The following is a 72,089-nucleotide window of genomic DNA, read 5'->3' on the forward strand; positions in this document are numbered from 1 at the left end:
TTGCCCTTACAGTACAAACCATCATTGATGAGTCGATACCTTGTGGCCTTCCGCGTCAGCCATTGCTTCTGTCCCTTTGTTAAATCTGATGGGCATTCCCCTGTTTCCAAAAAATGCATGATGTCAGGTAAGGCATCACTGCCTTGAAATAGAGGGAGCTTTAGTTTTATTGCTCCAACCACCACTTCCTGTAGTCTTTCACTTGCTAGGGCATCTGCTTCTTGGTTTTGAGCCCTTGGGATATGGTGTATTTGAACTTCTTCAAACTTACCCAACAAGGTTTTTACACCACTTAAGTGAGTCCTTAAACTAGGATTCTTGCATGTCCATGCTCCATTTACTTGCCTTACCAGAAGTAGAGCATCCCCAAATACATTAAGGCGTTGTACAAAGACCATTATGCCTGCAGCTGCTTTGTCGGACGCTCGCTTGTAGGCTCCATCAAAGTAGAGAGAGTATGCTCCTTCTACCATCGGTGGTACTGGAGGTAATCGGAGTTCTGCTTCCTTAGATTGCTTCTCCTTCCCTTCAAAGACTTGGTAGGTCATGAGTCCCCCCAAACTTGCCCTTGTCGTGCTTTCTACCTATACCGTGTAGTCAAACTCTTGCAGACGAACTAGCCATTTAGTAATTCTAGCAGACACATCCATGTGTTGTACAACATAGGGAAATATTTCATCCGTGGTTAGAATCACAAATTGCTTAGGCAGCAAATATGACCTAAACTTTGTAGTTGCAAATCTAAGAGCTAGGACTAAGTGTTCCACATGGGTGAAACCTTTCTCTCCTGTTGTCATCATTCGACTAGAGAAGTAGATTGGCCTCATGAAAGATGTCGCCGTATCCTTTTGGAGTAGCACAGCCCCCAATGAGTCATCACCAACACTTGAGGTGACATATAATTTTTCATCCCACTTAGGTGGTGAGATAGTTGGCAGAGTGGATAAGACCTCCTTTACCTTGTTGTAGTGATGTTCGCTTTCCTCGTCCCAAGTGAAAGTTGATCTTTGATTGAGTTGTTGCAGTGGTAGAACAAGTTGTGATAGTAGATGTATGAATCTACTTAAGTACCTCACCTTCTGTAGAAAAGAGACCAGTTGACGTGCGGTTGTTGGTGAAGGTAGGGCTATGAGTGCGGACACCTTACTTGGGTCGGCGTTGATACCTTTTGCTGAAATTTCATGGCCTAGTAGAATGACTTTACTCTCCCCAATGTGGCATTTATCCACATTTAATTGCCCACCTAGGCTCTGCAACCTAGCCAAACCTTCAGTTACCTTTTCTAAATGTGAAATACGGGAGCTATATATACAAAAATCATCAATGAACACTCTTATGGATGTTCCAAAGAATGGTTGAAAAACATATGTGACATATCTTTGGAATGTGGCAGGTGCATTTGTGGGACCAAATGGCATAACCCTGTATGCAAAACAACCCCATGGCGTGATAAAAGTGATTTTTAGCTGATCTTCCAAGGCTATGCGTATTTGAAAGTATCCAAAATAACCATCACAGACGGTACAGCATTCAAAACCCGCTACTTCATTCAGAATTTCATCCAAGAAAGGGAGAGGAAAGTGGTCTCTCTTTGTAGCTGCATTTAGTGGTTTGTAGTTAACACAGACCCTCCACTTACCATTCTTTTTAGGCGTCACCACTACGGGTGACACCCATTCTGAGTTTTCTACAGGATAGATGAATCCCGCCTCCAGCAGTTTCCTTACCTCGGCCAAGAGTGCCTTTTCTTGTATGACCCCCAGTCGTCATAGCTTTTGCACAACTGGTTTTACCCCTTCCTTCAGCTTAATATGATGTTCCACCACTGTAATGCCTGTGATTCTTTCATAGTTGTCAATGAACAAGTTAGGAAATCCCATCAACATTTGCAAAAAACTATCTTTCTCCTCAAGTGTTAATTCCGTAGACAACATACCCTTCAACCTAATTCCTCCTAGGCCAGGTGATTTGCTCTCCTCTTCATTGGGTTGCCCTTTTGGTGATGGATCACCAATTGTGCTTACCCTTTGTGGATCCTTCATAATGATACCCATCACATCAATGGAACTGTCACTTTCGTCGGTGGATGTGGTCTCCTCCTCAAAACTGGAAGATTCGCTAGTGGTTTCATCTGCCGATGTTTCCAGATTCATTTGCTTCTGCTTGCCAATCCTCATGTCGTAGTAGATTGTCTCCCCTTTCTTATCGGTCATGCGTAGAAGGCCAGTACCCCAGTCCTGTTTTGCATTCATGGCCATCAACCATGGCCTTCCCAAAATTAGTGGATAGCCCTCCTCCTTAGTAGGCATTACAAAAACATCTACCTCTACCTCAGTGTTGAAAGATTTTATTTTCACGGAACTTACCACACCCACACACTTTACTTTTGCGTTGTTTGCCATCTTTGCCTTGCATGGAGAAGGCCTGTCAACCTCGAGCCCTAATCGAAGCATCATAGCTTTGCTCATTACACAGATTTGTGCACCTCCATCAATGTAGGTGTTTCCAACCCTCTTTTCTTTTATGTTTACGTTGACAATTGGAAGGATTTCATCCATGTTAAATCCCGAAATTGCTCCGGCTACCTTTGTTTTGGAGCGTCTTGTACTTACCATTTTAGACCATTGTCACCTTACTTTAGGTACAAGATGTAGTAGATGTGGCCATGTAATCTTCGGTCCTTTCTCTGCCACATTCAATGTTAGATCATAGGGCTTAGAACTTTCCCCTAGTTGGAAGTCGGTGATGCCCAATTTCCGTCGTGGCCTGAATGGCCTCTTGCTAGTTTCTCCTCTCATGCTTCTCTCATCATCTGATTGTGTAGATTTCTCCCTCCTAGCTCTTTTCACAGTCATGGCTTCAAGTGTTTCTAAAAAGGTTACCTTCTCCTTACCCTTGTCCCTCTCCTTTGCTCTGGGTGGATCCACTACTACGGCTTTTCCTTTCTCTTCTAGCATTATGATGTTTACAGAGCGATCAGGTGGTGGGGCTCGTGGAAGAGGTGGGATGGATGCTTGTAGTGGTGTCTAGGGTGGACGTAGAATTTGTGTTGGTGGGGCTGGTGCTCGGGGTGGGGGTGGGGGTGTTCTTTCTCTAGGGGGTGACAATTGGTTCCTCCTACCTCCTCTATTATAGTTTTGTTGTGGTTTGGGACAGTAGTACATACCGTGACCGTCTTCTCCGCAGTTGTAGCAATGATACTCCCTGTTTAGTCGTCGTGCTCTTCCAGGGTCTTGATCTCTTTCTTGACTCCTCCCTTGCTGTATTAAGTGGACAGACAAATTCTGCAGTTGGTCAGTAATATGGGCCAACATATCTTGTTGGTCATCTCTTACCCCAAGAGCCGGTGGTGGTGGTGGAATGGTGGTTGTCGTAGTTGCTGGTCGACGTGATGTTGATGTTTCTGTTGACTCGGTTTCTTTGGCTTTCATTCGCAGCTTCTTGTCCTTAAGGTGAGCAATCTCAACGGCTAACTCATACGTAGCCGGGAATCTACCTTTCACCTTCTCCTTGAGAAGCGGCCATAAGACATGCGTGAACTGATTTTTTTTTAGGAAATCGGGTGCAGCTTCCCTCCTTGCCAGTGACTCAAACCACCGTTCCCACAAATCCACAAATTTGGACTCATAGGTGGCATATTCTAAAAGACCCTCCTGCTTCAAGTCTCTCAACTTGTCCCACAACTTTTCTGAAGTAGTACCTCCCCCAAAGCGCCTCTTAAAAGCGGTTTTTAAGGGTTCCCAATCATCCTTGGTTGCTTGTGGAAGTGCATTGTACCATGATCTAGCTTCTATATTCATGAGATGCTTAAAGATTCTAACCCGGGATTCATCCGTATCTTTGTTGCTCACTACACATGCTACTTCAAAGTCATCTAGGAAGTCTGTTACCAAATCCTCCCCCTTCTTTCCTTTAAATGTTGGAAATGCTACACTTGCCATGATTACTGAGAGAGAGCTAGAAAGAAACACTGCTTAAATTGCAAACGTTTTTTCTTCTTTACAAGGAGGCGTGTATACCCTCTTATACTAGGACATAGATTAAAACTTCAAACGGTACATTGCCTTGTACCAAAGGTAAGACAAATGGTTGATCTGATGCCAGAACCTCAAAAAATCGCTCCCCACCCAGCATGGTGTCAATGAAGTGCTGGTAGTGAGCCTTCAAATCCAGTATTACCTTGATTGAGCGTACATGTGTTGGTATGTGTGATCTGTCTTGAGGTAGGTTGTACTGATTCATGTGAATCTTAGAGGTGCTTAGTCACTGCCCAAGCTTGTGGGAGAGGGTGGTGTTCTTTCCTGAAACAAACTCAGTAGATCCCTAGTTTTTCTAGTGAGAGTGTGAGCCAATGATTCCGTTATCTGTGCTGCAGCATCAGGTGCGACTTGAAAACTGACTGTGATAATTACCTCGGTGACTTGAGTTACCCGATTCTCAAAGTAGAATAGTGTTGATTCTCTATTGTGCAGAGCTCCTTCCATTTTGTTGTTGTGGGTTGGTTGTAGGTTTCGACCTTCTCCTTCTTCTTCTTGGCACTTGGCCTATGTATATCCACTGGGTTTGGTGTGTTGGTTGACTCTCCCACTACAAATCGATTACAGTTATGCCTGGCACTCGAGCTTCGATGGAGATGCGGAGTTCGTCTAGTTGTGCTTGGAGCTCTTCTTCTTCTGTCGTCCAATTAGCAAATCCTGCTAGCCATTCATCCATTCACAATAGTTTAGGGGTTTCAGTCTTGTAAATTGAAGGGTTTCATGAAAAGATCCTCAGTGGGGGCACCAAATGACGGGAGCAAAGCGAGCCCCGAACCCCGATGGCCTCTAAAACACCGGGGACCGAATGGCGCGCCTCAAGCCTATCATAGTAAAGCAAACAAGGGCACCACCTAGCTTCAGCGGCTAGGACGCAAACAACACACCACCATAACAAAGTTTTCATCCAAAAGAGATGGATGCTTGGGAGTAATGATGAAGAGGGAAAGGGAATGAGATCAAGTGAGTGAGTGAGAGAGAGAGAGAGAGAGAGAGACAGAGAGAGAGAGAGTGAGGGAGGGGGTATAGCAGCTTAGTACTTAGGCACCACAAAAGGATGGCGAATCCGCACACCCTTCACACATACACAAGCTCACTCCAAACACAAGATTAGGTGGCGATTCCTCACACCTCACATGGGCAAAATATTGCAAGAAAACATACTCACAAAACCTCAAGCTTTATTTAGAGAATAAGGCGATGAAATGGGGAGCATAGGGTAGGGGAATGAGAAGGGAGAGAGTGGTAGAGCACATGGCGGATAGGTGGGAGTTGATGGCGAAGACTCGCACGAGGGTTATGGCCATCATCCTTCATTTAGTTGCCCTCCATCTTCCATAGCCAAGGGTGTAGAGGTCATGCTCAAGACAAGCATGGTGATTGCGGTGATGGTGATGGTGTGGGTGTGTGTGTGTGCACTAGGCACACACAGTGCATAGTGTGTTCTTTGGTGATGTTGTGTGTGTGTCTTCAGTGTGATGGTGACCCCTCTTTATATAGGGGATGAGGGGGGAGGAATTCTAGAATTTAGAAATGAAGAAATCATTATCTACATAGGCCATGTGATTGTGGACCCCACTTGTCTGGCTGTGTGTATATGTGCAAGAACAGCAGTCTCATGAGAGAGAGACTAAGAGAGAGAGATGGGTTGATGAAAAAAAAGTGAGAGCTGACATGGAGAATAAAGTAATTACAAGAGGGGAGAGAGGGGAGTGTGTTCAGAGGTGAATCTGTGTGCAGATGTGTGTGAACACTAGAAAAATCAGGTAACCACCGGGTGGGGATGGGTCTGTGGGCACCTTTTTCAGTGAAACTGAGTGTGTGTGAGTGTGGGGGAGGTTTTTTAGCTACAATACAAGAGACATGGCGCCCTTTAGAGAGAGAGGGAGGTATTTGGGTCATGGGATATGATAGGAGAGAGAAAGAGGGGGTGGGGTATACTATTTTAAAAGATAGGGTAAGTTGCATGTGAGTTAGGGTGCATTATTGGTGAGTTATAATGCATTATTGGTGAGAGGTGGGGTAGCTTGAGGGGAGAGAGAAAGGAGAAAGGACAAGGGGAAGAGAGAGGGGGTTGACCTTTTGAGTGGAGGAGAGAAAAAGGGACACACGGTGGGGCAACAGTGAAGAAAAAAGAAGGCAAGGTGGGGATGGGCTACCCCGCAGGCATGAGGTGGCCTATTTTACCTTTCTTATATATTTACATAATCATACTTTATTTTTTTTCTTACTTTTTCCAATGCCTTTTATCACTCCCTCCCTAAGAGGGGGTCTTCATGGGGTGGGGACGAGAGAAGAGGGGTATGGGAGCTTGGCTTGTGAAAAGCCCCCATCACTAATCTAGAACTAATATTTTCTAGCCTATTCGCGTCGTGTGACCCAATCGGTTTTGTTGAACTAAATTATATAATGATTAAACTAAGAAGGAAAAAAAACAAAACAAAAAATATGACCAACATTGTCACCATTAATAAAATTACAAAAATAAATATGCTTAGCTCTGGGTATGATTGCCATCATTGATTCTCTTTTTTGGTGTGATATCCATATTACCAAGAGCGTTTTGCTAGCTCTGATACCAGTGCTACAAACGGCAAACATAATGGCCCTACAAAATACCAAAAGGAACGTGTTCCAAACCATACCTTCCAAATCCTGTTACCAAGAGCGTGTTGCTAGCTCTAATACCACTGCTACAAAAGGTGAACGCGGTGGCCCTACAGAATACCGAAAGGAACATGTTCCAAACCATAAAACCGATAGAATTTCATACCTCTCAAATCTTGTAGCACATAATCGACGATGTACGCAAACAGAGAGAGAAAGAGAGCGAGAGAGAGCACGTGAAAGCGCACCTCCTAGACTAGAGTGCTACACTAGCACGTCGAGAGAGAAGAGAAAAGAGAAGAGAAGAGGAAAATAACACAAGCACTGGGTGCAATCTCCCTCCATGCAAGAGTGAGCATTTTTCTCTTGCACGTATTTACTTTATAGATTTTTGAATGCTCAAAATGAATACACACTATTTGGCCGGACATTAATTGTCCATATCTCATACAGAGCACTTTAATAATAAAATGATAATAATCTTGTATCCTTTTGCCTCTTGTTAGCTGCAATAAATAATAAATACAATAATCACTTCCAATACAAACTGGGCAAGCTCACATTTATCTATCGGATCTACTAGTGGCATTTGCTTCTTTATAAATGGTTGTCTTGTTTCTTGGACCAACAAGAAACAACATTGTGTTGTAGTTTCTGAGTCTCAGTATGTTGCAACATCACTTGCAGCTTGTGAGTTGATCTGGCTTCAACAAATTCTGGTTGATATTGGTCATTATTCTTTTTCTATCACACCCTTGCGGTGTGACAACTAGAGTGCTATTAGTCTCGCAAAAGACTATGCTCAACATAATAAGTCAAACTACCATGAGAGAGTTTATGTGAAGGATTGGGGGGACTGGCCTCTACAACACCTCAAACCAAAAAAAAAAAAGATGATGAAGAGAATAACTCTCTCAAGGTAATATGGGCTGATCCTCACTCACAAATTTCAATAGCCTCGCTCACACTCAAGCTCGCCTAGCCTCGACTAGCTTCCATCTACACCGCTACAACCCCCACTACACTTGGATGCACTAAAGGAAGCAAAAGGATCAAGAAACCAAAGAAAAAAAAGGAAATATATGCACTTTTTCTCATAATAATTAGGGTTCACTTATTTTCAAACGCCCTTCCATGTCCTAGTAGAAACTCCATAGGTGCTCCCATATATACACGTAGTTTGACCAAAACCCATTTAAATCAATTCCAATTTGAAAAACTACAAAGTTCAGCAAAAAAACTTAGAGAAAGTGATGGAAAAATTGGGGGAAACCTTTCCCTTTTTCACATGTACAAGCAAAGAATTGCAGCGGATAGTCAACCTTCAATTAGCTACACCACAAGGAACTGTACACAACATAGCTGACATACCTCAAACAAAGATGAAGAGAGGTCAATATGAAAATCTCAGCCCATTGAGGAGAGACACACTCCCAAATCACCACACTAGGATCTCACAAGACAATAAGGGCACCCCTACATCAAAACCCCCCCTTTAATGCATGCTGCATCAACACAAGGTTTTCTCTTGACAGATTCCCCTCTTCAGTCACGACCCCAAGATGATAAAAAATCTTTTTTTCTTCATATTTTCAAATCACTTACTGACTCTTTGAATTCCCACACTTTTATGTAAAAAAGTAGTAAAACTCTATATCCTGCACAACTGGCCCGCATGTGTAGAGACATCTAGCACACACCACCTTTGTACACTTTGTACAAGTATGCTTTAATCACATCCAAGGGATCCAAAAGCATAAAAAAAAATCTCTCATATTCTTTGAGGTGGTTTGTACCATTCCTCCAAAACACGTCACAACATGATCACAAAAATCCGATAAGTGGTGATGTGGCAACCTACCAAATCCTCACCGGGGTATATTTTTTTTCCAAGGAGCCCACTAGTAAACTATAAGAACGCTAAACCGAGCCCACCAAGAAATGAAAAAATCCCAGTGGGATTATCAAATTGGACAATTTCTATCAGTTAAGGGGAAGTCACCTCAATATTTAATGTCATCACGTATTGTATAATGTGATTACTCAGCAAATGCCACATGCCTTCAAGATGCACACTTAGGTGATAGCATCTGGAGGAACGCTCTTGCTTTGCTCTTGCTAAAAACAATCTAGAGCTTTCTGGCCTGGCCCTTGCGGACATATCTTGCAATCATCACATTCCAAAAGACGACATCCCACACAAAATCACCACATTAGGCATACATATCAACCAAGGCATTGCCAAGCACGATATTTTATTACAATAGCCCGCCTTACTAACAATATCAATAGAATTTTTTAGCCCATATTGGCATCTTGCGTACAACCACATGTCTTCAAGATGCACGTGTATGTGATTGCATCTAGAAAGAGACACTCACTTTGCATCCTCTAAAACCAGTCGAGAGATTTCTAGACCTACTCCTATTGTGCCTATCCTACAATCAATGCACTCCAAGAAATGGCATTCTAGATAGGAAGCTCCTCATGCACGTTTTGTGCTTTATGAATTGCAGCACATTTGACATACATAGTGACAATGTTTTGCAACAACTCTTGACTAGCAATATCATAGTGATTTTTAAAGCCCATATCAACATCTTTCGTAGAGCCACATGCTTTCTAGGAAAAAAGGTCCTCACTTTCCATCTGGACACTCAAAAGAGCCCAGAGCTTCCTATCCCTCCTCCTATTGTGCGTATCTCGTAATCAGCTCTAATGCCTTTAGAAATAGTAAGCTCCTCAAGAACCTACTGAAAATAGCCTAGAGCTTCTTGGACCAGCCCTTATCGAGCATATCTTGCAATCAGTGCATTTCAAAAGATGACATCCCGCACCACATTTGGCATACATATGGACCAAGGCATTGACAAGCACGACAATTTTTTGCAATGGTCATTGACTACCAATATCAAAGTGAATTTTTAAGCCCATAACTGCATGTTGCGTACAACCACATGCCTTCAAGATGCAAGCTTATGTGATTGCATCTAGAAAGAGGCCCTCCCCATATCTTCATCTTGCGTACAACCACATCCCTTGAAGATGCATGCATAGGTGATTGCATCTAGACAAAGGCCCTCACTTTTGCATCCACTAAAAATACCCTAGATCTTTCTATCCTTACTCTCGTTGTGTGTATCCCTAATTATTTAACAACGTTCTTAGTAGTAAGCTCTTCAAGATCCTACTAAAAAAAACCCACAGTTCCTGGCGAGCCCTATTTGGCCATATACTAATTGCAGTATATGCCCTGGTTAGGCATATACTACAATCATAGTGCTCGAAAAGACAACATCCCACACCGTAGTGGTCATACATATGTTGAAAACAAATCCATAGTTTCCTAGTCCGTTCCTTGTTGCGAGCATATCCTAAAATTAGTGCGTTCCAAAAGACGACATTCCGCACCACAGTTGGCATACATGTCGACCAAGGCGTTGTCAAGCACTTCAATTTTTTGCAACAACCCCTAGCTAACAATATCAAACCAAATTTTTAAGCCCATATCAGCATTTGGTGTACAACCACATTCTTCAAGATTCACATGTAGGTGATTGCATATGGATAGAGGCCCTTGCTTTGCATTCGCTAAAACTAGCCTAGAGATTTTGTCCCTTCTCCTATTGTGCATATCCTGCAATTAGTTAATGTTGTTTAGAGGAGTAAGCTTCTCCAGCACATGCTCAAAATAGCTTAGAGCTTCTTGGACTAGCCCTTGTTGGGCATATCTTGCAATGAGTGCATTCCCAAAGACAACATCCTGCACCACATTTGGCATACATATTGACCAAGGCATTGCAAAGAACAACAATTTTTTGCAATAGCCCTAGACTAACAATATCAAAGTAAATTTTTAAGCCCATCGCAGCATCTTGAGGACAACCACATGCCTTCAAGATGTAGGCTTATGTGATTGCATCTAGAGAGAGCCCCTCACTTTGCATCCGTTGGAAACATGCGAGCTTTCTAGCCCTACTCTTGCTGTACACATCCTGCAATCACTGCTCACATTCTAGAGTGAAAGCTCCTAAAGAAATTTTTGTTCTTTCTCAAGTGCACCACATTTGGCATACATATCAACCAAGACAGGGCCAACTACGATATATTTTTCAACAATGTAATTGTAAATTTTTGTGCCCATATCAGCATCTCCCGTAGTTTTGTGCCCAACATAAGGACCTTCGTACAAGCAGCAAAATCCATGTTGATATTGTTGAGTCCTGTTTGCTTGAAAGCACTTCTCCATAGCAACGAGTTTAGTAGAGGCGGTTACACGATGCCATTTGCCTATGATTAATAAAGCTTGCAGCATAGGTGATTCCATCTAGAGAGAGGCCACCTTGACTAATTTTCATCACCATGAAGGATGGTTTTAAGAAACCCTAAAATTTTGTACAAGACAAACTCATGACAACCGTCATGATTTATGCTTTAATGTTTCCTGGGCATTTGCAACGACCCGTAGTTGCCACACAGTTCCAAATTTGCCCAGGGTCATCCCATATGAATTTATCCATCTCCTCAAGCTCTTTGATAGTCGTAGGATGCAGAAAATCCATATCCTGCTCGGTTTCGCCAAAAGATTACCTGCAAGTTACAAATTTCTACAAAAGCAGCAGAAAACAACATGTTCACACTTTTTCCTTAATCTACGGGTTGAAACAAGCATCATGAACAAAGGAATCTAAAAAAACAAAGAAGAAATATTTTTCCTCACATTAACCATACAAAACTCTTCCAAATTTTGAACTTAGCACCCTCCAAGCTGGCTCCCGACAGGTGTCTCGGGTCAAATTTTGAAACTTCATGGAAACGATCAAAATAAAACCCTAGACTGTGCAAAAGCTTTTAACTTAGCAAAATTTTCTCCAAACAAAATATATGTCAAACGTTACAAAATAAGTCTTATTACAACGAAATTCTATCAGGGGTACAATGTAAGTTTTCCAATCAAAGAAGGCTAGGTTTGGAAAGAGATGAGCCTAGTCTTTGGCCATGGCCAATTTTGGAAAATTATTTTTCAAGAAGTTATTCCCAAAAAACAATAAAGAAAAGAGATAAAAGCCTAATGATGCATACAATGAGAAATTTGAAGTCAATTTATGGATCAATACATTAAGTACATGTCTCTATCAATTGAGCATGAAGTTTAAATATTATAATGTTTAATTTAGCCTCTTAAATAGTACTAGCATTGATACTAGTTGATGGATCTCAAGGAAGATCAAGCAGTACGGTAATAATCATTACTTAGGTATGCATGGGCAAGATCATGTGTACCCACTTTTAGCAGTTTGTGGCGTATTCCTTAAAACAAGCATTTACATGCAGACAATATGGCACATCACAACATTTTTTTTCATTTTGAGAGCCAAAAAATGGTGTCCACAAAAAATACATAGCGACATACTGAAAAGGATTGAGTGTCCATTGATCTCACAAAAATGATAGCTTTTGTGTGTCATTTGACGAATCACCTCTCATCACAACATTGTGATCCTAATAAAGACTTGAATATAAGTTAAGTATTTCTCATATGTTCCCAAAATTGTCTTGCACATAAATCAAGCACATGTAGAGGAGCTTATTTAGAGTAATTAGGAATTCTTTTGGCCATATGTGTAATATTTATAAAATATAATTCCTAATGAAAATAGTGTTCTAGTTATTCTCCCATTTTTTTGCACAACATATCTATTGTTGTTGTTATCATTCTCCAACGCCTCCTATCATTTAGTAGATATATTTACCAAGGAATGATGTAAAGTAAAAAAAGCCAAACCTTAACACTAGAAAAGCACCTTATATTGTGAGCATATTGAGATGATTTTTAAATAAGTCTCTTATAGAGAAAATATCATTAAAATGAATCAATGTAATCCCACCTTGAGCCCATTTCAATTAATTTGTTTCTTTAGTGTACGCATGGCATAGATCTTAGGATTGTGAATGTGCCAAAGATCGTATTTTGACCTTTTTTATGCCATCTATATGTTTTTCATACCCTCTCGATCCCAATTCACCATGCCAACATAGATAGTGGAGACTTGAGAAAACTCCACATTAGTAATTTGGCTTGGATTGCTTAGCTCTTTGAGCGTCATTGAAGTGCACCCAATAAATACTCAATCTCCTAGTATGATTTGAATGGATTACAAGTTGTGTGGATGCACTAATTGTGTATCCTTTCCCTCTCTTTATCTCCGAATGAATGTGGTCCACTATAAAGATCTAAAATGGTTTACCATGTCCTTTTATCGCGTCTTGTATAGAGAGAGTTAAAAATGGACTAGCCAAAGAAGAGAGAGGGCAACGAATTCCTTGATCAACGTGCAATTGGGAAGGAGTTTAAAAACAATGATTATGTATTAGTATACACCTTAAAAAAACCCCTCCAAAAAGATGAAAAAGTGAGGTAATGGCCCATTTGTGATTAGGGACATATCATCCAATGGCACCATAAAATATGCAACATTAGAGGGAGAAGAGATGATCAATTGGATTAGAGGCTATAGGCTGAAGAGAAAATCATCTACCACTAAACAAAGAAATGCTAGAGAAGAGCCATAAAGTAGCAGAGTGGAAGCAAAAAGCTCAAGCCAATCAAGCATGGCTCAAGAGAAAGCAAATTTGAGGATTTTAAAGCACATCGAATGACAAAACAATGACCACTTTGAGTAACCTACAACACCACCTCCTCCTATCATTGGAGACCAAAGCACACAATGTGACAACCAGCTCATTTGTCTCCACAGTGGCTACCAAGAACCCCGGATGGCGGGACCAAGAACCCTGGATGGGGAGTGGGGGTCACTACAATAAAAAATATCTATCACGTGAGTTTAATAGTAGGGATTTTTTGCCTATATTATCTCTCACATTTTCACAAATAGAAGGGTGTTGAACAAATGATATTTAAAATAAAATTTACAAACTGAATAAGAAAAGGGTCCCTTTTACTTGCAAAAATCACAGCTATAGGGGTTTATAAATAGTCCTTGAATGCACGTGATATACATAGGTTTTACATATAGTAACCCAACCCCCCCCCCCCCCGAGCACGAACCATAGACATGAAGCCAACGATACTCACCAATCCAACAATTCAAGGACTGAGTGCATCATCTACACAAGATTTTATTTGGAGTGCATAGTATAGATGAAGCCTCACCAATCAAAGCCATTGAACAACCCACTTAGTACCCACACCTTGTGTAGCATATTGTTACCCTTTGCATCACACTATTTGAAAGGCCACAGGATGGACTAGCATAATTTTCTCCTCCCAACCTCCCTACTTATAGCCCTTGGCCCTTGTAAGTAGGACCCTTTAACTTATGCCTGGCCCTCGACTCCTAGTCACACTGAGCCACTTAGTCCATGGCCCTTGACTTGCTGCCCGGTCCTACGCTTGGCCTGACATTACTCCCCCCTTGGAGAAGCGTTTTCATCCTTGAAAAGAAGAGTGATGATACACTAATGTTTTCCACAGTGGCATCCTTCATGGATCCAGCTGTTTGCTTGACCGTAACACTGTTCAGTAGGAGGGTCAATGAAACCAAGATAAACATCTTGATTTTCCACATTTTTGTCCATTTGCCAACTATCTTGTGTTACGGGTTCCTATCCAATCATAGTGTGTAGACTCTAGTTGTTAGAACGCACATGAGTATGCTAAACAAGTTATCACAACAAAGATGTAATCAAAAGAGTATGTCTTTTCACTTTCCATGAAAGTAACTTGCTGACATAACTGATTAGCCAAGGTTAAGTCCTTGACTTGTTTGAAAATTTTATCAGTAAACAACCCCACCATAACTAGTGTTCAAGGTTGAGAACCTGACTTAAACATGAAGGGACTAAACTGATTCACAAACATGATTTATCTTATTGTAAGCAGCACCAACTAGAGAGATACATTCTTGCTAATTGGATTGCTTGGTGCTAACGTGCGCACTTTGCATATCCTTCAGCACAAGAGTACACTTGTAACTTGTAATTCGCCTATCCTCTTTGGATTCAGACAGTATTGGGATGTGTTTTTCCCCACGGTTTACAGACATTTGTCCCAGATGACTGGTAAACGGGGATCACAATATCATACAACAGTGCTGAGCAAACAACAATGTCTTGAAGAACCATCTTGGTGAACTTGAAAGATCCACAAGCACCCAAACTGAGCCATGACCTCTATTGGTGATTAGTATACCCAAAAGTGATATTATAGAGATGTTGCACATAGAGTGCAAAATGTTTCATAAGAAATCGATGTGATGAATATGCATGACACTCCAAATCAGCCTTTGCTAAACACTAGGGCCCATAACACCTAGTGTGCATTCATTTAGCAAAAATTAGATCCGAACCTGTATATCCATGATTAGCTTGGCCAATACTTATGGTGAATGTGATGCTCATAGCACACATTAAAGAGGAATGTAAATAGTTCAAAAAAAGAAACTAAATACTGTCTGTTGCAATCATTTGTAAGCCTTGCTGAAACGTTTGAACCATAATAGAAGGTGAGACATTAACCACTGCTAGGAACAAATAATAAAACTTTTTCATTAACAACTCAGAGCCTTGCTATATGTATAAAAAACCGTCTGTAATGTTGTCTAGCAGTACTTGTACTTGAACAAGTCATTCAAAGTATCGACAATTTTTGGCCACCAAAATTGCTCCTAATACGTCATGCAGAAAATGGTTTAGAAAACAGATTTGACCAATACCTAGGGACTTTGTCGTGACGCATACTTGAAATAGTGGGCGCCTGTGTCAGTCCCAGAGACTCATATTTGCCACATGTGGAATATGTCTGAACTAAGGGTGTCTTAAAAAAGAACATCCTACAAGTACAAGATATACTTGTGTGTGGAGGTGTAACGTCCCCAACCCGCCTATACCGAGATCGGGATGGGATCCTTGACAGGTCTCTAGGCCTTATACAAATCGAAATCTCTAAACAAGAAAAATTCAAGGAATAGACCTTTACCATTGACAATGGCTTGGGTCTATAGCCTTAGAAGCAAACCTAGTCCTGTCTCGCAGCGAAAACGGAACAATGTATTCAAACGACCTACAAAAAATTTTCTTATTTAGGCCCTATAACTTCATCATTCAGATTATGGTTTCCTTAGCCAACGCTTTTCCCCCCCTAACATATGTGAGGGCACAGCCGTTGGTGGATTGATCCTCTTCCAAGTGAGAAGTTTCTAAAACGCTTTAGTGTGCGGGAATGGATAGTTACCTGACTAATCAGGTCCACCCATTCATGATTGACAACCTTAGTCAATCGCCACTTACCACCCCACACTCACACATGATTCGTTTATTTTACTATCACATTGTTTTAAACATTTAAAATAATGGTTTCTTTTAACGTTTCATCATAGTAATTCCTTGAAGACAACATTGAAAGCATTCCTTTAGAAAACAGACATCTTTAAACTTAAGAGAGGGTACTGTCAATCAAAACATTGTCTATAAAAACCATGAACAATACTCTTCTTGTCTCAAGACCACCTAAGGGTGAAAAACGGCACCCATTCCTTATTCAAATCCGGAGTGGATAAACCCCCACCCAAGGTTCCGGGTGCCCATACACCAAACCAATTTCCCATACAACCGGGCGGCTCCCCTATGATAAAAACGGTATCCTAACTTATGTAAAAACATCAAGACATGACACGGAGTAGAAACTCATCGTTCATGGGGGTAACCGACTTAACCGTGGCTAGAAAGCCAATCATTATCAGGTGTCTTGAGACAAGCTGTCTTAACGATGATCAAACATATCTTTCCTAATTCAACCAGTTTTAACCCAAACAATTCTTCCCTACATTATAAACAAATGCACGCTGGAAGTTACCTTCCATTTTCAGCCAGTTTATCCTTCTTACGTATGCAATGCTAACTTATAAAAGAACTTAAACTAATTAAAGACTTAATTGAATAATGGGAAACCCACCTAGGATTGATTGGCCATCTGTTGTTGCGCTTGCGCTTGAGGACTCTCCTCCGTAGCCCTACTACTAGGCCCGGCTTCGTCATCATGCGATGCTCTAGTTCGTTTTGGAGCTACGTCCTCATCATCAGATGTAGGATTTTCTCGGGTCCTTTTTGGTATCATAACTTCTTATCCTTATAAAAAGGACGTCTAATTATTAGGTAAACAGTTCAAAATTTAGACTTAACCTTTGTATTTAACCGTAACCCATCCAAGGTTAAATTTATAGTCTTAATTGATAAATTCTTGACCAAGTAATTTCTTATTTGTCTATATAAGCATGATAACTTCTTCCACCACTTCCCTAAGGGTTTTCTAAGCTCTCCTCACTTTCTTATAATTTTCTATATCTTTTTCCTAATTTTCCTATCAACTTCTAAGCTAATAATTTACTTATTTTGGGCTTAATATTTATTGTATTTAATTTATCTTAAAGATTTCATTTCCTTAACTTGATATCATAGGTTTGCACTTACTATAATTTTTCTAAAAAATTTTAACCACAAAGTCTATTTATTTTAATTAATCATTTGCTCAAAATAACTCTTTTGGTCAATTATGATTTACTAACCTCACTAATTAACTATGGTATAATTACCACAAGTAGATAAGGATATTTTTGACCTCTGGTAATTATCTTATTATTTTCCAACTTAGTTATATAATTTCCATCTTCAATTTTCAGCTAAAATTAGAATAATTTGACTTAAATAAATACTTATACTAGTTTTCTAACCCTGAAATATTTATCACAGACTCTTTATTATTTAAGCTAAGTGTGATAAATAGAATGTAATCATATAGCATGATTTACTAATTTCTCCCTTGAAATTTCCACCAAACTTAGTATATTTTGACTTAGATAAATATCTATACTACTTTTCTAACCTTGGCATAATTATCACGGCCTCTTTACCCTATAATACAGCTCTGATAAATAGCATGTAATCATATAGCACGATAAATATATCTATATTGACTTAGATAAATAGCTAAAAATGGTGTAATTTGACTTAGATAAATATCTATACTACTTTTCTAAGCTTCATATAATTATCACGGCCTCTTTACCCTATAATATAGCTATGATAAATAGCATGTAATCATATAGCATGATTTACTAATTTCCCTCTTTAGTTTTTAGCTAAAAATAGTGTAATTTGACTTTGATAAATATCTATACTACTTTTCTAACCTTGGCATAATTATCACGGTCTCTTTACCCTACAATATAGCTTTGATAAATAGGATGTAATTATAGAACATGATTTACTAATTTACCCCTAAAAACAACGTAATTTCACTAAGATAATTAGTTACACTAATTATCTGAGATGAGAATAATTATCACGGGTTTCATAACCTCTAATTAACCTCTAATAAATAACTCAATTCAATTTGAATCTATTTGCTAATTTCCCCTATTTAATTTGACTAAAAATCAGAGTTTTTCTACTAACATAATTATCTAGATTAATTATCTGAGCTTCCGCTAATTATCACGGGTTCCTTAATACCTAATTAACCCTTGATATATATATCACAGCATTTGAATTAAATTTACTAGTTTCCCCTATTTAAATTACTCAAAAACCAAAGTAATTTTGCTAACTTAATTAGCTAGATTATCTTTCTCAGATTATCCTAATTATCATGGGTTCTTGAATACCTAATTAACTACTGATAAATATATCAAAACATTTGAAATTCATTTACTAATTTTCCCTATTTAAATTACTCCAAAAATAGAGTATTTCTGCTAAATTAATTAGCTAGATTAATTTTCTGAGCTTCTTCTAATTATCACGGCTTTTTAAACATCTAATTTACCACTGAAAAATATATCACAACATTTGAATTCCATTTACTAATTTTCCCTTTTTAAATTTCTCAAAAAACAGGGTATTTTAGCTAAAGTAATTTTCTGAGCTTCTCCTAATAATCACGGGTTCTTGAACACCTACTTAACCACTGATAATTATATCACAGCATTTGAATTCCATTTACTAATTTCTCATATTTAAATTTCTCAAAAAACAGGGTATTTTAGCTAACGTAATTAGCTATATTAATTTTCTGAGCTTCTTCTAATTATCACGGGTTTTTGAACACATAATTAACCATTGATAATTATATCACAGCATTTGAAATCTATTTATTAATTTCCCCTAATGAAATTGTTCAAAAAATAGAGTAATTATGCCTAATTAATTAGGAAAACTTCTCAAAAAATTATAGGATAATTTTCCTAGATTAATAACTGTCTAATGCATCTCTGATAAATAATTCAACTTAATCTAATCCTAATTAATATTTTTACCATTAATTCATGGTTAATTTGGCTAATTTCCGTCTTAATATGATAGGATAAATAATCAGCTTAGTATTACTAAGCTTAATTATAATAATCAGCAGAGATTAATTAATTTAAAGAGGTTTAAGGAGCATGTATAGGCCTAATCTTTGATTTATTAACGATTTATCTTAATCTAACCTTGCTAATTAAGAAGGATTAGGTTAATTACCGTTAGGGTTAATCAATTAGAGATTAAACTCTAATGATTTTTGCGTAGTGTTCTCTCTAGATGAGAGAGAGAGTAGCAAGGCTCCGAGTCTGTGTAAAATGTGAAGCTAGGGGTCTTATTTATAGTTTTCTAGCACTCTTAAGCTCTCACAGGCTTAAAAAAGCAGTTGCTTGCAGTTCAAGCAGCCCCCTACAGGTCAAAAAACGACCCCTGCTGCTAAATGAGTCTCTGGCAGGTCAGTGATGACCCTCCCATTACCTGCCAGCTTTTAAAATATCAATTATGCTATATTTTGACCTATTTTGGCTTAATTGGTAAATATCTTGTAAATATCTAGGAGGACTTTAATAAAGTCTATGCTTAAATGATTACTGCAACCCTTCAATTTTACCTATTTTACTCAATTCACAGTGTAAACTTCCAGGGGTCATAACTATGCCAGTTTTTATCGGAATTCAATTCTGAAAATTTCTAGCCCGGGGTTTGTTGTGCTTAAGATTCCAAAAATACCAATATTTGCCATGGTCGGACAATTCTACATTGCTTTTTCAATAATCATATTAGTTTGATTAAGCTTTATACAACCTTTAAGGTTTCAGAAACTGGAAACCTTACAGGAGGTTACTGCAAACACTCTACGACAAGAGTGAGAGGGACCCTCATTAGCCTTGCTCCACACTGGCTAAATATAACTCCTTGAGTCCCTAGACCATGTTGTATCCCATGTGACAAAATGTGCCAAAGAAACCCTACAAGTGGGTCTATAACTGCATAATGCAGGAACTTGAGTTGAACACTACAAACCAAACTGCTTGGCTCTTAGATGACCGTGTCTTCTCTTAAGAGCAAAAATGGATGAAAACATAGTTCATGCATTCTACATGGAAAAGAAATAAAAAAGAAACAAAACCAAATTAGATGCGTACTTGGAGGTTGAACATAGTGTTCACTTATCTGTAGCGAAAGGCACCTGCCCCAATTTTTTGCCTGCCAAGGCCTGTGAGTGCTAACGGAAAACTATTGGGGTGCAAGTAGTATTGCACATGTAACCGTGGGTGTTTCCTTTGAAATTCTAACCCCTCGGTTAAAATCCACATTGTCAAACCACGTGGTTGGACTTTTGTAGGGAAACTGCTCAACTAGTAGCCATCGGTATCTGAATTCAATTATGGAAGTTGAAATTATCCACCACTCCTTGGCAGCTTATGGACGTATGTTCTTGAAAGTGCAAGTGTGATGGACCCAAGAATTGACCATCAACACTTTAGTAAGTGATTGAGTAATCACGAGATGGGTCTTACCCCAAAATGGTATTCGTATAGACACTCTTAATGCTATAGAAGATCCATGCAACTTAGAATCATATTCATCATTGGACTTTCTCGAGACCCAAAAATCCATAATCGTGGGTTTTTGCAAACAAATCTGATGTCCAAAATGCTTGCTTCATCTATACACCTTAGTAGAAAGAAGCCTTGACAAGTTTAAGTCTTTCAAAAACTCAACTTGATCGTCACACTGAAGGTATAGAGTGCGAAAAGAATACCCAAAAAATCAGTAATGGATTACAAACAAATGGCTCTTAGCCATTCCAAAATAGGTGGCAATAGATAGCTCTTAGCCCTTCTTGCTGATGCTTAGCCCTTCTTGTGCCCTTCCTATTACCGTATTGACATAGAAATATCCCGGGGAGGTCACACAACAAAAATGTAACCTATCATGTGAGTTCAACAGAAGGGTATTTAAAATTCTTGAAACTTACAGAAATATATATACAGAAGGGTATTATTTTTTCAAATTTGAAAAAAACTTATAGATTTAAAAGAAAAGGGTACATTATATTCTTAACAAAATTCACAGATAAGGGGTTTTACAAACATGTCTTGAACGCACGTGATATGATAGTTTTATACATAGTGAACCCCCCGAGAGAAATATGTCAGTAAAATCATGCCTAGTGTTACCTGTCCCGCATAGAAGTTGGAAAGAGAGAGAGATAATGATGAGCTGAGGAAAATGTCTTATTTGAATGTGTTTTATGTCCCTTGCATATAACCCAGTCCAGACCATGTCTGTGTCTTAGCTTATCCTATAAGCGTACAACATTGTACTTGTACCACGCCCTCATAGAGAGAGGTATCGTAAGTCACATCTTGACCTAATTACCATGTATGTGAACGTGACTGTATCAGGGTGCATGTGTATGGCACTTTGCCTGTGATTAAACATAAAAAATGTTTGAAGAAATCAGTCACGTACCTTGTCCTTGACAGAGTAGTTAGTGTTGTAGTGGAAGTGTATGCAATGATGGGTATTGTATGGCCATTGGACTAGTATGCCATGCATACCAAACCAAAAATAAAATAATAAGCCCTTGAATTCAATGATAGTCTCAACCATGTGAGCCCCTGGTATACGTGCCGTGCACGATTACACTGGCATGGATACATCACAATGCATCGTTGCGTAAATTGTGACCTTATATCCATATACTACCAAAGATGTGTGCCAGTAGTAGTGATCTAAAAGTCAATCGGGCACATAAGAGAAGCCTTGCTTCAAATGAAGACCAGCAAAGCACTGTGCTTTGTACAATGACTTCTTATCGAGTCTGCCCAAGCACTTTGCTTTGCACAGCAAAGAGATTTTCCTCAAAATGAAAAGTAAAACATAAACAATCATAACTTGAAATTGACTAACCTTGTCGCCCATGCGTGGGAAGATTTCTGGTAGTGCGCTCAAAATCCGGTGCAAATCCATATATGCGACTAATTTGGGAGTTGTTGTATGTCCCGCACATGCCTTCTTGGCTTGGTTTAATCCAATCTATGCTTGGCTTGATTACGGTTGTCCTTGACCATCTACATTTGTCGCGAGTGATGCAACCGTTGTTAAAATTTTCCTAGGAACCATGTCCTAGAAAATATGCAAATCCAAAATATGACATAGAGAAGTGGCTTCTCAAGCTGATGAGTGAGTAGTACCCACAAGCCATATTGTCGTAAAATTTGAATGAAGTGCAATGAAGAAAAGATCCTTGTGGACCCCATAAATTTTATGCACCATATCAATCAGAGAGAGACCTTGCAAGTCCATCAGATCATGACCATTGCCGACACCTTGGTTTCTTTACAAGAGTCATGCCTCGCATGTACCCGGAGGCCATGAATGTTTGGAAACCTACCTAGGAGACATGCCCTCGAAAACTGAAGCCTTGTTTCTGTTGTTGCTTTTCCTTTCTGATTTTGCTTCTGCTTTTGCTTCCCCCCTCCTCCTTCTGCTTACTTGTGAATCAAAATTGATTTTACCAAGTAAGTGTATGGAGCCATTCTCCTCTGGGGAACTCAAAAAGAGAGAGAAAGAAGCCTTGCTTCATAAGAAAATCCACATGCCATGCATGAGAAAAATCGTGCCTAACCGTGAAATATTTGTAACGGTATAAATTGTTGGTGTACCTTGAGCTACTTGTTGTGAGTAACTACGGACGCCCCTGTTTGTACATGCCTTTGCAATGAGGTGCCTTGCATACCTCACAAATATTCAAAACTCATGGGTGCTACTATGCTGCCCGCATGCCTTGCATGCCCTTGCATGCAGCTTGAACCCCTTGATGCCCATGCTTGCAATATGTTGAAGACCACAACCTTGTTGCATGGTAGGGTGGGAACCACCCGGTACGTACATGAACCCTAGGAAATTGGAGTCAAGGCAGCTGGCCTTGGGCGCCTAAGGTATGAAAATACCTTCAAAGTGAGCCATGGTAATAACAAACCTCGTAGAAGGTGACGCAGCTCCACGTACAGAGGTTGGATTCGAGCGCAAATGAAATGGGAGTTTCTCCCTGTTGTCGTGCGACCCTAACGAGCCCACCTTTTGACACTTTTGGCGTAGTTGACTGCCTGCTCCTCCTCCCGCTAAGCGGACCATCCCGCGTGCTTGTGACCTCCCCTTGTGGCTCTGGGGCCTCAACCCTGACATCTTGCTTAGCCGCCTTGATCACCACGGCTTGCACTCACATGCAAGACCATGCACGATCTGCTGCTAAAAATGAGGGAGAGAGCGAAGACTCTGATGCAAGAGAGAGGCCATGCCTCATACTAAATTCCAGAGAGAGAGACCTAAAGAGAGAGAGGGAGAGAGTCCTTTCCCGTCCTCCATGGCTCTCCCCTCCCCTGAGCTCTTATACCAGTGAAAGGCCATAGGATGGACTGGCATAATGTTCTCCTCCCAACATCCCTACTTATAGCCCTTGGCCCTTGCAAGTACGACCCCTTAACTTATGCCTGGCCCTTGGCTCCTTGTCGCACTACGCCACATAGTCCCTGGCCCTTTGGCCTACTGCCCGGTCCTGCCCTTGGCCTAACACTATTTCACCCATGCACATTGCACAAACCTCCGTCGAGATGACTCAAAATAGTAAGGGGAGAGTAGGACTAGCTTTGGTAGCCTATTGCAAGATCTTAAGATTGAAGATGTTGAGAATTTATGCGTATAATGTGTAAAGTGATTTTTTTTGTTTAATATTTTACTTTAATAGTTACTTTTTATCAAGATTCACCTCTTATCAGACATAATAATGAGTTGTATCAACAATTTTCATCAGACATGATGTCTAGAATGGGAGTATGTATATATAAGTGTGGAATAAATTTAGCTCATTTTTTACCAAATAATATAATTTTTCAATCATTTTCTTTAATTTTTAGCTAATAAGAAGAAAAATTTAATAAAGTAAGCGAGAAAAATCCGAATCGGGTTATGAAAGCAAACATCAAATTCAACAAAGAAAGAGCTTCAAGCATGATAAGTTTGGAAGGATTTTGCACGTGTCAAATTTTGGACCACAACTTGCGACGAATAAAAATTGCAAAATCAAGGGTAATCAGTGATCGAGCACCCAGATGACTAGTCATCAGAGTTGTAGGTGATATACCATGGAAAATCGGGGCAAGCAAGATAAATATACACTTGGCACTCCTTGTAGATCGGGCACACGAGGAAAATTTGACCAAATTAGGGCTCATTTCCATCTGTCAGAGCCAAAGAGTGTGTGTGTGTGTGTGTGTGTGTGTGTGTGTGTGTGTGTGTGTGTGAGAGAGAGAGAGAGAGAGAGAGAGAGAGAGAGAGAGAGAGAGAGAGAGAGAGAGAGAGAGAGAGATTTGTGGCCTAGAGCTAAGCTATAGCATTTGTGCCTACCATGAACATTTAGAGCCACTTCACATACTAGATTCCACAGATATGTTCCTCTACTACCCATGCACAAATGTATGTAGCTCACACTGCACAAAAAACACCGAATCAACTGTACAAATCAAAAGCAAAATGGATTGTTGGCAAATTGGTAGGGGCCTTTAGGAATGGAAAAAAATGTCCAAAATCCAAAAGATTTTACCAAGGATCTCCCCAAGCAGTGTAGAATCTAGCCATGCCACCAAGTATAAACTGGGGATGGAACATGGATCACGATCCATGTTCCTCCACCTTAGAATGTAGAAAGATTTCATGATAAGATACCCTTCAACAATGTCTATACACTGCAATAGTCACAATTGCAAAATCTTTCTCAACATGGATCGCAATCCATATCCCTTATTGTGCTAAAAACATGCAAAACTAACCAACGGTTAGATCACATCATGGGATAGTCACCCTGTAATTTTTGACAAAAAAGGACTCCATTATACCCAAAAACCCCAAAATTTTGAAAATTCACTCTCAAAATGGTCAATTTGATCCATGCAAAGAAAAATTGATCCAAACTTCAAAAAGATGTGAACAATAGCTTAGGGGACTTGTAAGGAATTCTTTCCCCAAGTTTGGTGTAAATTGGGTCCAAAACGTGGATCGGGATCCATGTACCCTAGGGAAAAAAGTTAGCAAAGTCAGAGTCCATAGTTTCTCTAGAAGTAAAAGTGATCAAGTGATTAAGAAATTGTTGCAAGAATGTTTCAATTCTAGGATTTGTGCATTATCAAAGTTTTTGATGCAAAGTTGGGGTTTTCCAAAAGCAAGGGAAAATGAACTTATGGTATGCTTATGTGTTCAAAAAAAGTCCATTGCCGTGAGATTATGGAGGTAAGTAACATTTTGATGAATAGGTGCATGCCATGTGTAAGAGTGGTCAAGGATTCACTTTTTTCTTCAAAAAAGAGGGTGGAAAACTTTAAGATTTTTGATCTTTCATAACTTCTATATACAATCTCTCATTTGAGCAAAGATTATAGATTTGTAATCTACATGCCAAGCTCTTTCTGTAGACATGTTACATGATATGGTTTTTTCTCCCTTAAATTGCCAAATAAAGAGGCTCTCCTAGACCCCATTCTTCCTAATGGTTTGGTCACTTCTAGAGGGGAAAGTTGGGGCACATGTTCCTATAGCCTATCATAACACACTTGTGGAATCTTCTCAAATTTGGATCTATTGTTTCTAAGTATACCCAATTTCTCATCCTATGGCCCAAAGTTTTTGACTTTTTTCATATTGGTTTTCTTTAGCCAAGTTTGATTGATCCCTATGGCTAGAGTGTGTTGATTTTGGTTGATGTGATGCTTTGAGGTTGAATTTTAATCCCAAGTATAGATGCCTATCAAGTTTTGTTGCATTTTGAGTTTGTTTGACCTTTTTCTCTTGGCTGAAAAAATCTACCCCATCGGTAAGCAATGAGCTCCATTTCATACAAAGGAGAAGCTGCTACCCTTATCAATAAGGACGTTGTCAGGAGTTTTTTGGAGCAAGGGATTGCACATATGTACATACCCATGCATGGTGCATCGAATAAAGGATTGCCCATTTTCTAGAGCCAGGTGGTTACATGGGGCCCACATGTGTACAAGTAGGGCAGCATGTATATAGTGCATCGATTTTCACCATTACCAATACCAATGTGTTCTTTATATAATAATGAGGAGTTGGTAGTGCGTAAAAATTCTCGAGGAAGCTATCCACGGGCTGAAGACATGAGGTAAGCAAGTGCGTTAGATGGCATCTAGTGGCGTCAGGAGGTCGAATGGGGTCAATACTTCCACGTGGATAAGTACGGACACAACGTGGGTGTTTTCTTGTGGTCATTATGCAGAAATTTCATCATGAGGACCATATTTTGGGTCCACTTCATGTGGTTACGGGATGCATTATTGGAAAAAGTTGAGTGCCAGGTGTGCGGATGGATGTAGCAGGGTGACAATTATGCACTGCGAGGTCAATTTTTGGCATGTTCGGGGTCCGTTTGAGGTCAACTAAAAGGCCAAGGGTTCCCAAGTAATAAAGCTAAGTGTGGGAACTGAAAAACAAGAGAGAAGACCAGAAAAAACGTGGAGAGAAGAGGAGGAACAACCAAAATTGTGTTTTTGCTGTTTTTGGAGTCTGTTTTGGACGTAAACTGCTCATCTGAGGTCAGATTTGAGCACTTTGACATTGTAGATTGGGGTTTTGGGCCATTCCAAACGCGATGGCAATGTCTATTTTGCCAAATTTCTCACTATTTTTCTACTATTTTGGCTGTGTAAGTTTCTCCTATGAGCGAAGCTTTTGCTCCAATTTGTGATTGTATCTGGCATATTTTACCCATTTTGTGTGAGCTATTTGCCCCATTGGTGTTGGCCCAAGCTCAATTGTATCTAAACATTAGAAATTCTCCTCTTTTGAGCTAAGTCTTTTGTGTGTGTGTGTGTGTGTGTGTGTGTGTGTGTCTTTCTATGGAGTGGGTAAATGGGTAGTCTCTCTCCTCTCACTCCATCGGTGTGTTCCCTGTCTCGGCCAGGTGGGTTGTGTGAGCCGAGTGGTGCCCCATAGTGTGTGTGTGTGTGTGTATATCATCCCAAGAGTGTGTGTCGGGTCATTATAGAGGCGTTCTGTGTGTTTCCATCCCGCTCACATTCTTTTGATGCCCCCACTAGGGATCTTCTTCGAGTACCTTTTGCTTCGAGCTTCAAGCTTCGAGATTCGGGATTATAGGTTGCGGATTACAGGTTACAGGGACAGGTATAGGTACAAGTACAAGTGTTTCACATAGGTACAGGTAGCTGGAGTAGAGTGATACACTGGCAAGTGGGAGTCACTTGCAGCTGCCATGGATATGCGTCATTTAGCGCCTACTTGAGCGCATTGTCTGTTGGTATTGTACGCTACTTGTGAAAACTGCCATTGTACGCCTTTGTGGAGCCATACTTGGTTTTATTTGGTAGTGCCAGCCATTTTTGAGACTTTCTCTGGAAGATAGTCATTTCTGAGACTTGACTATACGAGATTTGCATAAGCCTTCGTGAGAGGGTCGATAGCGTGAGGTTTTATTGAGTTGGGGGATTCTAAATGTGAGATCCTTTCAGTGATACAGGTGGCTGGAGGACCCTTTTTGTGACCTCGCCATAGGCTATGTACTAATGATTCCTACTTGATGCTCGGGTTCTATTGTTGGAATTTTATGTGTTGCCAGTGCGTCGGTATCGAGCGTACTTCTTTTCGGGGTCGGACGAGGCATGCCTTCGACACACTTCCTCTTTTTGTTGTTGGCGGCGCGTGCTTTGGATCCTTCATCCTTTTGTGGTTGTCGTAGTTGTGAAGTCCTTCGTTTTTTTCCTGAATTCGTGGTGCGTATACACGTGTGTGTGTGTGTGTACGTATGTGCATGTGGGCGGATGTATATATATATATATATATATATATATATATATATATATATATATATATATATATATATATATATATATATGTATATGGGTGTGTGTGCGTGAGTGCATGTGTGTATTTGTATGTGTGCGCGAGCGTGCACTGGGAACGGGGGCTTATGTACATAATGTATATATATATATATTTTTTAAACAAAATTCTTCTCTGTTCGGCTGCCAGCGGCAGCTACGCAAGCTTGGGGTGGGGGGTGTATGTGTGCGCGTGTGTATGTATGAGTGGTGTGTGTGTGTGTGTGTGTGTGTGTGGTGTTGAGAGAGAGAGAGAGAGAGAGAGAGAGAGAGAGAGAGAGAGAGAGAGAGAGAGAGAGAGAGAGAGAACGCGTTGCACCTGTACATGCCGAGAGGGAGAGAGAGCGGGAGGGCGGGCGGCTCCTGCCAAAACAGAGCGCGAGAGAGGGAGAGGGGGTTGGGGGTGTGTGTGAGTGAGTGTGAGGATGAGGGAGAGGGTGAGGATGAGGGTGAGTGTGTGGTGTATGAAGGCATGGGCTCCATGGTCATGCGCGTTGCACCTTCGGGCTTAAAACGGAGGGGAGAGAGAGAGAGAGAGAGAGAGAGAGAGAGAGAGAGAGAGAGAGAGAGAGAGAGAGAGAGAGAGAGAGAGAGAGAGAGGATGAGGTGGCGATAGAGGGAGGGGGAATCTCCTAGGGCGGGTGCCCACCGTGGGGGGGGGGGGGGGGGGGGTTGTCTTATCCTCCGTTTTGTATGCTGTCTCAAGGATGAGGGGGGGGTAGAAGTCAATGGTGTGGGGGGGATAGTGGGGATAGCGGGCCAAGGGAAGGGTGAGTGAAGCGGAGGGGAGGGTGAGGCGAGCGGGTGGGGAAGAGGGGGGAGGGGTTAGGGGAAGAATATTAGCGGGCCGAGGGGGGGGGGGGGGGGGTGTAAAGGGTGAGTGTAAGAATACGGGAGAGCGGAGGGGGGGGGTTTTATGCGGCTCAGCACAAAGGGAGCACGAGAGAGGGGTCAGGGTGAGTGCTCAAAGCTTGCACCTGGCCGGGGGAGGTGGTAAATTTGGGAGAGAGGGAGAGAGGATATTAGAGAGAGGTATGTAGGGAAAATGAGAGAGAAAGAGAGGGGGTGTTATTTCATCCAATGCCCGTCGGGCGGGGGGGGGGGGGTGGGGGGGGAATAAACTACAGGGGGATTAAGGGTATCTGAAACCGAGGGCAGTCGGTTAGGCTGGGGTATGGAACAACGGGGCTGAGGATGACAAGGCCGGAAAATCGAAGGGGGGGGGTGTGTCATGTCTGTAGGGGTGTTGGGAGGATTGACCAGGCGGTGCCGAGCCTTCCAACAATGTTGCCAAGTCTTCAACAGAGGAAAAATAAGTTTGTTTTTTCTTCTCTTTCTTTGATTTTCAAAAGTCGGCTATCATTAGCCCTCTCCCTTTGGCTAGAGGCATTCATGCTTCTAGCCCTTCTTCTGATTCTTCAGCTGTAGAGTTAGAGGGTTCTCCCTCCTCTGGAATGTCTAGCACGAATTCTGGGTCAAACCTAAGAAAACACCTTTTCAATCTCCATCCATTGACCCTAGTCTTCTGAATTCTCCCATCTGCTTCCATCAGCTTATAGCTGCCGTTGTCATAGCGCTTCTTGATGATGAATGGCCCTTCCCATCTGGGTTGAAATTTCTTATCCTTCCTAGTGTCAAATCTGTTGTCATATCGCAGTACTAACATGCCTTTTTCCAGTCCCTTTTCTTTAAACCCTTGATTGAAAGTGAGCCGGCATTGTTCTACCTATGCTGCATAGTGATTGATTGCTTCTTCCTATACAATTGGAGTCTCTCTAGATCCAAGATGTGGTTTTGGAGGTTTACAATCGGACGATGTGTCTGGCTAGGCAAAACTCGTAATCTGGCTATCTGTACCTCAATGGGTAGAATTGCCTCCTTCCCATAAACTAGATGGAAAGGGGTGAAACCTAGTGATGTTCGGAATGTTGTTCTGTAGGCCCAAAGAGCTGCCATGAGATGTTTATCCCAGTCCCCTGGGTGATTGTTCACCTGTTTTGTGATGATTTTGCAAACCATTCCATTTACCTTCTCTACCAGACCATTGCATTGTGGATAGTATGGTGTGGAATGCCGACGTGTGATGCCTAACTTCTTCATCAGTTCTCCCACCAAATCACCTCTGAATCCATGTCCTCTATCTGATATTATCTCAAGAGGAGTGCCAAAACGGCAAACGATATGCTCAAAAATAAACTTTGCCACTTCTTGGGCTGTAATGCGGGTGGTGGCCGTTGCTTCTGCCCATCAATTCATGTAGTCTACACCCACTATGATGTACATTTTACCTGATTGGGCCCTTTTTAAAGGACCGATTGCATCTATTCCCCATTTCTCAAAAGGACCACATGAGATGATAGGGGTTTGTGGCTCGTAGGTTAACGTGCGATCCCAAGAATTAGGGCTGCATATTCTGCTTCATTGTTGGAGTGGGAGTGTAATAACTGCCCAATGGAGAATACTCTTTCTTGTCCTTCATTGAAAATGACCACGCCTGCAGACTGATCCATTGTTCTCTTGTATGCTCCGTCAAAGAAAAGAGAGTGAGCTCTTTCTAGCCTGGGACTTTCTACCATTGGTGTTTCTTCCTTTGCTTCCGTGTTGACCTTCAGCTTCTTCTCATAATGGCGGTGAGTGAGAATTCCTGCTAAACTAGCCATGGTGGAGTTTTCTACTTGCATGGTGTAGTCAAACTCTTGTCGTCTAATTTACCACTTTGAGATCCTAGATGAGACATCCATGTGTCACATTACATATGGGAAAAGCTCCTCCATTGTCAGGATTACAAAGGGTCTAGGAAAGAGATAGGAGCGGAACTTTGTGGTAGCAAACATTAGTGCCAGAACCATGTGTTCTACTGAGTGCATCCATGGAGCGAGCCAAGAGCAGTGAGCCTCGAGCAAAAATGAGAAATCAATTGAGCAGATAGAAGCGAGCACAAAGTAGATTGAGACAACCCCACTGTAGTAAAATCAAGCCCCATGTATTAGGGTTTAATAATTCTATGACAAATACTCCAGTGCACATAGAGAAAGACGATCCTAAAATCGCGAGAGAGAGAGAGAGAGAGAGAGAGAGAGAGAGAGAGAGAGAGAGAGAGAGAGAGAGAGAGAGAGAGGAAAATTTTTATAGACCTTCATGAATGTTAATACTCCCTAAGAAAAAATTGGTAGGGCAATGGAAAAATTGCATGCACCATGATTTCTTTTAAATCATGGGAAAAATTTATAGGGAGGAAAATTTGTAGATCGCTTGTGTGTGTGTGTGTGTGTGTGTGTGTGTGTGTGAGAGAGAGAGAGAGAGAGAGAGAGAGAGAGAGAGAGAGAGAGAGAGCGGATTTGAGATGTACTACCTTTGCAAAAGGCCCAAATGATCTATGAGAGAAAAACATACATTAATCATACCTATGATACAATTATTTGAAACACGAATGAAACAAAAGAAACAACCTGAAAAGATTATGAGTGGTGGGTACAAAATGAGATAGTGACAAGCTAGAGGGGGTTTGAAGTGTGTGTGTGTGTGTGTGAGTGTGTGTGAGAGTGACAGAGAGCATGCCATTCAAAGTTGACCATTGGAAAGCAATGGAGATTGCAATATAGACAAGAGAGAGTGCCATGGTAGAGTTGCAAAGTTTGCAAAACTCTTTGAATATGTTATGGATGAAATCTATCATATTCTTGAAGGAATAACCTAGAAAAAAAAATTCTTTAGTACCTACCTCTTACAAAAAGTTTATGCTGATTCATTTCAAAAATTAGGTGTTGAGTGGGTTACAAAATGCACTAAGTAGGAGGAACTAAATAACTGCAGTGATCTATAGACTATAGGTTTTTCTATCTTGTCTACCCTTCCAAAAACAAAATAAGACATCACCCAGGCTATAGCCCTTATAGCTGATTAGGTTGGATTCTGACTGCCTTTGTTAGCATATCCTTAAGAATGGCCTTTGGAATTCGTGCTTGATGGATATGTATGTTGTTGTTGACATCTTGTCCAAGTACAATCAAGTACACAAAATAAAGATGCTTGCAAGCAAGAAAGGATGCTTTTTTTGCCAACCTGCCTTGAAAATCAATGCACGAACAAGATGGGACATTCTGAATTATAACTTCTATGCATGATGTAGGGGCTCTACTGTGACCTGTCAGTAGCTCTATGGTAAAAATCTCTTTCTCTCCTTCCACTTCTATGCGGCTTCCAGTCAATTTTGCTGACATTTCTAATGCTGCATTAACTTGAGCATAGGCAGCCTTCGATACCCCTGGTCGATAGGGATAATTTTGATCTTCATTTTTGTTGGCATGGGGCTCTCTCTGATGCACTTCTTTGGGGATCAATGATTCCGTTGACACTCCAATCTCAAATCCTGCCTTCACAAGTTCACAAGCTTCTTGGATGTTGAGTTTGGTGCCCTTTGCAATAGGCCAAACATGCGGAGTGCATTCTGGTGGGTGTATGATGCTTGTGACCATTCTCCATGTATGCCTCACATCTGTGTTGCAAAAGTAGCAAAACTTTTGCTTCCGCCAAGAAGATAATTGACAGTCACTCCAAAAACATGGAGCTGGGTCTCCCGGTCTCTGCCTCAATCCACACTTCTTACCAGTTGTCCAATGGTTACACTCCACTCTACTTGATGTTGGTATCCTGCGAATAGCCCACTTTGTGTCATGGAAATTTTGCTCTAGAGCTTGCAACAATTCAATGCATGGTTGCTCATGTGCTGCATTTGACGTCTTATCTTGCGTGACATAATTATACTCAGGCCTGTGGCTACAAATGCTTGTATCCATATCCATTAATGGTTGCTTGGCACGCATTGTCCTCTTCTCACCCTTGAAATTAACTCTGTTATTGAACATTGGAGTACCCATGGAAGCATCATCCACTGCCCTAGAGGTGGCTGCTGGTGATGGACTAGTCTGCATCCTTGACATGGCTCTGCCAACTAAAATTTCCAATGTTGGCCCCCCTCCAATATATTTACCATCCAAGAAGGCTAGACGCCGGGCACACTGAAGATAGGCATTAATAAGATCAGTGACACATGCATCATAAAGACTAATTTTTTGCTTGTACCCTCTCCAGCCAACCAACTTGCATGTTTGCTCTGAGAGAGGTTGGTCCTTGGAATCAATGCATTCATTATGGGCTCCCCATCCTTGACCATCATATGTCCCCAATGGCTAACCCTGAAATGCCACCAACTCAACCAGCTATCTAGCTTTGGTATGTTTTTATTTGTTGTATTGCCTGTTGCCCACCAGCTCCTAATCCTACGAAATTGCTCGAGTGCCGCATCTGTTGTTTCAGACAATCTCCACTTCTCACACATCTCTTTATGCTTTGATTGGTACTGGGAGTGGATATACCTCTGTGTGTGCACCCTCAAATTATCCTCCCAGTGCCATAGACAAGACCTTTCCCTACCCACCATTTCCTTCTTGTCCCCGAACACATATCTCACTGCATTCCAATTTGCTCCTGCCTCATCTGACATGAATCCTTGAAAATTCGCTGACCTATCTGTGTGCTCAATCATAACCTGGTTCATAGATTCCCAAAACATTATTTGTGCTTCCTCATCCTCTTCTTTGAACTCGCATGTGGCAATAGTTAGAAGCTCTCCAATCCTAATAACATTACAAAGCCATGAGCCAAGGTATACAATAGTTTACACAATTAGTATCCACATCCACTTATTTATTTTTTAATACTTATTTGTTACTTACGTGTGATCATAAACATGTGCTCCCATTGTGTGCCAGCCTCCTTCTATTCGATGGACATGGTCAAAACAAACCCATGATAATCGGAGGTCTTCATGTCCATCTCTATCCATCCTTCTGACCACATCTACTCTTGAACCTGGGCCAGTAGTAGACATCTTGAATATGAAGGACCGCTCTTGTGATGTTGATGCTTGAAATGGAAATCGAGAGCCATGGAAGAACTGAAAGTGGCACTTTCTCTTTAGTTCAAGAATTGCATCATATCCATCACCCATTGGTCGAGTGGTCCTTCTACACTGCATCACCATTTGCTTTACCCTACAACATACATAATCATGGGTGAACCAATTTTTCAAGAATACAAGTGTTTTGGTGCTTATAAGTTGAAAACTTACTTCTTCATGTTGACAAGGGTAAGCAATTCTTGGGACATCTCATGGACCTCCTTCTCACTTATAAAATCCCCACTTGTAATATTGTCATTTGTGAAGGCCTTGAGCACCATCTCTCTAGCCAATATCATTTGTACCTTCCTAGGGCCTGCTCTATTGTCCATTGTCACTGCCTTAGCTACTAAGGCTTTTATGTTCCGAATTGATGCTCTAGACATTCCCTTAGGGACGATGTGTTTGTGCTTGCCATGGTGCATAAATAGCCTACTATGGCAAGAATCCCTAGGCATAAAGTAGTAAACTGGTGCTGGACAATCTTTCACACACATGGGAACATGCTTGCAAAAAAAGCATTCCAAATTTCCATAGCTCCCCATGGCTAGGCAGCCATTCTTTGGGAGATTGGACAACTGACCATTCCAATGTTGCTTGTTAGTTTGATTAGTTCTGCTCCTAAATGAGCATCGCTCATTCATACATTGGAAAACCCTTCCACAAAAACTCTTCCTAAGGACAAAAGATTTTTGAGTTCTTGTCTGAGTTTGTGGTTTTGTCCACAAATTTCCCTCATACTTTTGCTCCATACCCTCCATTGCCTTCCCTTCAATCATTTCATAGATGCAGAATTCTTGGTAGGTTTTTGGTAGATCTTTGACCTTGCCCTTGTATTCACACTCTTGCATAATAGTGTGAAGCACATCATTGGGATGGAGTGTACGGATGATCTGGAATGCAGAAACTGTTGTCTCAAAATTTAGAGTTTCTTCATCTAGCTTATCAAATTCAACATGATCTTCATTTTCCTCATCATCATCAATTTGTCTACAAGAGAGCAAAAAAATTAGTGAAGAATTGTTCAAATTCAAACCTTCCAAAATGATCTTGGCCTTACATGCACTTACATTGGTGCAGGTGATGGACCAATTGGAGATGACTCAGGGGTCTGAAAGATGTCTTCTAGTCTTGCAGTGTAATTTTTAGATAATGATTCCTCCAAGATGAAGTATGCCTCCATATAAACCCCCGCATAGGTGGGAAGAGGTGCCAAAACATTAAACTCTTGTCCCTTCTGAACAAGAGCCTCGACAATGACCCTAGTTGTACCACACAACTTCTCTTGCAGGAGCTTGACGGGAAGGAGGCATTTTCCATGGATGAATGGAATGTTGATGGACTGCTCGAACACAGATTGCAAGAAAATTTTAGCTTCCCTGCATAAAAGAGAACTTTCAATCAGATCAACACCATATCCATAGTTAATAATTTTGAGTAAATTGAACACGTGTCAAGTCAATCTGTACCAACAACTCTGTAAAGTTAACAATTTCACATTCATTCAAAAACACTACTCTCTCAATCCGAGTTTTTTTTTAAATGAAATTCTGACAAATGCTTAAAAAATGTTAATCTTGAGAAATGTTTTAAAAAACGTTAATCTAGAGAAATGGTTGTAAAAGTTAATAATTTCACAGACATTCAAAAACACTACTATCAATCCCAGTTTTTTTTTAAAAATGAAATTCTGAGAAATGTTTAAAAAATGTTAATCTTGAGACATGTTTAAGAATACGTTAATCTGGAGAAACGGTTGAAGAAATTTAGTTTGGTTTTTTAATTATATTCTAACTTTTCAAAACATTTTTATTGCCCTTCAAATGTTCAACTTTTGAAATGCACACTGCTTATTCTTAATCGTTCATATTGTTTGCCTGGTTTCCATCCTTTGCAACGCCATGAGGAAGGCAAGGCTCTTGCAAACGTCGCCACTGGCCAAATACTTCCACCCCTTAAGCCCCAAGAAAACAGCAAACGTAAGCTTAACCTTTTGATTTAAGGACCATCTTTCTCAAATCTTTAAGCACGCTGAGCGCGCTTAAAGATCTGAGAAAAGAGAAGGTGAATTTGACAGCAAATGAGAGCATTTGAGTTGAGAGTAGGTGTGAGAGGAATGGAAGATTCCTGTTGCTGTGTGTATTGAGTTGTTGTTGTGTGTATTGAGCAGGTGGTAGCACTGTTGAAGCTTGCATCACTACTAGTTTGTGGTAGCAACAGAGCTCAGAGAGAGAGCTCAGAGAGAGAGAGAGAGAGAGAGCTCCTATGAGAGACACTGTGTATAGTAAAGCTCCCTTAACACCTCAAACAGCGTGAGATGCAAGGTGTGAGTTGTCGATGGAGAACTGGAGAGCAAAGCCAGGAGGGGTCAGCGTGACTGCGAATGGAGAACACACACACACACACACACACACACACAGAGTCACTTACATGTTTGCAGAAAGAACAGATAGATTCTTCACATAAAGCTCCAGGAGAATGGAGAAGAGCAAAATGATAAGTGGTAGTATAGAGGTGGTGCGAGATTTGTAAAGTGATAAATGTGCCAGCTGTAATGATTTCAACTCGCCATAATGACTCTAACACACCACAACTACCCATAATTTAGTTAATGGCTAGAGCGAGATTCGTGGTGATAAATGTGTCGACCGTAATGATTTTAACTTGCCATAATGACTCTAACGCAACACAACTACCCATAATTTAGTTAATGGCTGATGTTGTCCTTTCCAATGTGTCCGATTCAGTCATTCATATGGCTTTTAACTAGATTTCATATAATCGAGAATTTTCATTCTTTCAAAGTGTTTATGCACTTCACAAGATCGAATTGTGAGGATGGTAAGTGTGAGGCAGATATTATGAGTATGGTAACTATGCCTAAGAGAAGGAAAATTGTGCAGGGTGCAAGGGATTCTGGAGCAACATACAAGAGAAGAGGTAGACCATCAAAGCAGGACAACTTCAATAGTTCAATTGCAAGAGCAGGTAATCAAGAGCATTCTCAAGTAGGTCAAAAGGATGTTGAAGATGTTGAGGAAAATGGTGGTGCTGAGGAGCTGGTTGATAGTATTGTTCATGACTTGGAGCAAGAAAACGTTGAGAAGGTAGTGGATCAAGTTGCTATTGAGAGAGAGGAGCAGGGAGATGATACTCAGAGAACTCAGGAAGATGATAAGAGTGAGGAGGTGGTAGTTGAGAAACATGACCAGGTGACTAAGGGGCAACGTGATGATGAGGTGACTGAGGGGCAACATGATGAGGAGGAGGGGCAACATGATGATGAGGTGACTGCGGGGCAAGATGATGAGGAGGAGGGGCAACATGATGATGAGGTGACTGAGGGGCAACATGATGATGAGGTGACTGAGGGGCAACAATATGATGAGGTGACGGAAGGCCAGAATATCTTCAATCTTGCAGGGGGGAGAAGAAACAAATTAGAGGTGTTTGGTAAGATCCTTGAGATCTCTACACCACAGGCATTCCTTGAAAGAATCAGAGTCACATTTTCTGGACCACCCCCTAGGATCCCATTATGTAGGTTACTGTCTAGTGAAGCCATTAGAAAAGTTAGCCCTTCCACCGAAAGATCACTCACAAGAAGTTTTATTAAGATGGGAGGATATCTTGAGAGCAAGGGAGCCTTTACTGTCTCCATTATTGATCTAGAGGGGGAGGAGACACCAATCACTCAAGAAAGGATAGATTCTTGGGATGACTGCTGGAAAACAATTAATGAAAGATTTGAGAGGTCCCTTGATTTAGACACAGAGTGGGGACCCTACTTGAAAGGAAAGATGGTCCATGTCCTGGATGGCAACAATCGTCTGCATGCATGGATGGAATGCATTAGACAAGGTATTCTTTAACTTAATCTCCTTTATGAACTTTTTTTGTTTTGATTGCACTATTTTAATATAATTGTACAATTATGCAATACAGGGTTTGAGAACGACCTGTCTAGACATTGCTCTGTGGTCTGCCACTTTTTGCAGTTTGCAAAGACTGATGTGGGGGAATTAATGTTTTCCTTGGCAAGATTGAACAAGTAAGATGATGTTGGGCATTTACTATTCTCCTTGAAAATTTTAATTGTTGTCTTGGAGTTATTGATATTCTTTTTTGTTTTAATGCTACAGGATGAACGATTATGCATATGTGCCAACCACATTTGGAGATAGGTTGTTCCAATTGAGAAGGCTAGGAGAGGCAGACAAGACTACTCTCTTGGATGGTTTGTCTATTGAAGACAGAGCATGGGTGGAGAAAGAAATGCAGGTTGTTTCATCTCGGGGGAAAAGGAGTTGGTTTACACTCCCTGTGCAAATAATGACATGGTTGCTCTTTAAGGATGACATGGAACAGAAGATTGAAGAGTTGGCTAAGGGAATGGATGAAACTGGTAGGGCCAAGGTGATAAAGAAGATGGAGATTACCTATAGGGGAAAGACCTCCAAGTATGCAAGGATTGCAGATCCTGCAAATGGAGAGAAGTTTTGGTGTGCTACTCTGTCCTTGCCTTGGCATGAACCGAGTGCGCATATTGCGATTGAAGAGAAACTCAACATGATTGGAAATGCTTGCATAACAGATGTGGATAAGGCACACATTGTGAAATTGTTAGATAGCTCACAAGTATCAATTCGATCCTTGGAGTGCCTTCCCAATGACAAAGCTAAAGTTAGGGACTGGCTCCACATGTATTGCTTTTGGTTGCAAGTCAATCAATATGGTCTAGGTCTATTACTAGACATTCAAAATGCTGATCGAGTAAGGCTGCCATTGGAACATCGATTCAACAACTTTGTCATGCTTTGCCGAAGAAAGTACTTCAATAGAGCATTTCGCGTTGTGGAAGGTGGCATTAAGTCGACCAATGCCATGAATGAGCAACCTGGATTACACAATGCAACCCGTCGAGTTGTTTATAGGTTTGTTAATTTGTATGGTTCAATTTTTTAGTCCTCATTAAACTAGTACTCAGTAGTTGGTGTGTGTTTAGATGGCTACTCAAGGAGATTGCACGACACATGCTTGATGAGAAGCCCCCCTTGGCAAGTGTATGGACATATGCAGATAACCCTACGTTCATGTATTCCGATGTGAAGCTTGGAAGGGTAAGCGATGCATTACATTGCATTTTTTATGTTAACTCTTAACGCATAGGGAGATTATGCTAAATAATAGTTGTTGATTGTGCAGTCCTTGTCCACCATAGAGAAAGCCAAGTGTCCGTGGTGGCTAGACATGGTTAAGAACCATGTTCCGGATGAGGAGTTGGAATTATTTCAGCAACATAAAGCAGCCCTTCAACTTACAACTACTACGAATAGTGTCCTGGAAGAGGAGACGACGGCAACTTCTCAAGTAGTAGCATCCACTGCATCAGCATCATTTCGTAAGACACTTCATATAAATCTTGGTAGGGAAGTCATACATAGGGCATTACAAGCAAACAAGGCTATAGAGGATGGCAAGATGCAAGGGCAACATCAAAGAGTAAGTAGCAGTGGAGGGCTAAGAGAAAATGATGACATAATCAATGAAACATTGGAACCTACAGGTAGTGTTGATGCCTTTGATTTGTCTATCTAATATGATCCATGGAGTGTTGTGATTGTTGATACATTTTCTTAAATCTAAAAGCTTTGATTTGTAGGCACTATTTACGTTTTCAACATTTCTGTTGAAGAGCTTGTTCATATTATTGAATATCCCCAACAAGCAGAGCAAATGGGGCTTGAGGTGTTAGAGGCCTTCAATGTAGATTGTAGCCAAGGCGCTGTGAAGGGCACTCAGCTAGACTTGTGCATAGACCTCATATTTGCAGATTTTCCATCTAACGTGGTTGTCGAGGGATGCTTTTGCAATAAAGTTCCGTTTTGGAACAAGATAGTGGATAACCTGTATGACACCACATTTCAGCTTGCAGACTCATGCTTGAGTGATAGGGGGTTTTTTGTTTGTTTGTACACCATGGAGGAAGGGGTGAAAGTCGAGCAAGCTGGCAAGCAAAAAGGGTTTAAGATATATCATCGTCAGGTTGTGAGATGCACACCACCTATTGGAAAGAGGTTGGGACCCATTGTCACACAGGTACAAGTAATTGATTCTTGATTTAATGTGCAATAGAATTTAGTGTGGCATCCTATTCTTTAATGACATGTATGACATAAAGCTTTCTATTTGAATAGGTGAATTGCTTGATCTTGTCTGCTTTTGTTCGTTGTTCGACAACTTGTGTGTATCGTATACATCATGATCAGTTGCCAGAATTGAAACTTGGTGGTGACCTTCAATTTGGACAGGACCTTATCTTCGATATGTGAGTTGACTCTATCATTTACTTGTTTATATGCCTAATCCATCATTTATATATATATATGCCATTAAAGTAAGTAAAATGTGTATTCAATGTCAGAGTACCTGAAGCAGATTTAGTAAAGAGGAAAGGAAAGCCATGGAGGGGTGGTTGTCAAAGAGGTCAAAAGCTTGTGAAGTACATAATCGCACTTTTTAGCCGTCCACAGGATGTAGTCCTTGACATATTTGCTGGCACGGGTACACTTGGCTTGGCAGTTGTCTTCATGGATAGACATGTCATTATGTTTGAGAGGGATGAGCGCATATATGATCGCTTGTTGAAGCCATTTGGAGTCAAGGTATGTTAGCAGTAGGTTCGTTGAAAATTATAAGTTGATTGACAAGAGGGTATGTATTAAGCAATTGTGTATTTTTTTGCAGATGGATTGATTTTAAAGGGTCGCAATGTAGTTGAAGATTGGATCCAGCCAAGCTTCACATTTTCTTTTTGCTATTCTCTTAGATGATTGTGCTCAAACTTAGACTCACTGGCAGTGTTGTAGATTTCTTTAAAACTACCTTTCTTTTATGGTTGTATAAGAACGGTCGAATATGGTACTCGTGTGTTTGATGGTTGTATAAGAACAATCGAATATGGTACTCGTGTGTTTGATGGTGCTGTTTTTTTGGGATAAGAACGCTAATTCTTTAGGCTGATTTGGGGCTAATCTGGGGCTGTTTTTTTAGGCTAAAATTGCTAATTTTGTAGGCTGATTTGGTGGCGGATTTGGGGCTGATCTGGGGCTGTTTTTTGGGGCTAAAAATGCTAATTCTTTAGGCTGATTTGGTGGCGGATTTGGGGCTGTTTTTTGGGCTAAAAACGCTAATTCTTTAGGCTGATTTGGTGGCTGATTTGGGGCTGATCTTGTCTGGGATGTCGTCTCATGGAGTGCATTGACTACGGATATGCCCAACATAAGCGAAAAATGCGAGGAAGCTTAGGGCTGTTTTGAGCATATGCAATGCAAGGACGCCTCTCCAAATGCGATCACCTAATCTTGCATCTTCACGGCATATGCCATTACGCAAGACACTAATATGGGCAAAATAGTTCAGATGATATTGTTAGTCAAGGGCTATTGAAAAACGATGTCTTTCTTGGAATTGCCTTGGTCGACGTGTATGCCAAATGTGCTCTATCTCAGCAAGCACAAAAGGTGGTCGAGGAGTTGCTTGTCAGGGATGTTGTCTCATGGAGTGCACTGATTGCGGGATATGCCCAACACGAAAAAGGCCAAAAAGCTTTAGGGCTGTTTTTAGCATATGCAATGCGAGGACTTCTCATGGAATGCACTGATTCCGTGATATTCTCAACGCAGGAAAGGCCAAGAATAGGAGCTAAAAACGCTGATTTTCTGGGCTGATTTGATGGATCATTTAGAGGCTAAAAACGTTGAGTTTTAGCGCTGATTTGGTGACTAGGGACCGATCTTGTCTGGATGTCGTCTCATGGAGTGCATTGACTGCGGGATATGCCCAACACGAGAGGGGAAGGCGAGGAAGCTTAGGACTGTTTTCAGCATATGCAATGCAAGGACGTCTCTCCAAATGCGATCGTCTATGCTTGCATCTTCAAGACATGTGGCATTATGCAAGAGGCTAATATGGGTGAAAGAATTTCGATCATATTGTTAGGCAAACATTTCTGGAAAAAGATGTCGTGCTTGGCATTGCCTTGGTCAACATGTAAGCGAAACGTGCTCCACCTCAGCAAGCACCAAAGGTGGTCGAGGAGTTGCTTGTCAGGTATGTTATCTCATATAGTGCACTAATTGCGAGATATGCCCAACACGGGAAAGTCCAAAACAGGGAGCTAAAAATTGCTGTAATTTTGGGCTGTTTTGATGGCGGATTTGGGGCTGATCTGGGGCTGTTTTTTTGGGCTAAAAACGCTAATTTTTTAGGTTGATTTGGTAGCTGATTTGGGGCTGATCTGGGGCTGTTTTCTTGGTCTAAAAACGCTAATTTTCTAGGCTGATTCGGTGGCAGATTTGGGGCTGATCTGGGGCTGTTTTTTTGGGCTAAAAACGCTAAAACTTTAGACTGATTTGGTGGCTGATCTTGTCTGGGATGTCGTCTCATGGAGTGCATTGACTACGGATATGCCCAACATAAGCGAAAAAGGCGAGGAAGCTTAGGGTTGTTTTGAGCATATGCAATGCAAGGACGCCTCTCCAAATGCGATCACCTAATCTTGTATCTTCACGGCCGCTATGCCATTACGCAAGATACTAATATGGGCAAAATAGTTCAGATGATATTGTTAGTCAAGGGCTATTGAAAAACAATGTCTTTCTTGGAATTGCCTTGGTCGACGTGTATGCCAAATGTGCTCTACCTCAGCAAGCACAAAAGGTGGTCGAGGAGTTGCTTGTCAAGGATGTCGTCTCATGGAGTGCACTAATTGCGGGATATGCCCAACACGAAAAAGGCCAAAAAGCTTAGGGCTGTTTTTAGTTAGTCAAGGGCTATTGACAAACGATTTAGTGCTTGGCATTGCCTTGGTTGACATATATGCCAAATACGCTCTATGAAAATTTTATATAATGGACTTGGGAGTTGGTTGACTCTCTTACAGTGTTTTATGGCTCTCTAGCTTTTATAGACATGTAGAATGTCTTACTCTATTTAACTCATGAGCAATATATAGGTTTCTCACCAAACTTGCCTTCTCCCTCCAACTAGGATTTTTTGTGCATGCCGCTCGCTCCTATTGCACTTAGATTCTTGATGGTAATAGTTGCTCGCTCTCATGGGCTCGCTCAACGGCCACCCCCTGTTCTACTTCGGTAAATCCTTTTTCTGAAGGGGTCATGACACGACTAGAGAAGTAAATAGGGCACATGAAAGAAGTTTTGGGGTCCTTTTGCATTAGCACTGCTCCGAGTGTATCACTTCTCACACTAGGGTTTACATAAAATGTCTCGTCCCACTTAGGAGGTGAAATAGTGGGAAGCTTAGCTAGGATTTTCTTTACCTCAGTAAACTGCTGCTCATTCTCTTCACTCCATGAGAAGACATCCCTCTGGGTGAGTTGTTGTAGGGGAAGGACCACTTGAGATAGCGGGTGAATGAACCTGCTTAAGTATCTTACCTTCTGAAGGAAAGAAACCAGCTGCTTGGCGGTGGTGGGTGACGATAAAGATACCACGGCCTGAATCTTGCTAGGGTCAGCCTTGATTCCTTTTGTTGAAATTACATGACCAAGGAGAGTGACTTTGCTTTCACCAATGTGACACCTATCCACGTTGAGTTGGCCCCCCAAGGTTTGCAGCCTGGTTAAGCCATCATACACTTTGCTTAAATGAAGGGCTCGTGAGCTATAAATGCAAAAATCATCTATGAAAACCCGTATTGATGTTCCAAAGTAGGGTTGGAAAACAAAAGTCACATAGCATTGAAACGTGGCCGGGGCGTTAGTGAGGCCAAACCGCATCACTCTGTAGGCAAAACATCCCCAAGGTGTGCTGAAGGTTGTCTTCTTCTGATCTTCCTCCGCAATGCTAATCTGAAAGTATCCTGAGTAGCCATCGCATACTGTGTATCGCTCGTGACCTGCCACTTCATTGAGTATTTCATCCTGGAATGGGGGGGGAAAGTGGTCCCTCTTCGTGGCTGCATTGAGAGGTTTATAATCCACACAGACTCTCCACTTACCATTTTTTTTTGGTGTGACTACTACTGGGGAGACCCATTCTGAGTCTTTGACAGGGTAGATGAAACTTGTTTGTAGCAAACTTCTCACTTCTTTAAGCAACGCCTCTTGTTGGATTACTCCAAGTCTTTTGAGATTTTGTACTACGGGTTTACTGCCTTCCTTGAGCTTTATTTGGTGTTGTACTACTGTAATACCTGTGATCTTATCATAGCCATCAATGAACAAAGTAGTGAAGTTACCTAGTATGGAGACGTACTCCTTCCTTTCTTCATTGGTTAACTCATTCGAGAGCATTTTTTGTAGCTTACCTACATCCTCCAAGGACTGCATACCTGATGATCCCTCTTGGTTTGTCGAGGTTGTTTCAGATTGTGTTAATCTATTCGGGTCTTTAAGAATGACCCCCATTACTTCGATGCTACTGACTACTGCCCCAGTCGTCTCCTCTCCTGAGGTAGACGAGTAGTCGTTGGTGGACTCATCTTATTAAGCCTCCAAGATCATGTTGCGTTGCTTTCCAGTCCTCATGTCATAGAATATGGACTTCCCTTTAGCATCCTTCATCTAGATCATCCCGGTGCTCTAGTCTGTTTAGCTTCCATAGCCATAAGCCAAGGCCTCCCAAGAATGATGGGGTAACCCTCCCCTTTGTGTGGCATGATGAAGATGTCTACCTCCACTTCTGTATTGAATGCTTTTACTTTGACCGCATTTACAATGCCTACGCATTTCACTCTTACATTGTTTGCCATCTTGGCTCGGGAGGGTGCCGGCCTACTTACCTCTAGACCTAGATGGTGCATCATCTTTTCATTCATGACACATATTTATGTGCCACCATCTATGTAGGCGTTTGAAATTTGTTGCCCCTTGATGTGAGCATCCATGGTTGGCAGGATGTCGTTGAGATCCCTCCCTGAGATAGCCCCAGCTATCCTGGGCCTTGATTTCCTGGTACTTATCATTTTTGTCCATTACCTCCTCATTCTGGGTGCAAGGTGGAGTAATTGGGGCCAAGTTATCTTCGGGCCCTGCATTAACACATCCTGAACTAAGTCGTAGGGTTTTGCATACTCACCTAGTGAGAAGTCCACGATTTCTATCTTCTGCCGTGGTTTAGCTGCTTGTTTGCTAGACTCGGCCTTTCCTGTCATCTTCTCTTCTCTTTGAGATGCCTCCTCTTGCCTCACACGCTTCACTCCCATAGCATCCACTTCTTCTACCTTTGCTTTTCCTTTGTGCTTCTCTCGAGCTGATTCTTCTACCTTTGCCTTCCCTTTAGCCTCCAAGCTAATAACACTCACCGCTTGGTTCACAGCAGGTAGTGGGGGTAGTGGCGTAATGAGAGGTTGGGGTGGTGGTTGCTGTTGTACAAGTGGTCGAAGGATTTGGACCGGTGGGATTGGTCTTGGTTGCCTAGGTGGTGGTGGTCTTGCTCTTGGCGGAGAGATCTGATTTTGTCTCCCCCCTCTATTGAAATTCTGCCTACTCGGGTGTGGGCAGTAGTACATTCCATGGCCATCTTCCCCGCAGTTGTAACAGTGGTACTCTGGGTTCTGCCTTCGTTGTCCTCTTCCTTGTTTCGGGTTCCTACCAGATGCATTCCCTTGCTTCACCTGATGCACATATAAACTCTCTAGTTGGGTGGTGATGCGACTCAGCAGGTCTTGTTGCTCTTCTAATGCCTCCTGCGGTTGGACTCTATGATTGGCTGTTGCAGCCACTGGGGTTGGTCGGGCTGAGCTTGTTTCCTCTGACTCGTTTACTCTTGCTTGCATGCGCAGCTTCTTGTCTTTAAGGCGGGCTACTTCGACTGCCAACTCATATGCTGCAGGAAACCTTCCCTTCACCTTCTCTCTAAGCGGCGACCATAGACCAGCAATGAAACAGTCCTTCTTTAGGAAATTAGGCGCTCCTTCACCTTCCTCCAGTGAGGCAACCCATCTCTCCCATAAGTCCACAAATTTGGACTCGTAGGTGGCATACTCCAGCAGGCCTCCCTGCTTTAATTCTGTCAGTAGCTGCCATAGCTTCTCCGAGGTTGTGCCTACACCAAACCTCTTTACAAAAGCAACCCTTAATACTTCCCATGCATTCTTGGTAGCCTGGGGCAATGCATTATACCAGGACTTGGCCTCTACTTTCATCAGTAGAGGAAAAATTCTAAGTCTTGAAACGTCGTCATCTTTGTTGGAGACGACACAAGCAATGTCGAAATCATCCAAAAAGTCGGTGGTGAGATCCTCTCCCTTCTTTCCACTGAACGTGGGGAAAGAAACACTTGCCATGGTAGTGACTCAGGAAATTACAAATCTCTTTTTCTTTTTCTTTTTTCTCTTTTTTTTTTACATTACATTACATTAAAAGTAGCGGCTCATAGCGGCTTTTTACAGGGGTGGGTGGATAGGTTAAAACAGGATAAAGATAGAGACATTAAAGGAATGATGGTAATCTAATATGGAGAGAATGATAGGGTTCAGGGAATTGAGGATTTCTCCTAGTACCGCCGCACCGAATAGGTGTACGATCTTCTGTTGGTAGAAGACTTTCCTATCTACATAAATATTCACATGCATATGCTGCAGGAATCTGAACGGGAATGCCGTCGGTCCATTTTCCATCATGCACAGAGGGTGGAATACTTACTCATACTCTTACCGTGCCAGTGTTGATGAGTCAGCACATCCACAAGAGGTCGTCGCCTTTCATGGGTTCTACCTTTCCTTCCTTGCTCAGCACGTACGGGGTGGTGGCGACGCGTCTGACCACTCCCAACCTCTTGGCTAACAGCAATTGCAGGTAATTTCTGTAGTCAGCGTGTTGCATGAATTGTACTCCATTTAGTTGCAACTCGTCCTCAGCCCACTGGGTTTCTCCCGTGGTAGAGAGTTTCTTCAGGATAAGTTGTACAAGGAGAGGAGGAAGATCCTCCACTCGTTTTCCAAAACAGCGAGAGCAGTAGCCGAACCACTCTTCTCTAGGACATGGGAATTGTCGAAGTGGATTGGTAGCACTCGCATGCATCGTGCAAATTGGTAGGCGACCTTCCGCCGCTTAGCTTCGGATGACTTCTTCTTTGGCAAAGTGGGTACAACCCGGCTTTCTGAGCTTGAAGCACTTGCTTGGCCAGATGCTTCTCCCTTTGGGGTCATGTGTTTCCAGACTGGCTTATCTTCTCCTTGCCTTTGGCTCGAGCAGCCCCTTTAGGCCACTTTGGAGTTATAACTTTGACTGCAGTTTCTTTAGTGAAAAGAGGTCTCACCGTTTGCTTCCCTTCCTTGATGTGAATGACTTCTTCACGATGAATGTCGATGTAGATGACTTCAGCCCTTTCGCTGCCTTCGTTGCTAGCACTCATTGACAGTGTGCCTTGATTCACCGACCTCCCACCTGATGCTCTCAATTTATAGTTAGAACGAGCGACACGAGATGGAGAATTTACCTCTTGAATGCTGACGACACTGTAGCCTGGTAGTAGCACCTCAATGAAGGCGGCTAGTGCCTCCTTCGTCTCCTCTTCTTCCATCCTCCAGTTAGAAAATTCCTTCAGCCATTCGTCCATGATTGATAGTGGGTGTCACTTTCAGCATTGTAAAGTGAAGGGTCTTAGAAAGCCCTCCTCTGTGGGGGCACGAAATGACGGACGCAAAGCGGACCCCGAACCCCGACGGCCTCTAAAACGCCGGGATCCAAATGGCGCGCCTCGAGCCTGCCACGATAAAGCGAATAAGGGGAACCACCTAACTTTGAGCGGCTAGGATGCAAACCACGATCATATGAACACCGCAAACCTACACACACACACACACACACACACACACACACACACAGAGAAATTTGCAAATGATGAAAACCCTCGGGGGGTGTGAGGGTGAATTATTTCTGGAGTATTTACAAAGTGGCACGCCGTGGTGGTAGAGAGGTAGGGAGAGGATGTGGTGCAACCTACTTGGTGCATTCTCTAAGAAAACTCAATGATTGTGAAACTTACTACCAAGAGCGTGTATACGTGTGTGCATCGACCATTGGAGTCGAGAGAGGGGTGTGGTTCCCTTTGCATGGTGCAATTCCCAAGGCAAACCCAACACACAAGCCCCCTCCCCATGATGGTGTAGTGTCAATCCTTCCCACTACACTCTACCAAATGCTTGGATCCTCATGAATTTCCCCCGCCTACACTCTACCAAATTCTTGGCTCCTCATGAATTGCCCCCCCCCCGATAGTGACCTCTCAGTGCCAATTTATAGGTGTTGGCTGCTTGGATTATGGTAATCCCAGTGTGGTTAGGGTAAGCTTAATCGGGGAGACAAAGCAAGTGGTGGGCCCAGTGTGGTTGACCCTTGCTTTGTTTTGGGAGGTTTATTAAAAGATGGGAATCTCTAGGTGGGCCTTTGTGACCATCACCTAGAGAGAGGATATTTACAAAAAAATGGGAATTTACAATGGCTCGAGTGAAAATTGAAGAAAATGATGAAAATGGCGGCAGCTACGCAAGCTTGGGGTGGGGGTGGTGTGTGTGTGTGTGTGTGTGTGTGTATGTATGATTGGGATGTGTGTGTGTGTATGTGTGTGTGTGGTGTTGAGAGAGAGAGAGAGAATGCGCTGTGCCTGTACATGCCGAGAGGGAGAGAGAGTGGGAGGGCGGGCGGCTACTGCCGAAACGGAGCACGAGAGAGGGAGATGGGGTTGGGGGTGTGTATGTGTGAGTGTGAGGATGAGGGTGAATGTGTGGTGTATGAAGGTGTGGGCTCCATGGTCATGCGCGCTGCACCTTCGGGCTTGAAACGGAAGAGAGAGAGAGAGAGAGAGAGAGAGAGAGAGAGAGAGAGAGAGAGAGAGAGAGAGAGAGAGAGAGAGAGAGGATGAGGTGGCGCTAGAGGGAGGGGTAATCTCCTAGGGCGGGTGCCCACCGTGGGGGGGGGGGGGGGGGGGTTCTTATCCTCCATTTTGTATGCTGTCTCAAGGATGAGGGCGGGGTAGAAGTCATTGGTGTGGGGGGGATAGTGGGGATAGCGGGCCAAGGGAAGGGTGAGTGAAGCCGAGGGGAGGGTGAGGTGAGCGGGTGGGGAAGAGGGGGGAGGGGTTAGGGGAAGAATATTAGCGGGCCAAAGGGGGGGGGGGGTGTAAAGGGTGAGTGTAAGAATACAGGAGAGCGGAGGGGGGAGGGTTTCTATGCGGATCAACACAGAGGGAGCACGCGAGAGGGGTCGGGGTGAGTTCTCAAAGCTTGCGCTTGGCCGGGGGGGGTGGTAAATTTGGGAGGGAGGGAGAGAGGATATTAGAGAGAGGTATGTAGGGATAATGAGAGAGAAAGGGAGGGGGTGTTATTTCATCCAATGCCCGTCGGCCGGGGGGGGGGGAATAAACTACGGGGGGATTAAGGGTATCTGAAACCGAGGGTGGCCGGCTAGGCTGGGGTATGGACCAACGTGGCTGAGGGTGACAAGGCCGGCAAATCGAAGGGGGGGGGGGGGGTGTCATTCCCGTAGGGGTGTTGGGAGGATTGACTAGGCGGTGCCGAGCCTTCCAACAGTGTTGCCAAGGCTTCAACAGAGGAAAAATAAGTTTCTTTTTTCTTCTTTTTCTTTGATTTTCAAAAGTCGGCTATCACAAGGAGGTGAAGAAAGACCTAGGAATGCAATGGTAGGTTCTGGAGGCAGACGCCCACATGTTATAATTGTGGAGAGTTGTGCCACATCAGCCCACAATGTGATAAGCCACCAAGGATGGGGGGAGACATGTATCCATTGCCAAGACGGGTGCTAACTAGGTCAAATGATTATGGCATCGAAATTAAGGGAGAAGAAGGAACCAGTGGATTAGCCCAAGAGGAAAAGGGAAAGACAAAAGTGATCAGTGTAGTCACCTTGGAGAAGGCATCAAAGCTAGAGGATACATTAGTGATGCCTATTGGGAAGAGGAACACAGAGGACAAGGAAGGAAGAAGTGCCCCAGGTCCTAGTAAGAAGGGAAAGAGCCATGAAGGCGAGGATGTCAAGGCCAAGAGGAAAAGGAGGGCTCGTCACAAGTTTCATGTTTCAGATTTTCCACTAGGGGATGGGCAACTGAGCTATGACTTGAAAGAGGATCTGACAAGCAGAAAAGCCGATGTTACTTTTGGGCAGCTCATAGAGATGGTGCCTAAGCTAAAGCGACAATGGAAGAGGATGGTTAACCCAATGGAGAAAGAGCCAGAGAGAGGTTCAGTAAAGGTATTGTCAATGGAAGAGCTACCAAACATTTTCCCAATAGTAAATGTGTGGCACAAAAGAAAAAATCTGGGACAAGGTTATGTGGATGGTGGAGCCCAAATATGTGTGATAATACACTCATGCGTTGAGAAGATGGGTCTTACAGTGACTGGGGTGTTAGGCTTCTGGATCAGATTGGCAAACCATCAAAAAGTAAAATGTTTGGGTGTTGTAAAGATCTTAGAAGTGGAGGCGTATGATGCAAAGGCAATGGTTGATTTTCATGTGATGCCAGCGGGGTTGGGGGCATATCCTATTATATTGGGCAGACCATGGTTAAGTGCAGTTGGAGGTGTTCAAGATTGACGACGTGGTACGATTAGCCTCTATGGAAAGGCAGTTGCCAAGAATCTATATAATATGGACACAAGGAAACGATTGGAGGAACTTTATGAATATGAGGATGAGTCTAGTGATGAAGACTATTCCACAGTGTTTGACGAGGACAATGATAGTACTACCAACAGTGATGAGGATGCTGATGTTGCATTTCTTTTGATGCACAATGAAACCTATGAGTCTGGTTTAGTTGCATTTGCAAATGAGGTTGAAGATGAAAGTGAAGGGCCTTATGAAGTGATTGAAGGGCTGATGCAAACCAAGGTTGAATTTTCAAAGAAGCAGGAATTGATGACACAAATGATCAGTGGAGACCTCTCAGCTATGGAGAAGGAGATATATTTGCACATGCTGGCTAGTTTTCTTGATTTGTTCATTACTTGATATGAAGGGATCAGAGGGTTCAAGGGAGAAGAGATGCAGATAGAGCTGAAATAAGGTGCTAAGCCAGTGAGGCAAAGGCTAAGAAGGATGGTTCAAGAGCAGATGGCAGCCTTGCGGGAAGAGGTAGACAAGTTATTGAAGGCAGGGTTCATAGTCCCAGTGGAGACCACAGAATGGGTGAGTCCAGTAGTAGTCAGTCCAAAGAAGAATGGAAAGTGGAGGATTTGTGTAGATTTTAAACCCTTAAATGCAGCCACTAAGAAGAACCCATATCCTCTTCCATTCATCGATCATATATTGGATTCAGTGGCACGTTACTAGAGAGGTATAGTGTATGTGATGGTTTTTCAGGCTATTTTCAGTTGAAGATTTCTCTTAAAGACCGAACAAAGACACTTTCATTACGCCATGGGGTTGTTATTGTTACAAGGTATTGCCATTTGGGTTGTCAAATGGACCATCTTTCTATCAAGAAAGAGCAAATTGGGTATTTTGGAACCATTCATTGGTAGTTGTGTTAAAGCTTTTATGGACGACTTTTGTGTCTACAGCAGTAGGGCTGAACACCATGATAATTTGCAGATGGTATTGGCTCGATATGATGAATGTGGAGGACACTGAATCCAAAGAAATGTCATCTAGCACAGCCAAGAGTGAAGTTATTGGGCCATATGGTGTCAGAGATTGGCATTGAGGGTGATCCAGACAAGGTTAAGTCTATTATTCTTCTTCCATCACCTATGAGTACAAAGCAATTGGCAACCTTTATACACAAAGCAAAGTACATGACACGGTTTATTCCATTGTCTTCACAGCTCCTTTATCCATTACAACAAGTGGCAAAGCATGATCCATTGCAATGGGATGACAAGTGTGAACAAGTGTTTCAAGAGGTGAAAGAGGTGTTAGGGGGGTTGTCAGCCATGCAGGCTCCTGATTGGGAGAAAGTGTTTTATGTAAATCCATCAGTAGGGGATGATGCCATTGGAGCCATGCTATTGCAAAAGGGGAAGGGCAGCCATTATATGAGGCCAATGTATTGTGCAAGCCGAGTGAAGCTGGTAGCAGAGAGAAAATTCTCGGAAGTAGAGCTAGTGATGGCCAGTGTAATATTTGCTTGTCGACGATTTTGTCATTACTTGCTACCACGACCTTTTGTTTTCTTGACGAGTTATGCCTTTTTTCCACAGTTATTTAATGGCACTAATATCTCAAATGTGGTCAAGAAATGGGTAATTGAACTGCAAGAGTTTGAATTCTCTTTTCTAGTGGAAGACAGTACAAGGGCTACCCTAGCTGATTTGCTGACTTACAAGGAGAATCCCCTCCTTGTTTAGGAAGAGGTGGTGAGAAGGGTAGTTGAAGAAATGCCACAGATCAGCAATGCACATGTGTTTTTCTTTGATGGCTCATACAAGAAAGAGCCACGATGCGGCTTCAGGGGGTATAGCACTCTACGATCCAGATGGGAAGCTAGTATGCAAGAGAGGGTTCAAATTGGATGCACATAGTAACAATGAGGTTGAATATTCTACATTGGAAGCCAGATTATATATTTGTTTGAAGCACGGGGTTAGAAGTTTGAGCATAAAAGGTGATGCCTTGTTAGTTGTGAAGCAAGTGCTGGGTGTGTGGAAGAGCAAGAACACCTCATTGAAGGAAATATGTTTGAGAAGTAAAGGCCTGTTAAAAAATTTTGAAGCATGGAGCATCAAACACATTGAACGTGCTCTAAATGGAGAAGCACATGAAGCAGCTCAAAGCATGATTGGGGAGCCATTTGTGTTGAAGACCAATTTACCTCTTTATCATGGCCGGGAAAGTTTGGCTCAAGAAGAGGAGTTTTTGATAACAGGAATCATTCTGAAGGACAAGAAGTATGGTTTTGTGCTTAGAGCATACAGGTACAAATTGATTGGTGATGTCTTGTACATGAAAGGGGCTGATCTTGTGTTGAGACGTGTACCTTGGCGGGAGGCGATTTACAGAGTATTGGAAGAGAATCATGAAGGTGCATGTGGCGGACATTTTTCTCTAAAGATCATCTTGCATAAGATCTTGCAAGAGGGGTATGTATGGACTAGTTTTCACAAGGATGTTCACCATTGGTGTAGGTCTTGCAGTAGGTGTCAAGCATCTCGGAAGAGAGTGTTGAAGCCAGAGTTACGAAAAACCATTATGGCATTTGATGTGTTTGAAAAATGGGGGATTGATGTAATAGGCCTGTTACCCATCACAAGCAAGGGCAAAAGCTATATTTTGATTGCGGTGGACTATCTCTCTAGATGGGCAGACGCTATAGCAGTAAAACAAATCATTGCAAAGGATATGGAAAATTTTTTGTATGATGAAATATGTTGCAAGTTTGGGGTGCCATAGGAGCTACTTTCAGATAAGGGGCCAGGATTTAGAGCTAAACTGCTAGACTTTTTATGTGCGAAGATGAAGATTAGGCACCATCATACCACTCCTTATTACCCACAGTGTAATGGCTTAAATGAAAGATTCAATGGTGAGTTGGTACAAATTCTTTCGAAAGTGATAGAGCACCAAGGAAAGAATTGGGATTTGGAATTGCCTAGTGCATTATGGGCTTACCGTACTTCGGTGAAGACAGGTACAGGGTTTACTCCATTTCACTTGGTATATGGAAAGGAAGCACTATTGCCTGTGGAAGTAGAGTTGCCTGCAATAAAGATTCTAGAAAAGTTGCTTGGGCAGCCTAGTGATGCATTCAAAGAGAGGCTCTTACAGTTACAAGAGGTTCAGCTGGATAGGATGAGTGCATTGGAGCATTATGGGCAGATGCAAGATAGGGCTTTGGCAAGGATAAATGAAAATTTCAAAAGTAAGGGTATCAAGAAGCATGACTTGGTTCTGCGCTACAACAGTAAGCTGGACAACACCTTTGAAAAGAAGTTTCAAATTAAGTGGGAAGGCCCTTTCAAGGTAGTGGAGTGTTTTCCAAATGGTACATATCAGTTAGCTAACCTGGATGGGATTATACATAAGTCAAGGGTCAATGGATTGCGTCTTAAATTATATCATGCCAGGTTAATGATGGTGGAGTAGGATGAGCTGTCTGTGGAGCAAGTAATGTTGGTGAGGGATGAGGAGACTTGTGACGCTGCGAGTCTCATATCGCTTTTTGCTGCTGCTGCTGATCATGAATGATCTAGCAGGCTAGGGGATGGGAAAATTATTTCGGGAGTTTTTTGGAGCAAGTGATTGTGCATATGTACATACCCATGCATGGTGCTTCGAATAAAGGATTGCCCATTTTCCAGAGCTAGGTGGTTACATAGGGCCCACATGTGTACAGGTAGGGCAACATGTATATAGTGCATCGATTTTCACCATTACCAGTACCGGTGTGTTTTTTCTATAATAATGAGGAATTGGTAGCACGTAAAACTTCACGAGGAATCTATCCGCGGGCCGAGAACATGAGGTAAGCAGGTGCGTCAGATAGCATCTAGTGGCGTCAGGAGGTCGAATGGGGTCAATACTTCCACGTGGATAAGTACAGACACAACTTGGGTGTTTTCTTGTGGTCATTATGCAGAAAGGTCATCATGAGGACCATCTTTTGGGGCCACTTCACATGGTTACAGGATGCATTCTTAGAAAAAGCAGAGTGCTAGGTGTGGGGATGGATGCAGCAGGGTGACAACTATGCACTACGAGGTCAGTTTTTGGCCTGTTCGGGATCCGTTTGAGGTCAACTAAAAGGCCAAGGGTGCCCAAGTAATAAATCTAAGTGTGGGAACTGAAAAACAAGAGAGAATACCAGAAAAAACGTGGAGAGAAGAGGAGGAACAATCGTTACTGTGTTTTTGCTATTTTTGGAGCCTGTTTTGGCCGTAAACTACTCAATCTGAGGTCAAATTTGAGCACTTTGACATTGTAGACTGGGTTTTGGGCCATTCTGGACGCGATGGAACTGTCCATTTTGCCAAATTTCTCACTATTTTTCTATTGTTTTGGTTGTGTAAGTTTCTCCTATGAGCGAAGCTTCTGCTCCAATTTGTGATTGTATCTGGCATATTTTACCCATTTTGTGTGAGCTATTTGCCCCATTGGTGTTGGCCCAAGCTCAATTGTATCTAAACATCAGAAATTATCCTCTTTTGAGCTGAGTCTTTTGGGTGTGTGTGTGTGTGTGTGTCTCTTTCTGTGGAGTGGGTAAATGGGTAGTCTCTCTCCTCTCACTCCATCGGTGTGTTCCCTGTCTGGGCCAGGTGGGTTGTGTAAGCCGAGTGGTGCCCCATATTGTGTGTGTATATCATCCCAAGAGTGTGTGTCGGGTCATTATAGAGGCATTCTATGTGTTTGCATCCCGCTCACAATGTGGCAATAGTCAAGGTCAAAATCACTGATGATCTAATCAATCAAGCCCTCCACATACCACTTGGGAGCCACAACCTTCTCCATAAAGCAAATCTGGTGAACAACGACAAAGCATTTGTAAAGCAGCAAGGGGACAAGCTAACCTACAAGGATATTATATGATAGAGTTGACCCTTAGGCTCATTTCCCAGCACCTCAAAATTCAAAAGACGCAAAGGTACACAGAGATGAACCTCCACATAGCAGTAGTCATGCTCAAGGGACTTGGTAGAAAGGAAGGTCATAAGATGTTCCACACAAATGAAGTTGATACTAGGATTTATCCATTAGAATAGTGAATGAGTTGCCATATGTAGATCTAATATTGATCCTAGATTGTGTGTCCTATTAAAACACCATGGTGATGAGATCAATTGAGATCCACCACCACTAATCATGTGAAATGATGCATTGTTGGACTATTGCCAAGTCTCACCATATTGATGCTAGCAAAGCGAGAACCACAGACATAAAATGTCAATCCTTGGGACATAGCTGACCCAACTAGTGCATGGAGGCTACAAGAAAAACCTAATGTCTCAAAAAACCCAATTCCTATGTGATCTTGCCTAAATTGGTCTTAGATGTATGTCAAACATCAAAAGAAACTTTCCTTTCCGCAAGCTTTATTCGATGATTTTATAATTCTATGATGCTTTGAATGCAATGAAACTTACTACCTAGAATGTGCAAAGTAACCTCAGTATCCCCATATGCTCAAATGTCATTTTTGAAACTCGAGAAAAATTGCACCTAAGATAAACAACCTATTTTGGGTAGGTCAGTTTGAGTCAAATCACTCTATAGCTTCCTTAGGAGGACATACTCTATCTATCCCTATGGTAAAAAATGATTTTAGATGCGTGTATTGTGCATAGGGAGTGAAAGTAGCTCGTAGATGAGCATGTCTAGAAACACAACTTTATCTCACAAGAAACTTACGTAGAAAGAGAGATCTTTCACTTGTGAGCATGTTGGTATGCTGGATTCACAATGCAACACGGCATGAGGGAGACACAAACAATTAAAAGAAACACAGAACTCATAGTACTTAGCTGTTGTGTATGCTCACTTTCATTATCCAAAACTTAGGTACAAAATTACAAAAGTTGGCATTTATACCTTAGCCAAGGTTTAAAGAATGGACTCCTAGCTGTTTGGGCTCAATAACAAGGCTTATGAGCTGAATTTAGTTACAAATTTGGAAGCCCTTGTCCCCTTTACACTCTTTAACAATCAATGATAATACAATGACTTTGGACTTTTACAAGATTTCTCATTAATACATGAAGTTGTAATACAATCAATGAGGGTAACAATAAGAAGGATGTCCTCTTGTTTAGCTGAGCAGCTAACATTCCTCCCCTCCTTGATTGTGTTGTCAACCACACAACTACTTAGGGTGCTAAGTAGTTGTTGGGATTTCAGTCCTCTTTGTAGCCTTTGAATTGTTGAGGTTGAGTCTTGTAAAGCGGTGGTTGCCTCTTGAAGCTATTGCTCTTGCTGGTGGTTCTTTGCATATAGAGCTTCCAAGTCCGCTTTTGGACTTTGTAGCTAGTTCTTCCAATTCCTTATTTTTTATTTCCATGGATTCTTTGTATGCTTCATTAAAAGAGTTTGCAATTTTGAGTCTTCCATTTGAGTAATCTGATCGTCCGCATACAAGCCGTGAAGTTGTTGATGGTGAGCATAAATCTCTTCTTTCATTCGATCCATAGCTTCATGCGCATATTGGGCATACCCATTAATGTCATCTAAAATTTCAAACTTTCTTAAATTGATTTCTTCAGGCTAATCCATTTGTGTATATTGAGCTTTTGTCCAGGGTTCTTCATCTGGATTATCAGCGTGTTTTTCAGCAGGCTTCTCAAGGGGGTTTGTTTGTGCTTCTACATTTGGATCACTTTGTGCTTCTACATTTGGATCACTTTCATTGTGTTGGGGTTTCTCTCTTGGTGGAGGATCTTCTTCATTGTGTACTTGTTCTTGTTCTGAAGGTTCCTCTTTGGGTAATTGGGGTTAATTCTTTTTCTTGTGCCTTTTCCTCTTCTCTTTGCCTCTCTTCCCTTTGATAAAGGTATTCCAATCCGGCCATATGATCATCATTCAAATTATACATGGGTTTTTTAGCTCGAACCTTGAATTTCTTGGGCAATGGTTTCCATTTATCTTCAAAGTCACCCTTGATCCCTCTTTCAAACTGGAATGCAGCTGCTTCCCTCTCTACTCTTGAGGCTTTCTAAACAGGTTCCCTTATCGATGTTGTAGGTCTTGGCTTTTTCTTGGATTACTCTTCATCCACTTTAGCTTTGCCTTTTGTTCTCTTCTTTCTTTTGAGGGAAGTTTTCTCCTCCTCCTCATCTTGTTTCTCACTCTCTGCTACCTTTCTTGCGGCCACAACTGCTATGTTTGCTTCTTGTTCCGATGAATTGACTAGTCTTGCCCACAATCTTGTGGCTACTGGTGGTGCTCTAGTCTACACTTATTTTCACTTTTTCCTGCTTTCCATAGATTTTGTTCTAGAGATGGCAATAGATGATTTGCCTGGTTGATAGCATGATAGGATATCCTTGTTGGCACTTTAGAAGCTCCCAAATAGGTGATTTTCTCTGGCTTCTCTACATGTGTGAGGGTGGTATGGATGTAGTAGGCATGGTCTACTGTGGTGGCTCCCTCTTTCTTGGATTCTTGTGTAAATGTAGAATCCACTACATGATTTGGAGCTATGTATCTAGGTGGCCACTTTGTAGTGAAGTGGAAGTGTTGAGGATAGAGTCGAAGTGCTCATTCTATCTCCCTTTTCTTGAGATCCAAGAAGGAAGTGGATCTGCTAGTAAATATGTCAAAGGTGGGTAACTACCAGTCTCTCATGGGCTTTCCTCCTTTTGGCATCTTTAAAGCATCCTCTGCAAGATCTTTTGTGATATTCACCTTGTTTGGGGTGTCATTGAGGTCTAAGATGGTTGACTAAAATTCTTCAGTGATACTGTGTAGCAATTCATAGGCCCATTTGTAATTCACACCACATGGTTGTAGTTCAAGATAGTCTTTTACGCAATTTTTTTCCCATAATGGCCTAACTGTGTCTTCTTTTTCCAGATCCTAGGCTTCCTTGGGTAGCAACTACATTTCTATTTGGGATCATTGTGCATTCTTGAATGTGCCATGGTACACTGTGACATGTTGGCTTTCCAGTTGGTCTTTGGCTAGCCATGTAACATTTGCCTCTTTTAGAGATTCTTCTTCAAACTAGTAGGGAGGAAGGTCTCTAAGTTTTTCTTTCATTGTCTTCTTCTTTGGAGCTCCCAAAGTGGATGAGAGAGAACCTGATACAAATTCATCAAACTTGGTTGTTAGACAAGTTCCAACAAGTAGAAAAGCTAATAAAGCAAATAAGAAGCATTAAAATCACAAATTTGGCAAAGTCTATCTTAGGTGCACCTAAGATGCCGGTGTGTGTGTGTATGCATGAAAATTGGTACCAGAGTGGATCCAGATGGTGTATGTGTTTTGTAGGTGACATTCATGAAGTGTGATGGATTTCTGACACCTATGGTGAGAGTTCTAGGCAACTTTGTGTCAGCTTTTTCTGCTTTCAAAGCTTGTGATGATTGATGGAGTTGTGCTTTGCCAAACTTGATGAAAAATGTCATGGTGGTTAAGATGAGTCATATAAACATTTCTCAAACCTTTTTGTGTTAAAATTTGATGAGTCATACTCCTCTGGTCCCAGTTCTATCTTAGGTGCATCTAAGATAGAATTGTCTTCTTTTGGGCCATTTTGGGCTCCTGACAGCTTGACAGGCTTCTTAGAGTGGAGATTTGGTGTTTGGTGAGGTTTGGGCTCAATTGAGAAGCTGAAAGTCAGTTATGTCCACTTCTAGTCTTTTTTTTTGTATGCATGGGAAAAGTGCACCAGGGTTATGTAGGCTATGTGCTAGGTATGGGAATCTTGCTCATGTGAAAAAATGTACAAAAAGTGCTTAAGACATGGCATATCATCAGTGGCACGCCTAAGATAAAAATTGCATTTTATTTATATTTATGCCCCTAACTTGTCCTATCTAGCTTCTACTATGTTACTATTATGGTAGGTGACAACATTGGTTGTGCATCTTAAAGTTGGTGTTGTCCCCGATGAAGTTGATGATCCACTTTTAATCCGAGATTGACTTAGAGTCACTAATCAGTAGTTGTGTGCCCACTGAAGATTAGTAAGGGTCACGTGTAATGTGTAGAGTGCCCCCCTTGAGTTTGAGGTCAAACGGATAAATATTTTGCATTGATGTGTAAAATGTCAGTTCGCGGTAAAGATATAGGCATTTTGCTATATCTTGATGATTTAGACTCTAATGCACCACCACTTCTTCACGTTTCCCCAACATGATGGCATCTTCACATTTGTCAAGTTTGGTCTAGAAATGAGCTCTTCATCTTTGGCATGCAAAGCTACTAGTACAGTTTTGTCGTACTTTGGAGCCTGTTAAGGTGTTCCCCCACTAGAGATGGGTATATGGTTCAAGTTTGGTATGATTTGGATGCCTGATGTGGCCGATGTATTCATTTTGTTCCTGAAAGTTCTAGATTTCCCTGTGTTGTTGTGCTCCCTACAACCCTTGTGGTTGAAAAAGCTAGAGCAAGTAAGAGATGGCAAATGATGCTTAAAATCGCATGGAAGGTTGCCAAAATCCACTCGCTAGAGCTCGAGTCTCAAGGGCTATAATGGAAATGAGAGGAAAAATGGCCTAAAGGATTATACATACTAGGACTTTTTTGACACCCCTCATCCTATACCTACCCAACGAGAGCTTCTTTCCACTCTTCTTTGTTGTATGAAAATGGTATTGGAATTGGAGTTGATCTCTTCAGACAACTAGTTCCGGTGTTAGAATTTAAATCTATTGGGTATGCCATCAGTCGAGATAGAGAGACTAGAACAGAGCATGACTTGACTGAAATAGATAACTGAACTAGAATATGATACTAGAACAAGAGACATAGTTGGAAAACGAGAAAGAGTATTTGACAATTTAGATTAATAACTCAAGGTCAACCAATACAGTGTATGACACCTCAAGCTCAAATGATTACAGAGTTGATGATTACAAAGTGAAGCTAGAGGCAAAGATCTTGGAAGTACTAAGAAAGCTAAAGCCGAATACAAACAGCTCAAAACTCGATTACAATGTAGCGGGTCCTATTTATAGCTCTCTTGAGTTACTACAGTAATTGCCTATGGTAATTACAACCAGTCTAATTGCCTCCATCTGGCCGATCTTCTAAGGGATAGTTCCCGCCTTCTAGGACTATCTTCACCTTCTACATCCTTTCCTCCTTTCTTGAATTTTGGTATGATTCCAAAATCTCTTTAAAAAATCCACCACCTGATTCTAATTTGGTGCTACTGAGTTGGCCGATGTTCCTCATGATAGTACTCTTTTGGTATGGCTTTATGTCATATTCCATGCTTGTTACGTGCTTGACACCCCTATAGTTGTAATTCCAAGAGTGCCCAGCCAAGGAGATCCCAGTGCTGACAATGAAGTTTGCAGTTGTAGTAAAGACTTCTCAGAGCTTGGCAACGGTGAATGTGTAATAGCAAGGAGACGTTGTGCAAGAGATTTATGGGAAGAATACCCACCCTCCTTACTATCATACGCGTTCTTGCCATAAAAGCTCCACTACTTACCATTCCTAGAGTTTTGTGCACTGTTGGCGACGTGGCATACATGCACTGGCTTATACTTCCCATGTACCCATCAATGATTATCACTGACCCTTTTTCCCATAAAAACTGGTACTGACTCTAACACTTTACTGATTCTGACAATGGCGTTGTTTGGTCATGCTGAGACTTTTTTTGTCAGCTTGACTGGATCTGGTACTGGTTGTATCTGGAAGAGGTTCAGAATGGCTGGTTATGAGAATTCCTGACCATCGGTAACCAGTATGCCAGTATCATCTTCTTGGGAAGCATTTTTCTCATTAGAGTAATATAGATTGATCTTGGCCCCATTATAAATACCTGGCAATAGTAACCTAGATAAGTCCTTCAACCTTACTATGCCATTGGAAAATACCTAGTCCACTTCATACGGACCAACCCAAGCTATCTTTGAGTTTGGCTTCTTTGGCCCCAATTTGGATTGATAGAGCAAGACCCAGTCGCCTTTCTGGAATTCCCAAACTTTGATTCTCCTATCATGCCAGTTCTTCCTTCTTTGCTGTGGCTCTTCGTGGTTATAATCAGCTAAAGATTGCACACAAAGGGGATTCTGGAGGACATTTCTCTACTAATATTACTTACAAGAAGATTTTGTAGGCTGGATTGTGGTGGAAAACTCTGACATATGATGTTCATAGTTTTTGTAAAACATGTGGTATATGTCAAAGGATGGGTAGACCTACAGCAGCAGATATGACTCCACTTACTCTAGTTCAGCCCACTGGGAGTATTTATGAAATGGGTCTCGACTTCATGGGTCCATTCAAGAAGATTCCTCCTAGGAATAATCGGTATATATTGATGGCCACTTGTTATGTCCACCAAATGGGTCAAGGCCAAGGCTCTTCCAGATAACACTGCGAAGTCCACTGCTATCTTCTTATTTGAAAATATTATCTATCGTTATGGATGCCTTGTGGAGATTTTATCTAATCAAGGAACACACTTTACTAATGATACTATGGATATTTTGATGGAAATGCTTTGAGTGAAGCATAGGAAGTCAACGCCATATTATCCTAGGTGTAATGGGCAAGCTGAAAGCAGTAACAAAACCATCAAGAACATTCTCACCAAGATTGTGTAGAAGGAGCCACACCAATGGGATATCAAGCTCCAAACTACTTTATGGGCCTACAGCACAGCTTATAAAGTGACCACTAGACTGACACCATTCAAAATGGTATATGGTACTAAAGTTGTATTGCCTATGGAATTCATTATTCCTAGTTTCAGCATGGCGGTAGAATATGGATTGGATTTCAATCGCAATCTGAAATAGAGACTGGAGGAACTAACACAGTTGGATGAGTGAAGACAACGAGCTATGCTAGTTGTTCAAGTTTCAAACCTCTCTGCACTAAATCATTGAATTTCTTTGCTGGTACAGGTACCTCTTGTTCTCTGAGCTTCTTACAACAAAACCCATTTAGAAACCATGCACGTAGCCTCTTTCCTGATGGTGGCTCCTGCAACTGCATGGTTCACTCCTTGATCTTTTCAACATAGCTTCTCACTAACAACTTCCCTTATCTAATTTTATTGAGCTCGCAGAGGGTGTCCTCATCACCCCTATTATCTAAATATTCCGATTTGAAAGCTTTGAGAAATTTAATGTATGATCTAAGTTGGCAGGCTGGGTAATCGTAGTACCATTTCCTAGGTGCATCTTTGAGTGTCTGAGGAAAATATTCTCCCCAATCATCTTCATCAATATTCTTCAACTTAGCATACTATTTAAAAAGCTTGAATATGAACATCTGGGTCATCTTTCTTCCCTCCTTTGAACACTGGGATAGATATTTTTAACGAAGAAGTATAATCATGCCGGACAGCCTCATCCCTGCTTCTTCTGCCCTTGGAAGTCTGACTTTGGTGAGAAGACTCTTTGTAATGATCTGTATCAACTTCCCAGTCAACTTCTTCTTTAGTCTCAGTCACTATCTCTTCTTTGGCTTTTCTGTTCGAGCTGTGAAGACTGTCCTTATTGCCTTTGGCACCATCTGGCTTATGCGTGGACCGAGAACCCTAGGTTTTGTGTTCTTCTCGCTCAGCCCTTCTCCTTCTGGAATGACTAGAGTGCTGAGAGTCCTTGGACTCATCAACATGACTATGCTCCTACTGAGCCTTAGTCTCTCTCTTCAGGTCTTTCTTATGCTCAGACTCTCTTTTTGAGACCTCAAAAATAGGGTCAATGCGGTCAGAACCACTAACCGAGTTGACCATTTACGACCACGATTGACTTTGGGTGCCATGTGATCAGCTGAAAATTCAAACGGGGAGAGAAGATTTTACTAGTTGAAGAGAAAACAACTCTAACTACCGTGATCGCCAAAATGGAATTGGAGCTGATCTCTTCAGACAACTAATTTTGGTGTTAGTATTCCATCAATTCAGATAGGGAAACTGGAACAGAGCATTGACTAGACTGGAATAGATAACTAAACTGGAATATGATACTGGAACAAGAGATATAGCTGGAAAACTAGGAAGAGTATTTGCCAATTCAAATTAATAGCTCAAGGTCAACCAATATAGTATATGATGGTTCAAGCTCAGATGATTATAGAGTTGATGATTACAAAGTGAAGCTAGAGGCAAAGATCTTGGAAGTACTAAGAAAGCTAAACCCAAATACAAACAATTCGAAACCTGATTACAATGTAGCGGGTCCTATTTATAGATCTCTTGAGTTACTATAGTAACTGCCTGTGGTAATTAGTGCCAGTTTGTGAAGGAGTACGAGCAAAAGTGCGATGCGAGAGAGAGTGCGAGAAGAAGAGCACAACGATATGGTGAACTCGCTCTACTGTAATTTGTAGAGCATAGTGAGTTCTTATTAGGTATTTACAAAAGAATATGTGTACATACCTGGCGGCCCGCCCACTTACCTGGGCGACCACATTGGTCTTTATACCCCAACAACCTCCCACTTAAAGTCCAATGTGGTACTTTAAGTGTGAGAGAAGCTACTATACAAGCTAATATACAAGAGATGTAGAGAAGTGATGTACTACCCTACACCTAACTGCTTGCGAAAATGCGCAAAGCTCTCTGAGGGAAGTCCTTTTCTAAGTAGATCAGCAGGATTTTTTGTGGTGTGAACTTTGACAAGCTGAAGTTGCTTATCCTCGAGCATTTCCCTGATGAAATGATACTTCACATCCACATGCTTTGTCTTTGAGTGATAAACTAGATTGTGAGCCAATTGTATAGCACTTTGACTATGACAATATAACACAGGCATCTCTTCTTTGATTCCCAAATCTGTTACTAGTCGATTAAGCCAAATTGATTCTTTGCATGCCTTTGATGTTGCAACATATTCAGACTCTATAGTAGACTGAGTAACACAATCTTGTAATCTAGAACGCCATGATACTGCTCCACCAGCCAATGTAAAGACATACCCTAACGTAGACCTTCGTTTGTCTAAGTCACCTGCATAATCTGAGTCTGTAAAATCCTTTACACTTAGCTCCTGACTCCCATAGCATATACGCATACTCTTTGTAGCTTTCAGGTATCTCAATATTCCCTTCACTGCCTCCCAATGTTTCTTGCCTGGGTTTGACATGTATCGACTTACTACTCCCACTGCAAATGCAATGTCTGGGCGAGTAGCAATCATTGCATACATCAAACTACCCACTGCAGACGCATATGGAATCTTATCCATTTCAGCCTGCTCTTCCTCAGACACAGGACAATCTTGTTTGCTAAGTTTCACATATGGTGGCAATGGAACACTCAATGCCTTTCCCTTCTCCATATTGAAACGTTGCAAAACCTTGTCAATATACTCTTTTTGAGATAACCAAATCAACTTCTTTGATCTGTCTCTCTCAATGCGCATACCAAGGATACGACTTGCCTCACCCATGTCTTTCATGTCAAACGATTTTGCCATCTTTGACTTCAAAGCTGAAATTTCTTCCAAGTGCTTGCCAACAATCAACATGTCATCCACATACAAAATAAGGATCAGCCAACTACCATCCTTAGCCTTCTTTGTAAATAGACAGTGATCGAACTCACTACGTTTGTAGCCTTGAGAAAGCATAAACTTGTGGAATTTATGGTACCATGCCCTCGGTGATTGTTTTAAGCCATAAAGACTCTTTAACAACTGGCATACCCAATCTTCCTTGCCTTTCTCAACAAACCCTCCTGGCTGCTGCATGTAAATTTCCACATCTAAATCACCATGCAAGAACGTTGTCTTGACATCCATTTGGTGCAACACCAAATCTAATATGGCAACCAATGCAAGAAAGCATCTCAATGTAGTCATCTTGACCACCGGAGAGAAGACTTCATCAAAGTCAATGCCTTGTTCTTGCTTAAAGCCCTTGGCAACAAGCCTTGCTTTGTACTTTGGCTGACTATCATGAGCAGTAATCTTATACCTGTAAACCCATTTACAGGGTAGAGCCTTTTTTCCCCGTGGTAATTTAACTAGCTTCCATGTCTGGTTTTTATGCAGAGCTGTCATCTCTGACTGCATGGCCAATTGCCAATTCCCGGAGTCCTTCATTTGCACTGCTTCCTTGTAACATGAAGGCTCATTGCAATCAATCAACATGACATAATTCATAGATGGAACAAACCTATCAGGAGGTTGCGTGACACGTCCAGATCTACGCACAATAGGTGGCTCAGGCTCAGCCACAACCTGTGGTTCCACTCTATCCTGTCCTTGATCCTCTTGAGCCCTGACATTTTGTCTTGCACGTGCAGGTCCATCTTCTTGGAAGACAACTCTTCTAATCTCCTCAACCCTCTTTGGTTTAGAATGATATTTGGATTCATTAAAGTGAACATCATTGCTACGGACAACCTTTCTGGATTCGGGATCCCAAAGTCTGTACCCCATCTCACCAGAATTACCATAGCCTAGAAAGATGCACTTTCTATTCTTTGGCTCAAGTTTTTTCCTAAATTCCTTTGGAACGTGAGTATATGCCTCATAGGCAGAGACTCTGAGATGCTTGTATGAGGGCATTTTGCCTGACCATACCATCTCTGGCACTGAATCCTTCTACAAAACCTTGCTAGGAGATCTATTTACAAGATGAACAGTTGTTGATATAGCTTCAGCCCAAAACCCATTTGGCAACTGTGCATTAGACAACATACTTCTGACCTTCTCTTGCATGGTCCTATTCATCCTCTCAGTAACACCATTTTGAGGAGGATTGTAAGGAGCAGTAAGTTCACGTTTTATACCTTTTGACTCACAAAAGTCCTGAAAGGCCTTTGAAACATACTCTCCACCATTGTCAGTGCATAAGCATTTAAGCTTCTTGCCACTCTGATTCTCCACAAGTGTCACAAACATTTTGAAAACACTAAACGCTTCATCCTTGTTCTTGAGAAAGTAAACCCATACTTTCCTCGAGTAATCATCTATAAATGTCATAAAGTAAGAAGCTCCCCCTAGAGATAGGTTAGGCATAGGTCCACACAATTCACTATGAACAAGTGCCAACTGTGTATCTCTTCTACTGCTTCTATGCTTATGTGGTTGTTGTGTTTTCTTACCATACAGACAATGTTCACAGAATTCAAAATCATTAAATGAAAAGCCAGGTAAATAACCAGAACGAGACAATATTTCCATTCCCTTCTTGGACATATGTCCTAACCGGCTATGCCACAAAGAAACGTTCGGCTGCTCGGTTACATTAATTACATTTTTAGAGACATTTCATACATAAATCATGTAAAGTCCTCCAGACTTTACTCCATGTGCTACTGTCATAGAACCCTTGGATATCTTCCACATGTTCTGTCCAAAAATGGTGACGTAGCCAGCATCATCAAGTAAACCAATGTTGATCAAGCTCTTTGTAATTGCGGGAACATGTCTCACATTCTTCAGCGTGAAAGAAGAGCCATTCTGAAACTTCAATTGAACATCTCCAACACCTAAGATCTCATATGTCTACCCATTGCCTAGCCGAACATGGTCTTTAGTGGTCACATAAGAAGTAAACCACTCCTTGTTTGGAGACACATGAAGTGATGCCCCTGAGTCTATAACCAATCACTCAGTGCATTTACATCATATGCTGTAAGAAGAGCTGAGTCCATTGTATTCTTCAAGAAGTAGATGTCTCCTAACACTAGATTGTCATCCTCTGCAACAATGTTTGTCACATTTATTTCTTGAATCTTCACTGAGGACTTGTTCTTCTCACCATGGTCTTCAGCTTTCTCTTTGCCTTTTTCTGCTTTCCATTCTCTGCAGTCTCTTTTCATGTGACCCTTCTTGCCACAATGGTAGCATTCTATGTCACTCTTGCCTTTAGCACTGCGGGACTTGCTACGAGACTAATTCCTCTCTCCACCTTTGTACTTTGCTTTGGTCCTTCCCCTGACAACTAAGGCTATTCCTTTGCCTTTGTCAATTGTCTTTCTATTGGTTTCTTCAGTAAGCAGACTTCCTTCTACACCTGCTATGTTCAAACCATCTGGAGGTGCAGAATTACTCAAAGCTGTGCGAAAAGTGTCCCAAATTTCCGGCAATGTGATCAACACGAACATAGCTCTAACAAGTTCATCAAACTTGACACCTTGAGCTGACAACTGACTATATATTGTGTTGAATTCATTCAGATGATTGGACATAGGTGTCCCTTCTTTCATCTTCAAGTCAACAAGCTTCTTAAGCCAGTATACGTGTGAAGCTGCACTCTGCTTCTCATAAAGATCACTCAGCTTTAACCATGCTTGATAAGCCGACATCTCGTCTGCTACATTGAAGTAAACGTGTTCTACCAAAGTCAGCATATTAATGGTAGAAAGTGCCAATTCATCCATTTCACTCCATTCATCTTCGTCCATATCTTGTGGTTTTATCCCCTTGAGCTTTATAGGTTTTATCTGCTTCTTTTGTACCAACACGTGCCAAATCTGCTTCTTCCACAATGTGAAATTGGTTCCATCCAGCTTCTTGATATTGTAAAGAGCAGTGTTCTGTGATCCAGCCATAGCTACGCTTCACAGTGGTTTACTTTCCTGGGAAAAATTCGGCAGAGTTTCCCCTGTAAACTGACCTCTGAACCAATATCAACCTGTCAAGTGAACCAAGAAAGCTTCAGATTCTGCATAAATTTTGGCAGAGTCTCCTTTGTAAAATGGCTCTGGTGTACTCAAAAAACAGACCAAAAACAGCTCAAAAAACACTATCTCTCTGACACTGTAAGCTGCGGGTAAACCTGTCCTGCACCTGTACTGTCTCTCACTGTCTTGTCACTGTCCTGTAAGCATAGACTGCAACAACGCCTCAACGGCAGTAAAGCAAAGATGCAATCCCAACTGTCTAACTCATAGTCAATACATTCTAGCTGCCTATCTAAGGGTGCTCGAGGGATCGCTCCAAGACCTGTATCACCGAAAGGATCTCAACATTCGAGAATCCCCCAGCTCAATAAAACCTCAGTCGACCCTCAACAAAGGCTGCAGTAAATCTGATAGTACATAGACTTCCCACAAAGTCATACATCCACAAATTTCCCACTGTATGCTGTAACCGCTGCGGCAGTTGTTTGCTGCGTGACTCACAGCCAACAAACCCTCAATAGACATACATCATCTCTGACAATACATCCCATGTGGAAGTACCTGCAATGTCAGCATGAAATCTGGAATATCAAGCAGCAAACACAAGCTACATGATGAACCAGTGGATGTCCCCTACAGTCTGTGTGTAGATGCGCCCGTGTCGTATGTGACACACCTCCAAGAACTGTAAGCTGTCCTTCGATGTGTAGACAACCACAAATCAGCACACTGGGAGTGTCGATATCCTCACCACCTGCAGTCGTAGGCCGAAAACCCCAAATTTGCAGAGTCGGATCTGCACCCGCTGAGACCACGTAGTCGAAAATGGCCTGCGCACACCTTTGTCGAAGCCGAACGTTGGCCGAGATGACCTCAGAATGAAATTCTGACAACACCAAGCCCTTCGTGCGCTCCCACGAGATTTGGGGCCGTGTCTTCGCCTGATGAATTTCACTCCAATCTAAGCTGGTGACTCTAGCCTCCTGCAGTGCTACCCCGAGCCTCGATCTGAGCTCTGATACCAGTTGAAGGAGTACGAGCGGAAGTGCGACGCAAGAGAGAGTGCGAGAAGAAGAGCACGACGATATGGTGAACTTGCTCTATTGTAATGTGTAGAGCATAGTGAGTTCTTATTAGGTTTTTACAAAAGAATATGTGTACATACCTAGCGGCCCGCCCACTTACCTGGGCGACCACATTGGGCTTTATACCCCAACAGTTTGATTGCCTCCAGCTGGCCGATCTTCTAAGGGACAGTTCCCGCCTGCCAAGACTGTCTTCGCCTTCTACAGGTACCTTTAGCTATCCTCCTTTAAGTGTAATCTCTATAATTTTGGCATCCCAATCTTGAATTTCTTTATATGTCTACATCCGTGGAGCTCCCAAGATGAAGTCTTCATTCATGTACTCATCTCCTATACATACGAAAGTATGCAGGCAAGAGAATCCATGAACCATGATATTGAAGTTGATTTTCCCTAAGGTTGGAGTGACTTTTTTGTTGCATTCTTTGACAGTGGCTCAACAGTACTCAAGTGGTTGAGTAGTTGCTTTGGGATAAGTAGAATAGCTGACCTCATTGACTCTGGAACTTGTATTTGCTAAGGCCTTGACCGTGTAGTTCTCTTTTAGATTCACTATTATTTGCATATCAAGACCATCTGGCCATTCATCATCAGTTTCAACATCATTATTTGATTGGTGAGTTGAATCTGAAGGGTATTGAGAGGTAGAGCTTGAGGAGTGGATTGCTTTATCGCCTTTTTCTTCAAAACTCAAATGCACGCTTCCTCTTGAAATTCCTCAATCACCTGCTGTCATTTAAGCTTTCTTTCCTTTGTTGCATACATTCTTTGAAAAAGATCACTAGTCAAGGGTAGCCAGTAATCCAATTTCCATGATTTCTCCATCTAAGGTCGCTAGTTTGACGGCACCACTTGGTGAAAGATCTTTAATGAAAAAAGGACCATGTCCTTTTTTCTTAAACTTGGGTATATTTTTTTCAAGGAGTACACTAGAATCAAATCACTTGGTTTGAAAACTTTAGTCAGCAAATGCGAGTCAAAAAAGTACTTTTGTTTTTGTTTCTATGCATATATATGGGAAATGGCCGCTAATCGTTGTTCATCTAGCTCCTCTAAGTCCTTGAGTCATTCTCACAACTCATGCCATTTCCATTCCAACTCGCATGCAACTTTGAGAGCAGGTAATAAGAACTCCATTAGCAGTATTGCTTCCAGGACATAGACCATGTTAAAAGGATCCGTTGGAGAGGGGGATGGGGAACACATCCATCACACAATACAATGCCTTCCTATAGCTCACAGTATCCACAAGACCCCTAACCTCTCAGATAGCACCTTCAAATCGACCAATTTACACTAATAGAATGACCTTTACACACAAAACAATAATCTTTTGCTCTGCAAAACCACTACTCAACCCGCATGCACACCAACCACTCTACTCACCTTTCTGGACTCACACAACACCCCAATTATACCCTCTTTGCACCACACTATACTCTGTAGTCACACACCTCCGCAAGCACCAACATGCACGTGAAGAGTGAGAGAAAAGGAAGGGGAGGGGGAGAAACGACACCAGGAAGTGGGGCAATGGCTTAGTAATATTTAGTAGAGAGATAGTACAACCATTCTAGAGCTTCAATGACAAGCTTCCACATAAAACACCTCCACAATGGGAGTCTACCGGCCTTCACAATGAAAAAAAATCCCCTAAAATGGACCATCTTTTGATATTTATAGGAAAGCTTATCCTTATTTGGTAAATTGGCTTCTTTCTTTGCTAATTTGGAGAGATTACATAGGATTTGTTCTCTCTTGGGAACTTGAACTTTACATGCTCTCTTGAAAGCATGGTGCACTACCGACGTCACGAGTGTCCCTTGGAATTTTTTAATATCTTTGTTGGTTTTACTTTTTCCTTCATTTCCACCTTTGCACTGCCTTTGATCTAGCCCATCTTTGGACGGCCTCTTGAATGGCCCTTCCACTGCCTCCTTGGTCCCTTGAAGTGTCCTCTTTGACCACCCGGCTTTGCTTTTTGATGCTTTTCCCTCTTGGCCACTCTCTCTGTCTCTCTCATCTACACCCATGTGACTCACCTCCTCCTCTCGCAAGCACTAGCAAGGTTGCTAGAGTGTGTGTTTGGGGGGGGGGGAATCTTTGACTTTATTTTAAAAGGGGGGCCCAACGGGCATGTGAACAACCCTAGCATGGGGACCTGCCACCTCATCATGCCAACCCGAGCCGCCCATTAGCACCACCAGATGTTTTCCCCTGTCGTGCGCCACCTTTATTCGCCAAAATAGTGCCAAGGCCTAGAAATTGCATGCAGAGATGCCCGACGCCCATGCCATAGCTAGCACTCTCAAGAGCTCCCTATCCATTGTGATACACCAAATAGAGGCACCATTTTTTGCTATATACCCCTCCTCTCTTGCAAACGGAAACATGTAAGGACCTTGTGCCAGCCACGTGGTAGCTTCTAGAGAGCCCCACCCCTTGAGGGTTACAAAAAACCTCCTAATAGTCCATAAAAATTCATGTTTTTGGTGCCACATTAAACCTCTTCTACCTCTCTGATCATTGATCCCAGGTGCAAGTTGTTAAGCCATGTAGGAGTGCCACTTTCTTGACTCTGACTGTGACGCTCCTTGCCATTTTTTGAGACTTCCAAACCCGCCGATCAAGGCCCAAAATACAAGGAGAAAACATATGTCCTCTCCCCCTTGCCAACTGCTCCCAACTTTACCAGGTCGTAACTCAGCAATCGCGACCCTATTTGATGAGCCATCAATTTGTGCTTACTTCATGCACTATACCCTACCTTCTAAAACTTTGGCAAGTGCCAAAAAACACCAGGTGGCTCGACTTCCCATGTTGTCAGGAGCTCACAACCCCGATCCTCAACAAACTCTCAAATGGCCACAACCTACAATCCAAAACTCCAATCTCCAATCCAAAAAGATGGGTATGTTGCATAATTCAAGCACTACACATGTATCCACTCACATCTACCTTAGTCACTTGTCCCAGCTCCCTTGTCCGTC

General features: G+C 41.9%; 3 protein-coding genes across 3 annotated transcripts; 1 reads left to right on the forward strand and 2 right to left on the reverse strand.

The window, feature by feature from the left end:
• Positions 1 to 31,764: 31,764 nt before the first annotated feature.
• On the reverse strand, positions 31,765 to 32,697 carry LOC147442019 (uncharacterized). Its single transcript, XM_086529564.1, has one exon. It carries the CDS (start codon positions 32,695 to 32,697, stop codon positions 31,765 to 31,767), a length of 933 nt encoding a protein of 310 aa, XP_086385690.1.
• Positions 32,698 to 33,437: 740 nt separating this feature from the next.
• LOC147442020 (uncharacterized) lies at positions 33,438 to 34,219 on the reverse strand. The gene is made up of 2 exons (XM_086529562.1): positions 34,005 to 34,219; positions 33,438 to 33,927 (listed from the first exon to the last, which is right to left on the reverse strand). Exons 1-2 carry the CDS (start codon positions 34,217 to 34,219, stop codon positions 33,606 to 33,608), a joined length of 537 nt encoding a protein of 178 aa, XP_086385688.1. The 3' UTR covers positions 33,438 to 33,605.
• Positions 34,220 to 36,643: 2,424 nt separating this feature from the next.
• Positions 36,644 to 40,507, forward strand: LOC147442021 (uncharacterized). The gene is made up of 9 exons (XM_086529563.1): positions 36,644 to 37,694; positions 37,779 to 37,884; positions 38,018 to 38,521; positions 38,636 to 38,767; positions 38,839 to 38,953; positions 39,039 to 39,399; positions 39,496 to 39,932; positions 40,031 to 40,161; positions 40,258 to 40,507. The coding sequence occupies exons 1-9, from the start codon at positions 36,644 to 36,646 to the stop codon at positions 40,505 to 40,507; spliced, it is 3,087 nt and encodes a 1,028-aa protein (XP_086385689.1).
• Positions 40,508 to 72,089: the final 31,582 nt, after the last annotated feature.

This window comes from Adiantum capillus-veneris, chromosome 14, assembly GCF_014529385.1.
Source record: "Adiantum capillus-veneris isolate H3 chromosome 14, ASM1452938v2, whole genome shotgun sequence".
Taxonomy (NCBI): Eukaryota; Viridiplantae; Streptophyta; class Polypodiopsida; order Polypodiales; family Pteridaceae; genus Adiantum; species Adiantum capillus-veneris.

Bases quoted from the DNA above. Each gene is read 5' to 3' on its own strand.
- LOC147442019 (XM_086529564.1), bottom strand. From the start codon at position 32,697: ATGCGTGCCAAGCAACCATTAATGGATATGGATACAAGCATTTGTAGC.
- LOC147442020 (XM_086529562.1), bottom strand. From the start codon at position 34,219: ATGTCTAGAGCATCAATTCGGAACATAAAAGCCTTAGTAGCTAAGGCA. The intron at 33,928-34,004 runs GTAAGTTTTCAA...TGTATGTTGTAG, and splicing joins ACCCTTGTCAACATGAAGAA to GGTAAAGCAAATGGTGATGC.
- LOC147442021 (XM_086529563.1), top strand. From the start codon at position 36,644: ATGCACTTCACAAGATCGAATTGTGAGGATGGTAAGTGTGAGGCAGAT. The intron at 38,768-38,838 runs GTTTGTTAATTT...GTGTGTGTTTAG, and splicing joins ACCCGTCGAGTTGTTTATAG to ATGGCTACTCAAGGAGATTG. The intron at 39,400-39,495 runs GTAGTGTTGATG...TTTGATTTGTAG, and splicing joins TGAAACATTGGAACCTACAG to GCACTATTTACGTTTTCAAC.